Here is a 72,089-nt window from a genome sequence, read left to right on the forward strand (position 1 = left end):
TGGCATCAGATTGCTATATCATATGATGTGGTTAGCTGATGTTGTGTTATTAGACCTAGCCAGACGTAAGATCTGGCACGCGTCTGCAATGTAGTCAGGCGGGAACTCGATTATTTTATACATTTCTTGAGCAATTCACTGGTGTTTTTAAGGAAAAAATCCCCTCATAAATGTGTATTATGGTATTTGTTTCATTAGTCCACTGTTAATACAGTCCCAAAATGTTTTGCATGTCAGCAGTCAACTTTACAAGATATTGGACTTTCAAGAAGCAATGTATCAAAGTAATGTGCCATGTGACACATTGTTTCTTGAATTTCCAATATCTTGTAAACTTGACTGCTGACATGCAAAAACATTTTGGGACCGTATCAACAGTGGACAAATAAGATAAAAATATACATTTGAGCGGATTTTTTTCTCCCTTTAACAGTAAAACACCATCCCTGCACAAAGTAAGCTTAATTAACTGTATTGTTTGTGTCTGGGGTGTTCCGTAAATGAAAAGGCTTTTACATGTAATGCTTGTTAGAATCACAGTTTGCTAATTGCTTGTTATTGCCCAACAGCTTTGTATTTTTCTGGGTTTTGAAGCATCATGTGATTTCTGATGTTCTGGTGTTGCCAGCATAGCACTTTAACAAGCCCAGTTCTTTCCATGTCCACTGTTCCACCCGCTGATCTGAAGCATCATTTGATTTGGTAATGCACTGCTATGATGTTAGATCGTGTTATGTGTCCTGTGACTTTTTATTTGGGAATAATTCCCTGTCTCCAGTGTACCTGTTTTTTGTGTGAAAAGCTTTTAGCATCGACATAGACTATCAGGCTTTATTGGTGGCTCAAAATAACTACCCAAATCACATTTGGAGTCAATGGAGCTCGCATTAGTACATGTAGGGTCATCGCTATATATATAGCACTAAACACTGTCAAAATGTTTTAGGAAATTTTTTTTTTTTAAATGTTGTGACATTGATAAAGGGGTAGCCTACAGTCTTTTACATTGGAAACTAAAGAATATAGTCTTTTGACAGGTTTTCCTACTGCGTTACTGTATCCTACATCCATTTCACTCATCTTATTTCACAATATGATTGAAAGATATATTACCTCAGAAATTGTCTTTGTGTTTCATACATTCAACTCCAAGTAGACCTGGTGCACTTCAGCGTTGGTCTGAGACTGGCTGTGTCATTAGCATTGGAAGAGTGAGGCTATAGTCAGATCTGAGATTGTACTGTGTATCCCAGAGAAACACACACACTCTTTGGGGGAAATCATTTGAAGTTCTCCTTATGAGCTATGTGTATTGAATGTGCACTCTTATTTTTTGTTTTTCTTCTTTAATTGTCCGATTTATTTGTTCAATGTGTAATGGGATCTATACCCAAGATGGTCGAGTTCTATAATATCTGTACCTGAAGGGTACTTTCCCTCTTAAATGCCTTGTATGGAGATAAAACAGCAATCAATATTAATATTAATAGCTGTAGCTAGTTAGATCAATTATCTTTAAATGAAAATTAAATATTTTAATGGCAATAGTAGTGACATCACTGTTCTCCAGTACAGATCCATTTTCCCTCCCAGCATACTGAATAAAAACCAAATGACTATATTAAAACAACTGACAGTCATCTCCTTTTCTTTCTCTGTTCAGTTACACACCCAGTTCTTATTTCAAATAGCTGTGGAAAGGGAATGTAATCACGTTTTGTTGGGCTTCCTCCCACTGTTGTGATCTGTGGAGGAAGCCTATTAAATGATAACGTCACCTGTTGATAAAGTATGAAATTGGATGTGCAGAAATGTGGCCTCTGAGTCCAGCCCTGCTTTAGGGCAATACCAGCCATAGTGCTTAGCTAATCAAGACTATCTTTGTATATTTTATTTAATAATTTTGGATGAATTAATCCTTCCAGTTGGGAGACCCATGAAGTGGCGCACAATTGGCCCAGCGTCATCCGGGTTAGGGGTGGGTTTGGCCAGCTGGGATGTCCTTGTCGTCCATCGCGCTCTAGCAACTCCTTGTGGTGGGCCAGGTGCCAGCACGCTGACTTCTGTCGACCAGCTGTACGGTGTTTCCTCAGACACATTGGTGCAGCTGGCTTCCGGGTTAAGCTAGCAGTGTGTCAAGCAGCAGTGCGGCGGGATTGTGTTTCAGAAGACGCATGGCTCTCGACCTTCTTCCACCCCCAAGTCCGTATGGGAGTTGCAGCGATGGGACAAGACGATAACTACCAATTGGGAAGAACAATAATAGAATCCAAAGTGTCTAGCTACTTCTTCCTCCAGGCAGGAAATGGGTGTTCTAAACTAGGGTAGACATTTAGTTGAAATGTCAAAGGATATATCTTCTGTGAACAAAGGCGGAGGGGACACTGATATAGCAAAATTGAAATGTGAACAAAATGATTATTTATTTGTTTTACATTAATTATCTTGGGTTACGTTAAATGCAGAAGACATTTCAGTTGAATGCATTCAGTTGTACAACTGACTAGGTGTCCCCCTTCCCCTTTACATTCATATATAAACATTTAGATTCTAGCATTTACAGAATGATGGCTGTGTGTTGTTTATCAAAGATTACATAAAAATGCTATACAAAAACACGCTTCCAAACAAGAACAGCAATAAAGGAACAACATTCTAATATTAAAAACAAACTCACTGATCAGGGCCCAGATTCACAAAACCTTCTTAAGAAATGTCTTCTTAACTGCCATTTTTTTCCCTTAACTCTGGACTTATGAAGAGAGTTAAGCAAAGTTGCCATTCCTCAAAAAGGTTATTGGAAATGTTAAATGCTTTGTTTCAAGATTTTGCGTGAGAATTGTTTTGTGATTCTGAGCCCAGGCCACGTTTTCCGTCTTGCTGTGCACATCGATCAACAAGTATAGGAAATGATTGATTGAACCCTAGATACGTATATATATTAATAACTTCAGTTTCTTGATTACTTGTGCAAACAAATCCATTCCCAGTTAACTTCTACATACGTTGTAGTTAATTTTCACTCAACTTGGAACAATAAAAAAAAAAAAAACATTTTAATGATTACAGGAAGGACGACTTCTAACAGGAAAGTGCACTTAGTGGGTCCGCCCAGCGTAATGTCCCAGCTGCATAGGGGAACAGGTTTATGATCAACAACCATGGAGATCATTGGCTTTTACAGCATTTTGACACAAAAGGTGAAAGGTCACGAGCCAAATAACCATTTCCATGCTCTTTATGAGGAAGCTCTGGACTGATGATAGTGCGCATGGCTTTAAAACAAATGTGTACCCAATGCAATGCCACAAACATAATTATAAGAAAACAATACTGGACTACAAGAGTTATCATATCAAAAGATGAAACATGTAAAAATAGACATAAGGGATAGAAGTAGAAAAGGAACTACATCGAATAACAATATTTGAACCATCGAGAAAAAAAAGGTATATTTAGATTATGCTACGATGAAAGACGAAGGCGGTGACTGTGATACAAGAAGTTTTTCAGTACAGAGAGCGAGAGCGAGTTGACCCTATTGGCTGTTTGGGGGACCAATGGGAACTCTGGAGATTGTAGGCATCCTGCAGGAGACGTGGTCACGTTCCGGCCTTCACACCTCTGGCACAGAGTGGTCCATGGCTGACCGCAGCAGACCGCTGGACATTCTAAAAAGACAGAAAACACATTCTATTAATCCAAATGATAATAAGTATTCTACCAACTGTACCAACCTGAGACCTTATAATGCTATTCCTTAAACTCCTAACTGCTTACCTCTTGACCATGTGTTCGTAGATGAACTTGGGCATGATGGTGATGGTCATGGCTGTAGGAGAGCTGGTCAGGATGTCCTTGATCTGAGCATCCTGCACATCAACAAACAGTAATAACATATACGGAGTGGCCAGTTTATTAGGTACACCACTGTTCACAAATGGATCGCTTCTATAGACGGTGAGTCACGTGGCCGTGGCTTGCTATAAAAAGCAGGCAGACAGGCATCCAGTTACTGTTAGAATGGACAAAACTAGTGACCTAAGCAACTTTGAGCGTGATATGATCGTCGGCGCCAGTATCTCAGAAACGGCCGCTCTCCTGGGCTTTTCACGTACGACAGTGTCTAGGGCATGGGAATTCAACTCTGACCTTACAAGGTCCGGAGCCTGCTGATTTTCTGATAATTCATTGCACACACCTGGTGTCCCAGGTCTAAAATCAGTCCCTGTTTAGGGAAGGGAACAATGAAAAATATACAGTGGAACTGGCTTCGAGGTCCAGAGTTGACTTTGCGGGGTCTAGGTTTTACCGAGAATGGTGCGACAAACAAACAAAAAAAGTCAGCGGCAGTTCTGTGGGCGAAAACAGCTCGATAATGAGAGAGGTCGAAAGAAAATGGCAAGAATTGTGCAAGCTAACAGGCGGGCCACGAATCTCAGAACACACACAAACTCGTCGATCCTTGTCACAGGTGGGCTATTGCAGCATATATCCACACCGGGTTCTGCTCCTATATGCTAAAAACAAGAAGAAGAGGCTCCAGTGGGCATGACATCACCAACACTGGACAACTGAGGAGTGGAAAAACATTGCCTGATCCTACAAATCACAGTTCCTGTTGCGTCATGCTGAGTCAGGATTTGACCTAAGCAGCGTGCGTCCATGGACCCATCCTGCCTGGTGTCAACGCTACAGGCTGGTGGCGGTGGTGTAATGGTGTGGGGATTGTTTTCCTGTTACACGTCGATACCAATCGAGCAACGATTGAACGCCACAGTGTACCTGAACGTTGTTACTGACCAAACCCAATAAGAGTCTTTGGGATGAGATGGAATGTGCTGTTGGCAGCATGAATGTGCCACCGTCCAATCTGCAGCAACTGCATGATGCCATCACGTCAGCATGGACCAACATCCCTGTGGAACGTTTAAGACACCTTGAAGAATCCATGCTCTGAATAATTCAGGCTGTTCTGGAGTCAAAGCGGGGGTCCGACCCGGTAATAGACTTAATAAACTGGCCACCGAGTGTACATTCAACTTTGGACACTGATTCATCGTCAGGGAGAAGTCACCATCAACATTTGAAGTCAAAGCTCACCTTGAGGCCGATAACATTCTGTCCGTTGATCTCACAGATGTAGTGGGCCGTCAGCAGGCCGTTGCGAGCGGCTGAACCATCCTTGACCAGCGAGGTGATGTTGCCCGACTTGAAGATGAACCCAACGTGGCCTGAGCTGTCTTTGTGCATGGTGACAGTACGCTGGAACGGCCTGAAGTCAGAACACAAACACAAAGGCTCACGAGGTAGTAAATACTCAAGACGACCACTTAGTAGTACAGTCCAAATCCTCCATTGTTTTTCATCATGTCCTTTGGTCAGTATGATATTTTGAGAAAAGGCAAACAAATAACCTCTGATTAATAGCAAAACACTACAACATGTAGTGTGGTGATCTGACCAGCAGGAGGAGCCAGAGCTGTAGTGTTTGTCAGGTTCACAGAGCAACTAACAACATTTTTACACTCCACCTACTCTAACATTCCCTCTTAACGGCCGGACATATTGATGAACATCAACACCTCATGACATAATCCAAGGAACTACACCAAACTGATCAGACCGGATTACACTGTGGCCCTGCGTCGTTCGGGTTAGGGGAGGGTTTGGCCGGGGTAGCGGAGGGTTTGGCCGGGTTAGGGGAGGGGGTCCGTTAGGGAGGTTTGGCCGGTGGGGGTTAGGGGAGGGTTTGGCCGGGGAGGGTTTTGCCGGGGGGGAGGGTTTGTCCGGGGTAGGGTTTGGCCCGGGGTAGGGTTGCGGGTTTGGCCGGGGTAGGGTTTGGCCGGGTTAGGGGGAGGGTGTGGCCAGGGTAGGGCCGTCATTGTAAAATAAGAATTTGTTCTTAAACTGACTTGCCTAGTTAAATAAAAAGGTTAAATAAATAAAATTGTATCTGCATGAAATAACGGTGGTCGTCACCTCCTTACCTGTCCCGGACAATGAGCTCGATGCGGGTCTCCGCAGCAACCTTCAGGGCTTTGTGGGCCTTGTCCAGGCTCCAGCCAGCACAGTTCTGCCCGTTGATCTGGAGGACCTGGTCCCCGAAGCGCAGGCCCCCCAGGGCGGCCGGGGAGTTGGCCTGAACCAGCTGGATAAACACGCCCTGAGGAGACGGATAGATAACCGTAATCTGTAGTCTGATTTGAGGACAGATGGATAACCGTAATCTGTAGTCTGGTTTGAGGACAGATGGATAACCGTAATCTGTCGTCTGGTTTGAGGACAGATGGATAACCGTAATCTGTCGTCTGGTGTGAGGACAGATCGATAGCCGTAATCTGTCATCTGGTTTGAGGACAGATATATAGCCGTAATCTGTAGTCTGGTTTGAGGACAGATGGATAGCCTAATTTACCACCAGACTACAGATTAGGGATATGATAATGACTCACATTGTCGATGGCTCTTAGCCTCAGGCCGACCTTCCTATCCTGGTCCTTACAGAGGATGATCTCACGCAGGCCGGGACGGATCTCTGCCCTCTTGATGCCCAAGTCTGACCCCGTCACGGGACACACCATGCCACTGATGCCCATGCCAGAAGACACTGCCACCTGCTGTGGAGAGAAAGAGGTGACATTAAGATAAGAGAGGGCAGAGATTGGAAAATAGATGGTAGAGAAACGTTACCATCAATAAGCAGTTGGAGATGGAACGTTACCATCAATATGTGGGAGATTGACTGTACCATTTCCAGGTTAACCAGGAGAACTTTCACTTGCTAAACCCCCCACCCCCCAGATCTTATAGAAAATATACTTTTTTGACAAAGCATTTAGTTCTCACTCCTATGTTATAAGACAGACTCGGCACTGTAAATTTGCCAGATTCTAGATTTGTTCTTTTCTGTGTTGTAAAGTGAATAAGAGAAGTAAATGTCAGTGGACATGATACAAGGCAGTATGAGAGATCACCCAGACACTCCCACCAGCCTACACACTAAAGAGGAGCAGAGGCCTCCCAGACACTCCCACTAGTCTACACACTAAAGAGGAGCAGAGGCCTCCCAGACACTCCCACCAGCCTACACACTAAAGAGGAGCAGAGGCCTCCCAGACACTCCCACTAGCCTACACACTAAAGAGGAGCAGAGGCCTCCCAGACACTCCCACTAGTCTACACACTAAAGAGGAGCAGAGGCCTCCCAGACACTCCCACTAGTCTACACACTAAAGAGGAGCAGAGGCCTCCCAGACACTCCCACTAGTCTACACACTAAAGAGGAGCAGAGGCCTCCCAGACACTCCCACCAGCCTACACACTAAAGAGGAGCAGAGGCCTCCCAGACACTCCCACTAGTCTACACACTAAAGAGGAGCAGAGGCCTCCCAGACACTCCCACTAGTCTACACACTAAAGAGGAGCAGAGGCCTCCCAGACACTCCCACTAGTCTACACACTAAAGAGGAGCAGAGGCCTCCCAGACACTCCCACTAGTCTACACACTAAAGAGGAGCAGAGGCCTCCCAGACACTCCCACTAGTCTACACACTAAAGAGGAGCAGAGGCCTCCCAGACACTCCCACTAGTCTACACACTAAAGAGGAGCAGAGGCCTCCCAGACACTCCCACTAGTCTACACACTAAAGAGGAGCAGAGGCCTCCCAGACACTCCCACTAGTCTACACACTAAAGAGGAGCAGAGGCCTCCCAGACACTCCCACTAGCCTACACACTAAAGAGGAGCAGAGGCCTCCCAGACACTCCCACTAGCCTACACACTAAAGAGGAGCAGAGGCCTCCCAGACACTCCCACTAGCCTACACACTAAAGAGGAGCAGAGGCCTCCCAGACACTCCCACTAGTCTACACACTAAAGAGGAGCAGAGGCCTCCCAGACACTCCCACTAGTCTACACACTAAAGAGGAGCAGAGGCCTCCCAGACACTCCCACTAGTCTACACACTAAAGAGGAGCAGAGGCCTCCCAGACACTCCCACTAGTCTACACACTAAAGAGGAGCAGAGGCCTCCCAGACACTCCCACTAGTCTACACACTAAAGAGGAGCAGAGGCCTCCCAGACACTCCCACTAGTCTACACACTAAAGAGGAGCAGAGGCCTCCCAGACACTCCCACTAGTCTACACACTAAAGAGGAGCAGAGGCCTCCCAGACACTCCCACTAGTCTACACACTAAAGAGGAGCAGAGGCCTCCCAGACACTCCCACTAGTCTACACACTAAAGAGGAGCAGAGGCCTCCCAGACACTCCCACTAGTCTACACACTAAAGAGGAGCAGAGGCCTCCCAGACACTCCCACTAGCCTACACACTAAAGAGGAGCAGAGGCCTCCCAGACACTCCCACTAGTCTACACACTAAAGAGGAGCAGAGGCCTCCCAGACACTCCCACTAGCCTACACACTAAAGAGGAGCAGAGGCCTCCCAGACACTCCCACTAGTCTACACACTAAAGAGGAGCAGAGGCCTCCCAGACACTCCCACTAGCCTACACACTAAAGAGGAGCAGAGGCCTCCCAGACACTCCCACCAGCCTACACACTAAAGAGGAGCAGAGGCCTCCCAGACACTCCCACTAGCCTACACACTAAAGAGGAGCAGAGGCCTCCCAGACACTCCCACTAGCCTACACACTAAAGAGGAGCAGAGGCCTCCCAGACACTCCCACTAGTCTACACACTAAAGAGGAGCAGAGGCCTCCCAGACACTCCCACTAGTCTACACACTAAAGAGGAGCAGAGGCCTCCCAGACACTCCCACTAGCCTACACACTAAAGAGGAGCAGAGATCACCCAGACACTCCCACTAGTCTACACACTAAAGAGGAGCAGAGGCCTCCCAGACACTCCCACTAGTCTACACACTAAAGAGGAGCAGAGGCCTCCCAGACACTCCCACTAGCCTACACACTAAAGAGGAGCAGAGGCCTCCCAGACACTCCCACTAGTCTACACACTAAAGAGGAGCAGAGGCCTCCCAGACACTCCCACTAGTCTACACACTAAAGAGGAGCAGAGGCCTCCCAGACACTCCCACTAGTCTACACACTAAAGAGGAGCAGAGGCCTCCCAGACACTCCCACTAGTCTACACACTAAAGAGGAGCAGAGGCCTCCCAGACACTCCCACTAGTCTACACACTAAAGAGGAGCAGAGGCCTCCCAGACACTCCCACTAGTCTACACACTAAAGAGGAGCAGAGGCCTCCCAGACACTCCCACTAGTCTACACACTAAAGAGGAGCAGAGGCCTCCCAGACACTCCCACTAGTCTACACACTAAAGAGGAGCAGAGGCCTCCCAGACACTCCCACTAGTCTACACACTAAAGAGGAGCAGAGGCCTCCCAGACACTCCCACTAGTCTACACACTAAAGAGGAGCAGAGGCCTCCCAGACACTCCCACTAGCCTACACACTAAAGAGGAGCAGAGGCCTCCCAGACACTCCCACTAGTCTACACACTAAAGAGGAGCAGAGGCCTCCCAGACACTCCCACTAGCCTACACACTAAAGAGGAGCAGAGGCCTCCCAGACACTCCCACTAGTCTACACACTAAAGAGGAGCAGAGGCCTCCCAGACACTCCCACTAGCCTACACACTAAAGAGGAGCAGAGGCCTCCCAGACACTCCCACCAGCCTACACACTAAAGAGGAGCAGAGGCCTCCCAGACACTCCCACTAGCCTACACACTAAAGAGGAGCAGAGGCCTCCCAGACACTCCCACTAGTCTACACACTAAAGAGGAGCAGAGGCCTCCCAGACACTCCCACTAGTCTACACACTAAAGAGGAGCAGAGGCCTCCCAGACACTCCCACTAGTCTACACACTAAAGAGGAGCAGAGGCCTCCCAGACACTCCCACCAGCCTACACACTAAAGAGGAGCAGAGGCCTCCCAGACACTCCCACCAGCCTACACACTAAAGAGGAGCAGAGGCCTCCCAGACACTCCCACTAGTCTACACACTAAAGAGGAGCAGAGGCCTCCCAGACACTCCCACTAGTCTACACACTAAAGAGGAGCAGAGGCCTCCCAGACACTCCCACTAGTCTACACACTAAAGAGGAGCAGAGGCCTCCCAGACACTCCCACCAGTCTACACACTAAAGAGGAGCAGAGGCCTCCCAGACACTCCCACTAGTCTACACACTAAAGAGGAGCAGAGGCCTCCCAGACACTCCCACTAGCCTACACACTAAAGAGGAGCAGAGGCCTCCCAGACACTCCCACTAGCCTACACACTAAAGAGGAGCAGAGGCCTCCCAGACACTCCCACCAGCCTACACACTAAAGAGGAGCAGAGGCCTCCCAGACACTCCCACCAGCCTACACACTAAAGAGGAGCAGAGGCCTCCCAGACACTCCCACTAGTCTACACACTAAAGAGGAGCAGAGGCCTCCCAGACACTCCCACTAGCCTACACACTAAAGAGGAGCAGAGGCCTCCCAGACACTCCCACTAGTCTACACACTAAAGAGGAGCAGAGGCCTCCCAGACACTCCCACTAGTCTACACACTAAAGAGGAGCAGAGGCCTCCCAGACACTCCCACTAGTCTACACACTAAAGAGGAGCAGAGGCCTCCCAGACACTCCCACTAGTCTACACACTAAAGAGGAGCAGAGGCCTCCCAGACACTCCCACTAGTCTACACACTAAAGAGGAGCAGAGGCCTCCCAGACACTCCCACTAGTCTACACACTAAAGAGGAGCAGAGGCCTCCCAGACACTCCCACTAGCCTACACACTAAAGAGGAGCAGAGGCCTCCCAGACACTCCCACTAGCCTACACACTAAAGAGGAGCAGAGGCCTCCCAGACACTCCCACTAGTCTACACACTAAAGAGGAGCAGAGGCCTCCCAGACACTCCCACTAGTCTACACACTAAAGAGGAGCAGAGGCCTCCCAGACACTCCCACTAGCCTACACACTAAAGAGGAGCAGAGGCCTCCCAGACACTCCCACCAGCCTACACACTAAAGAGGAGCAGAGGCCTCCCAGACACTCCCACTAGCCTACACACTAAAGAGGAGCAGAGGCCTCCCAGACACTCCCACTAGTCTACACACTAAAGAGGAGCAGAGGCCTCCCAGACACTCCCACTAGTCTACACACTAAAGAGGAGCAGAGGCCTCCCAGACACTCCCACTAGTCTACACACTAAAGAGGAGCAGAGGCCTCCCAGACACTCCCACTAGTCTACACACTAAAGAGGAGCAGAGGCCTCCCAGACACTCCCACTAGTCTACACACTAAAGAGGAGCAGAGGCCTCCCAGACACTCCCACTAGTCTACACACTAAAGAGGAGCAGAGGCCTCCCAGACACTCCCACTAGTCTACACACTAAAGAGGAGCAGAGGCCTCCCAGACACTCCCACTAGTCTACACACTAAAGAGGAGCAGAGGCCTCCCAGACACTCCCACTAGTCTACACACTAAAGAGGAGCAGAGGCCTCCCAGACACTCCCACTAGTCTACACACTAAAGAGGAGCAGAGGCCTCCCAGACACTCCCACCAGCCTACACACTAAAGAGGAGCAGAGGCCTCCCAGACACTCCCACCAGCCTACACACTAAAGAGGAGCAGAGGCCTCCCAGACACTCCCACTAGTCTACACACTAAAGAGGAGCAGAGGCCTCCCAGACACTCCCACTAGTCTACACACTAAAGAGGAGCAGAGGCCTCCCAGACACTCCCACTAGTCTACACACTAAAGAGGAGCAGAGGCCTCCCAGACACTCCCACTAGTCTACACACTAAAGAGGAGCAGAGGCCTCCCAGACACTCCCACTAGTCTACACACTAAAGAGGAGCAGAGGCCTCCCAGACACTCCCACTAGCCTACACACTAAAGAGGAGCAGAGGCCTCCCAGACACTCCCACTAGCCTACACACTAAAGAGGAGCAGAGGCCTCCCAGACACTCCCACTAGCCTACACACTAAAGAGGAGCAGAGGCCTCCCAGACACTCCCACTAGCCTACACACTAAAGAGGAGCAGAGGCCTCCCAGACACTCCCACTAGCCTACACACTAAAGAGGAGCAGAGGCCTCCCAGACACTCCCACTAGTCTACACACTAAAGAGGAGCAGAGGCCTCCCAGACACTCCCACTAGTCTACACACTAAAGAGGAGCAGAGGCCTCCCAGACACTCCCACTAGCCTACACACTAAAGAGGAGCAGAGGCCTCCCAGACACTCCCACTAGTCTACACACTAAAGAGGAGCAGAGGCCTCCCAGACACTCCCACTAGTCTACACACTAAAGAGGAGCAGAGGCCTCCCAGACACTCCCACTAGTCTACACACTAAAGAGGAGCAGAGGCCTCCCAGACACTCCCACTAGTCTACACACTAAAGAGGAGCAGAGGCCTCCCAGACACTCCCACTAGTCTACACACTAAAGAGGAGCAGAGGCCTCCCAGACACTCCCACCAGCCTACACACTAAAGAGGAGCAGAGGCCTCCCAGACACTCCCACCAGCCTACACACTAAAGAGGAGCAGAGGCCTCCCAGACACTCCCACTAGTCTACACACTAAAGAGGAGCAGAGGCCTCCCAGACACTCCCACTAGTCTACACACTAAAGAGGAGCAGAGGCCTCCCAGACACTCCCACTAGTCTACACACTAAAGAGGAGCAGAGGCCTCCCAGACACTCCCACTAGTCTACACACTAAAGAGGAGCAGAGGCCTCCCAGACACTCCCACTAGTCTACACACTAAAGAGGAGCAGAGGCCTCCCAGACACTCCCACTAGTCTACACACTAAAGAGGAGCAGAGGCCTCCCAGACACTCCCACTAGCCTACACACTAAAGAGGAGCAGAGGCCTCCCAGACACTCCCACTAGCCTACACACTAAAGAGGAGCAGAGGCCTCCCAGACACTCCCACTAGCCTACACACTAAAGAGGAGCAGAGGCCTCCCAGACACTCCCACTAGCCTACACACTAAAGAGGAGCAGAGGCCTCCCAGACACTCCCACTAGTCTACACACTAAAGAGGAGCAGAGGCCTCCCAGACACTCCCACTAGTCTACACACTAAAGAGGAGCAGAGGCCTCCCAGACACTCCCACCAGCCTACACACTAAAGAGGAGCAGAGGCCTCCCAGACACTCCCACTAGTCTACACACTAAAGAGGAGCAGAGGCCTCCCAGACACTCCCACTAGCCTACACACTAAAGAGGAGCAGAGGCCTCCCAGACACTCCCACTAGTCTACACACTAAAGAGGAGCAGAGGCCTCCCAGACACTCCCACTAGCCTACACACTAAAGAGGAGCAGAGGCCTCCCAGACACTCCCACTAGTCTACACACTAAAGAGGAGCAGAGGCCTCCCAGACACTCCATGCTGTTGGGGAGTCAGTCAGTGCTGCTCTGGGAACACAGTGCTACACTACACTGTACTCTGGTTTCTTTTTTTAAACCCTTTTTCGTGGTATCCAATTGGTAGTTACAGTCTTGTCTCATCGCTGCAACTCCCGAACAGACTCGGGAGAGGTGAAGGCTGAGAGCCATGCGTCCTCCGAAACACAACCCAACCAAGCCACACTGCTTCTTGACACAATGCCCGATTAACCCGGAAGCCAGCCGCACCAATGTGTCGGAGGAAACACCGTGCGACCGTGTCAACGTGCACGATGCTCGCCACAGGAGTCACTAGTGCCCAATGGGACAAGGACATCCCTGCCGGCCAAACCCTCCCCTAACCCGGACGACACTGGGCCAATTGTGCTCCGCCCCATGGGTCTCCAGGTCGCGGCCGGCTGCGAAAGAGCCTGGACTCAAACCCAGAATCTCTAGTGGCACAGCTAGCACTGTGATGCAGTACCTCAGACCACGGCACCACTCGGGAGGCCTGTACTCTGGTTTCTAAAGAGCCTGCTAGGAATCCGTAGGACCGGGACGACACCAGTATCGCAATACGAGTTAGTATCGTGGCAAGGAAACAAAACACGAAGCGGATTTAACTTCTTTAAGAACACATCCCTAATGTTGGAAACAAACATTATTATGATGTCATCCAGAGTCACCTGCATTTATTTCCCAGGCTATAGCACACAATATTTTACATACAGAAGGTTTTTAAAGGACCAAAGAGTTTGGTTAGCTTTGTGTTCTCATTTTTGCCATGGATTTTTTTTGTTGCAATACTGATACTGGTATGGTCCCGACGGTATGAGTCCACTACTGAGAGCTCATCCAAAACCACTGCCCCCCCCAAAAAAAACCTAGGCTACATGCCTTCCCTGTGGCTCAGTTGGTAGAGCATGGTGTTTGCAACGCCAGCATGGTGTGTGCAACGCCAGGGTTGTGGGTTCGATTCCCACGGGTGGCCAGTACAAAAAAAATGCATGAAATGAAATGTATGCATTCACTACTGTAAGTCGCTCTGGATAAGAGTGTCTGCTAAATGACTAAAATGTTTTTTTTTAAAATTTAAAAAATGTACAACTCTGACGAACAAAATCAAGCTCAAGTATCTCTTGTTGAACCCTGTGGTTTGAATGTAATCTCTCTTGTTGAACCCTGTGGTTTGAATGTAATCTCTCTTGTTGAACCCTGTGGTTTGAATGTAATCTCTCTTGTTGAACCCTGTGGTTTGAATGTAATCTCTCTTGTTGAACCCTGTGGTTTGAATGTAATCTCTCTTGTTGAACCCTGTGGTTTGAATGTATATTTGCTAACTACAGTCTGAGTCACAGTGTATACACTTCAGAATGTTTCTGTGAATGCAACCTATTCTGTGAAGCAGAGGGAACTTTATCCAAGGCCGTGCTGTCTTCTCCAGAGACCTACAGGATGTGTTGTGTACTGGTGTTAGCTGGCCCGATGGCACTGGGGTCTGCTCTGCTGACGTCTGAGCATCACACAGAGGAAATATCACTCAGTAAAAATAGACCTTACATAATATGACATTCGGGCATCTTATCCCTCACTCAGCCAATGAGGAGGAAATACCGCTGAAATGAGGTCACAACTGACATCCTTCATTACAGACACATAGGGACACCATCTGACATACATCAGCAACAAGAAGTAGGCATAAATCCTCCACACGCACAACTTACATTGTCTGCCGTGGGCACCAAGGCCATGTTCCTCTGCACCTCATCACTGTCGAGGCTCAGGCCCATGTACTCTCCCAGCTCCTCCAGGTTCGGGTACAGGGCTAGACGAGAACAACACACAGTTAATATATCAACAAAACAATCACATGTTATTGGTCACATGCACCTAGTACAAAACAGGTGTAGACCTTACAGTGAAATGCTTACTTCCAAACCCTTAACCAACAATGCCGTTTTAAGAAGAAAAAAAAAGTGTTAAGAAAGTATTTACTAAAATTAACTGAAGTTAAATAATGAAGGAGCAACAATAAAATAACAGTAGTGAGGCTTTATACAGAGGGTACCGGTACAGAGTCAATATGCGGGGGCACCGGTTAGTCGAGGTAATATGTACATGTAGGTAGAGTTAAAGTGACTATGCATGGGTAATAAACAGAGAGTAGCAGCAGCGTAAAAATGGGGGTGGGGGGTGGGGGACAATGCAAATAGTCCAGGTAGCCATTTGATTAGCTGTTTAGGAGTCTTATGGCTTGGGGATAGAAGCTGTTAAGAAGCTTTTTGGACCAGTACCGCTTGCCGTGTGGTAGCAGAGAGAACGGTCTATGACTAGGGTGGCTGGAGTCTGTACATTTTTTTGGGGCCTTCCTCTGACACCGCCTGGTATAGAGATCCTGGATGGCAGGAAGCTTGGCCCCAGTGATGTACTAGGCCGTATGCACTACCCTCTGTAGCGCCTTGCGGTCGGAGGCCGAGCAGTTGCCAAACTAGGCAGTGATGCAACCAGTCAGGATGCTCTCGATGGTGCAGCAGTATAACTTTTTGAGGATCTGAGGACCCATGCCAAACCTTCAGTCTCATGAAGGGGAATAAGCGTTGTTGTGCCCTCTTCACGATTGTCATGGTGTGTTTGGACCATGATAGTTTGTTGGATACCAAGGAACTTGAAGCTCTCAATCTGCTCCACTACAGCCCCTTAATGATGGTGTTGGAGTCGTGAGTACAGGAAGGGACTGAGCATGCACCCCTGATGGGGCCCCCATGTTGAAGAACAGCGTGGCAGATGTGTTATTACCTACTCTTACCACCTGGGGGTGGCCCGTCAGGAAGTCCAGGATCCAGTTGCAAAGGGAGGTGTTTAGTCCCTGGGTCCTTAGATCATCACTAAGCTAAGGACCCTGTAGTTCATGGTCCTCTGTAGCTCAGTTGGTAGAACATGGTCCTCTGTAGCTCAGTTGGTAGAACATGGTCCTCTGTAGCTCAGTTGGTAGAACATGGTCCTCTGTAGCTCAGTTGGTAGAACATGATCCTCTGTAGCTCAGTTGGTAGAACATGGTCCTCTGTAGCTCAGTTGGTAGAACATGGTCCTCTGTAGTTCAGTTGGTAGAACATGGTCCTCTGTAGTTCAGTTACTCAGTTCTTTGTTGAAGCACCTTTGGCAGCGAATACAGCCTTGAGTCTTCTTGGATATGACACTACAAGCTTGGCACACCTGTATTTGGGGAGTTTCTCACATTTTTCTCTGCAGATCCTCTCAAGCTCTGTCAGGTTGGATGGGGAGATTTGCTGCACAGCTATTTTCAGGTCTCTCCAGAGATGTTCGGTCGGGTTCAAGTCCGGGCTCTGGCCGGAACACTCAAGGACAATCAGAGACTTGTCCCGAAGCCACTCCTCCGTTGTCTTGGCTGTGTGCTTAGGGTCGTTGTCCTTTTGGAAGGTGAACCTTCACCCCAGTCTGAAGTCCTGAGCGCTCTGGAGCAGGGTTTTATCAAGGATCTCTCTGTACTTTGCTCTGTTCATCTTTCCCTGGATCCTGACTAGTCTCCCAGACCCTGGCACTGAAAAACATCCCCACAGCATGATGCTGCCACCACCATGCTTCACTGTAGGGATGGTGCCAGGTTTCCTCCAGACGTGACGCTTGGCATTCAGGCCAAAGAGTTCAATCTTGGTTTCATCAGACCAGAAAATCTTGTTTCTCATGGTCACAGAGTCCTTTAGGTGCCTTTTGGAAAACACCAAGCAGACTGTCATGTGCCTTTTACTGAGGAGTAGCTTCCGTCTGGCCACTCTACCATAAAGGCCTGATTGGTGGAGTGCTGCAGAGATGGTTGTCCTTCTAGAAGGTTCTCCCATCTCCACAGAGGAACTCTGGAGCTCTTTCAGAGTGACCATTGGGTTCTTCGTCACCTCCCTGACCAAGGCCCTTCTCCCCCAATTGCTCAGTTTGGCCGGGCGGCCAGCTCTAGGGGGAGTCTTGGTGGTTACAAAATTCTTCCTTTTAAGAATGATTGCGGCCACTGTGTCCTTGGGGACCTTGAATGCTGCAGGCATTTTTTGTTGTTCTTCCTGTCTCGGAGGTCTACAGACAACTCCTTCGACCTCATGGCTTGGTTTTTGCTCCGACATGCAACCTTTCCAAATCATGTCCAATCAATTGAATTTACCACAGGTTTTTTTTACAAATCAAAAACAGAATATTAAAAAAGAAGAAATAAGACAGACTATTACATTTGTAAGTCATGTAATTATGAACTGAAATATATTTTATGTGAATGTTGAATTGTATTTATGATCGTAAAATGTGAAAAACAAATATTTTTTTAGGAATAAAGTTTGGGTGGAAAGTTAAAAAGGACACATGTATACCAAGGCATGTGGGAGATCGACACGATAAGCCAGACAGTCACACAGCACCCCCACAATAAACAGAAAAGGGCATAGGCTATAGGAATACACATGAGTGACACAGAGAACATCCACCCACACAGTCCACAGATGCTGTACGGGAGAAGAATTTGCTGATAGTGATTCAACTAACCACCGCCTACAGGCATCCGATCTCTTCCTATTGGACAGGAAAAATATATATAAAGACCACGCACTGCTCAGTCTACACATTGGTTTGGTTAACACACATACTCATTTAATCATTTAACTGTTGGCCTCTCTTCTCACACACAAACTACCACTCAACTAATACAGGATATAAACTGACCTTGGCCTGGTGTAATCTGCAATACCATTACCTCTCAGAGTTGCAGTGCTCTGCCAACCCCAGGGACTAAATTATGTCTCAGTGTTAAGTTTTACTCTTTCACTGTCACCTGACCTCTACGGATCACCGGGGCTGAGCCTGACGACAACACTGGCCTCCACGGATCACCGGGGCTGAGCCTGACGACAACACTGGCCTCCACGGATCACCGGGGCTGAGCCTGACGACAACACTGGCCTCCACGGATCACCGGGGCTGAGCCTGACGACAACACTGGCCTCCACGGATCACCGGGGCTGAGCCTGACGACAACACTGGCCTCTACGGATCACCGGGGCTGAGCCTGACGACAACACTGGCCTCCACGGATCACCGGGGCTGAGCCTGACGACAACACTGGCCTCCACGGATCACCGGGGCTGAGCCTGACGACAACACTGGCCTCCACGGATCCCTTTAAGAGTGCGCTCCTAATCTCAACTCGTTACCTGTATAAAAGACACCTGGGAGCCAGAAATCTTTCTGATTGAGAGGGGGTCAAATACTTATTTCCCTCATTAAAATGCTAATCATTTTATAACATTTTTGACATGCGTTTTTCTGGATTTTTTTGTTGTTATTCTGTCTCTCACTGTTCAAATAAACCTACCATTAAAATTAGAGACTGATCATTTCTTTGTAAGTGGGCAAACGTACAAAATCAGCAGGGGATCAAATACTTTTTTCCCCCCACTGTAAGACATGATTGGAGGAAATGAGGAAGCGGGCGGCAGTGAGAGCTGTGGTTGGGCTGAGGTCCAGTGGTGATGTCATGCAGGGCCATTTCCTTCACCACCTTTCCTGTCTGTCCCCTTCAGGCCTGAGGAAGAAAACTCCCCTCCCCAGCGCTGCCACCAGGCCAGCCGTCTCCATGTCAACCATAAGCTAGCTCCACTGGGAGAAAACCAAAGCCCAGAGGACATCCCATACTGAGAAAGAGAGAATGAGAGTGAAAGAGGGGAACAAGTGAAAAAGAGCAGAAAACCACATTTTTTCCCCCTCCCTGTGGGCCCCTGTCCACCTTCCTTTCATCTTGTACTCCTCCCTCCCTCTCCCTATTGGAATCCCTGCATTGAGAGACTGCTCACTGTGGTCTCTCTGCCCATTTCACCCTCACTCAATGAAAGACACTGAGGCTAAGAGGAGACTGATCCACAGAGTAGGAGCTGAGCTAAAGAACATTCAATAAGACCCCATACCCCCAACTGCCTCTAATCCTCAGCATGTCTTTATCGCCTCTCAACACCACACTACAGAGACGAAAGGCCTTTCACCACTAACAACAGCCTGATTCAGAGAAGAGCCCCAAACAGACAAAGATGGAGAGGGAAACCAAGAGATGAAAGGGAGAGTAGGAAGAAAGTGAGAGACCAGGGCCTGTATTCAAAAAGTGTCTCAGAGTATAAGTGCTGCTCTAGGATCAGTGTTTCCTTTCAGATCATAATGAATAAGATTACATGGACAAGGAAGGACCTGATCCTAGAGCAGCAATCCTACTCTGAGAAGTTTTGTAAATAGGAACACCCTGGTCTGGAGGAGGGCAACCAACAGGTAAACTACAGAATATGGTCTGTGATACATAGAGTATCTCTGCGTGCAGTTTGAAGGCAGTTGCTCAGTAACTTTAGTGCAATGACGAAGACATAACAATGGTATCCACATGTTCATACGACACTGTGGAAGTAGATGAAGAGAAAGACACACAGCCAAAATCCCGAGGTATCCCTTTAACATGTGGTACAGGCCTCACAGAGCCAGTGGACTCACCTGATGATGGCATCCCCAGCCCAGCAGCCTGTGGCTGGTAGGTCCCCTCAGCGATGGCTGGGGTAGCACTGGTATGGGCAAATTGGGTCTGAGCCTAAGAGAAAGACAGTAAAGACGTTTATTAAGTCACCACACTGAAACTAAATATATATTTATTTATTTTCACCTTTATTTAACCAGGTAGGCCAGTTGAGAAAAAGTTCTCATTTACAACTGTGACCTGGCCAAGATAAAGCAAAGCAGTGCGACACAAACAACAACACAGAGTTACACGTGGAATAAACAAAGGTGCAGACGATAACACAATTGAAAAATCTATGTACAAGGTGTAGTAAGATTAGAAAGGTAAGGGGGATGAGGTAGTTGGGTGGGCTATTTACAGATGGGCTGTGTACAGGTGCAGTGAACGGTAAGCTGCTCTGACAGCTGATACTTATAGTTCGTGAGGGAGATAAGTCTTCAGCTTCAGCAATTTTTACAATTCGTTCCAGTCAATGGCAGCAGAGAACTGGAAGGAAAGGCGGCCAAAAGGGGTGTTGGCTTTGGGGATGACCAGTGAAATATACCTGCTGGAGCGCATGCCAAGGGTGGGTGTTGCTATGGTGACCAGTGAGCTGAGATAAGGCAGGGCTTTGCCTAGCAAAGACTTATAGATGACCTGGAGCCAGTGGGTTTGGCAACGAATATGTAGCGAGGGCCATCCAACGAGAGCATACAGGTCGCAGTGGTGGGTAGTATATGGGGCTTTAGTGACAAAACAGATGGCACTGTGATAGATTGAATCCAATTTGCTGAGTAGAGTGTTGGAGGCAATTTTTTAAATGACATCGCCGAAGTCAAGGATCGGTAGGATAGTCAGTTTTAGAAGAATATGTTTGGCATCATGAGTGAAGGAGGCTTTGTTGCAAAATAGGAAGACGATTCTAGATTTAATTTTGGATTGGAGATACTTAATGTGAGTCTGGAAGGAGAGTTAACAGTCTCAACTATGTGGACAACTACAAATACCAAAGTCAGAACCGTCCAGAGTAGTGATGCTAGCTGGGCGGGAGGGTGCGGGCAGCAATTGGTTGAAGAGCATGCATTTAGTTTTACTAGCATTTAAGAGCAGTTGGAGGCCACGGAAGGAGTGTTGTATGGCATTGAAACTCGTTTGGAGGTTTGTTAACACAGTGTCTAAAGAAGGGCCAGATGTATACAGAATGGTGTCGTCTGCGTAGAGGTGGATCAGAGAATCACCAGCAGCAAGAGCGACATCATTGATATATACAGAGAAAGGAGTCGGTCTGAGAATTGAACCCTGTGGTACCCCCATAGAGACTGCCAGAGGTCCGGACAACAGGCCCTCCGATTTGACACACTGAACTCTGTCTGAGAAGTAGTTGGTGAACCAGGCGAGGCAGTCATTTGAGAAACCAAGGCTGTTGAGTCTGCCAATAAGAATGCGGTGATTGACAGAGTCGAAAGCCTTGGCCAGGTCGATGAAGACGGCTGCACAGTACTGTCTTTTATCGATGGCGGTTATGATATCGTTTAGGACCTTGGGCATGGCTGAGGTGCACCCATGACCAGCTCGGAAACCAGATTGCATTGTGGAGAAAGTACAGTGGGATTCGAAATGGTCGATGATCTGTTTGTTAACTTGGCTTTCGAAGACCTTAGAAAGGCAGGGCAGGATGGATATAGGTCTGTAACAGTTTGGGTCTAGAGTGTCTCCTCCTTTGAAGAGGGAGATGACCGCGGCAGCTTTCCAATCTTTAGGGATCTCAGACGGTACGAAAGAGGTTGAACAGGCAAGTAATAGGTAATAGGGGTGGCAACAATTTCGGCGGATAATTTTAGAAAGAGAGGGTCCAGATTGTCTAGCCCAGCTGATTTGTAGGGGTCCAGATTTTGCAGCTCTTTCAGAACATCAGCTATCTGGATTTGGGTGAAGGAGAAGTGGGGGGCTTGGGCAAGTTGCTGTGGGGGGTGCAAAGCTGTTGACTGGGGTAGGGGTAGCCAGGTGGAAAGCATGGCCAGCCGTAGAACAATGCTTATTGAAATTCTCGATTATCGTAGATTTATCGGTGGTGACAGTGTTTCCTAGCCTCAGTGCAGTGGGCAGCTGGGAGGAGGTGCTCTTATTCTCCATTGACTTTACAGTGTCCCAGACCTTTTTGGAATTAGTGCTACAGGATGCACATTTCTGTTTGAAAAAGCTAGCCTTAGCTTTCCTAACTGACTGTGTATACAACTCTTACAGTATGATGGTACCCCCCCACCCCCCCACACTGAAACTCAATACAACTCTTACAGTATGATGGTACCCCCCCCCCCCACACACTGAAACTCAATACAACTCTTACAGTATGATGGTACCCCCCCCACACTGAAACTCAATACAACTCTTACAGTATGATGGTACCCCCCCCACACACACACACTGAAACTCAATACAACTCTTATAGTATGATGGTACCCCCCACACTGAAATTCAATACAACTCTTACAGTATGATGGTACCCCCCCCACACACTGAAACTCAATACAACTCTCACAGTATGATGGTACCCCCCACACTGAAACTCAATACAACTCTTACAGTATGATGGTACCCCCCCACACTGAAACTCAATACAACTCTTACAGTATGATGGTACCCCCCCCACACTGAAACTCAATACAACTCTTACAGTATGATGGTACCCCCCCACACTGAAACTCAATACAACTCTTACAGTATGATGGTACCCCCCCCCCACCACCTCAATAAAGAACAACATTAAGCTAGCACATGCAAATAAGAACACATTTGTAAGAACAGACACCTCATTCTTCTTGGAAGGGAAAAAATCTTTATATGTAAGACAAAACATCACTAGACAGTGTAACGGACACTAGAACACCTGCAGTCTAGACAGTGCAACGGACACTAGAACACCTGCAGTCTAGACAGAGTAACGGACACTAGAACACCTGCAGTCTAGACAGTGTAACGGACACTAGAACACCTGCAGTCTAGACAGTAACGGACACTAGAACACCTGCAGTCTAGACAGAGTAACGGACACTAGAACACCTGCAGTCTAGACAGAGCAACGGACACTAGAACACCTGCAGTCTAGACAGAGTAACGGACACTAGAACACCTGCAGTCTAGACAGAGTAACGGACACTAGAACACCTGCAGTCTAGACAGTAACGGACTATAGAACACCTGCAGTCTAGACAGAGTAACGGACACTAGAACACCTGCAGTCTAGACAGAGTAACGGACACTAGAACACCTGCAGTCTAGACAGAGTAACGGACACTAGAACACCTGCAGTCTAGACAGAGTAACAGACACTAGAACACCTGCAGTCTAGACAGAGTAACGGACACTAGAACACCTGCAGTCTAGACAGAGTAACGGACACTAGAACACCTGCAGTCTAGACAGAGCAACGGACACTAGAACACCTGCAGTCTAGACAGAGCAACGGACACTAGAACACCTGCAGTCTAGACAGAGCAACGCACACTAGAACACCTGCAGTCTAGACAGAGCAACGGACACTAGAACACCTGCAGTCTTGACAGAGCAACGGACACTAGAACACCTGCAGTCTAGACAGAGTAACGGACTCTAGAACACCTGCAGTCTAGACAGAGTAACGGACTCTAGAACACCTGCAGTCTAGACAGAGTAACGGACTCTAGAACACCTGCAGTCTAGACAGAGCAACGGACTCTAGAACACCTGCAGTCTAGACAGAGTAACGGACTCTAGAACACCTGCAGTCTAGACAGAGCAACGGACTCTAGAACACCTGCAGTCTAGACAGAGTAACGGACACTAGAACACCTGCAGTCTAGACAGAGCAACGGACTCTAGAACACCTGCAGTCTAGACAGAGCAACGGACTCTAGAACACCTGCAGTCTAGACAGAGCAACGGACACTAGAACACCTGCAGTCTAGACAGAGTAACGGACACTAGAAGATAAAATGTTACTAGACATTACATTCTAGTCATTTAGCAGACGGTCTTATCCAGAGCAACTTACAGGAGCAATTAGGGTTAAGAGCCTTGCTTAAGGGCACAGACAGATTTTTCACCCTAGTCGGCTCGGTGATTCAAACCAGCAACCTTTTGGTTTCTGGCCCAAGGATCTTAACCGCTAGGCTACCTGCGGCCTAGAGAAAATATAATGGACACAACACTTTAGCTGAAGCTTCGTATATTTCTTCCTCTCTTTTAACAAAGAACAAGGTCGATTTGCATTTGAATGTTTGAATTGGTTTTAGCCACCCGCTAGTTTTATTGTGAGCAGGAAGAGTACTTTAACACCCGGGACGAGGTCAGAGTAGCCTACTTAAAAAAAGTCCAATATTCTGTCCAATACTGGGTTTTCCTTACCTTCATGACCTTGTCCACCTTAAGATCCTCGAGGGATGGATACAGCGACATTCTGTGGGAAGAACACAAAGGAAACTGTTATAATGTTGGCATGAGAAGAGTAAAGCCCACAATACATAGGAGAAATAGAATCTCACCCATAAACTGCTAACCTTTGATGGCAAATCCCTAGCTGAGAATAACGTGGCGGAAGACAGGATGGGGGGGGCTCTGGACCACACAGACAGCGGGTTGGAGAACAGAGTGGTTGGTCTGTCTGTCTGTCTGTCTATAGACCGTGCCCATACACAGCTCTGACAGAGTGACACACATGGCATGGGGACTCCAAGCTCATAATGAGATTCCTGTTTTTCAATTGAGGCTTTAAGTTTTTCACCACTAATCCACCATGATCTATTTCTGCACTTCCAGACCCCTTCCCATCATCACTCATCCTTTCATTACTGTGAGATGGAAAAGAGAGAGAAGGGTAGCTAACAGTAACAAAGATGTGATGTAGGCTGAGGAGTGGGTGTGGTCAGAACACCCTATAAAGACCTAACTAACAAACAAGTCAGAGATACCCTTCTTATCCACATACTGTAGGCTGGGCTAGTTCTAGAACAAACAATGTCGGCTAGAAACTGACTGTAGTAAGTTAAGGTGATTTTGATAACCAAAATGTGATAAAGAAGAATGTTCCTACCTTTAAAAATGCTGAAAGCTCATATTTATGTTAAAACCTTTAAAAAAATGGCCTCATCTGACTACTGTGTGCCGCCATCTTGATAACGTGTCATCAATGACATCACTTGAATGGTTCGTCTGACATGCAGCCCAGATTAGATTGCATGTTTGTAGCCTCATTGAGAATGTTTAAAATTTTGACAATACAAAAATACGTGCCTTTGTAGAAGGCTATCCTGTTAAGAGACTAGCCAGGTAACATGGCATGAACGATAAGTTGACAAAAAATATATATACACACACTGTGCAAGATGGGCTAGCTAGCCAACTAGTCTGAAACCACGGCAAGCTCAGCTACCATTGATGGACATTTTGCTAGGTAGCCTAGTGACATTGGCAGCATCATTTGGTAAGTCTCACAACTAGCTGCAATTGATTTAATAAAAGTGGACACTGTTAGCAACACTACGTCTGTAGCTAAGTCTTTCAGAACAGACACCTAGCTATCTAGGAGGAGGCTCCCGAGTGGCGCAGCAGTCTAAGGCACTGCATCTCAGTGCAAGAGGTGTCATTACAGACCCTGGTTCGACTCCAGGCTGTATCACAACCGGCCGTGATTGTCAGCCGCCCTATGGGACTCCCGATTGTCCCGGCGTTGTACGGGTTAGGCCTTCATTGTAAATAAGAATTTGTTCTTAACTTACTTGCCAAGTTAAATAAAGGTTAAATACAAAAATTTAATCTAGCTAGCATTGACTGAATAATTGTTTTTCTAGCCCAACTAGCTAGCTTCTCCTAGGTTTGGCACATCTGAAATCCCTCACTGCAAACCATATTGGATAACATTTTATGCATAGTGTACACGATCTGCCTGCAAAAGTGACTTATTGTAGGCATTACCATGCAGTTAGCTTACTAACCTTGATGCTGTTAGCTACCTTATGCTAACACAGTACGAGCCGATGCCCATGTCAAAACTACTGTAATGTTTAACACAGCTAAACCTTGCTAGCTGAATGAACAAAAACATGTCCAAGTGGGTTGACTGTTGACTGACTGACTATACAGGCTAATTCTACGCTAGCTACCAGCATTGTTATTGTGGACATCATGCATTCAGCTGGCTTGCTAATGTAGAGTAACAGTTGATATGATGCCCCTGTCCATGTGAAAAACCACTAATGTAGCCTACAGCTGAATGAGCTCAAAAACGTTTGCAAGTGGTTTATTTTAATTTTTTGAATTGCCCTTTTTTCGTGATATCCAATTGGTAGTTACTGTCTGGTCCCTTCACTGCAACTCCCGTACGGACTAGGGAGAGGCGAAGGTCGAGAGCCGTGCGTCCTCCGAAACACGACCCCACCAAGCCGCGCTGCTTCTTGACACACTACTTGCTTAACCCGGAAGCCAGCCTCACCAGTGTGTCGGAGGAAACACTGTACAGCTGGCGACCGAAGTCAGCGTGCGCCCGGCCTGCCACAAGGAGTCGCTACAGTGCGATGGGACAATGACATCCCGGCCGGCCAAACCCTCCTCTAACCCGGACGACGCTGGGCCAAATCATGCGTCTCCTGGTCGAGGCCGGCTGCAACACAGCCTGGGATCGAACACGGGTCTGTAGTGACGCCGGGTCTGTAGTGTGGCCACATCTTTCTATCCTGAGCTAGGCACTGAGGCCACATCTTTCTATCCTGAGCTAGGCGCTCGAAAAAATTATTATATGTTCTAAAAGCATTTTCACAACATCAAGGTTACCTAACCTCGACATGTAAAACAATGTAGGTTGATTTGAGCATTTCAGTTTGTACTGTAAAGTAACAGTCAAAACATACACAACAGGCAGAATGTGTCATTGTTCACACACAGCAATCCCCCAGGGCACTTCATCAGTTAAAAAACATGTTATGTAAGCCTCAACCTGCAGCCCGTTTGTACTGCTGCCTTGTCCCCAGCCACTGAACGAGCAACACAGCAAAAAATCTCAAGGCGCTGGGCTTTTGATCTCCGGATGTCTACTATCAAGAAGAAAACATTGATATCATAAAAAGTTAGTCAAGGAACAAAAAGTAGTTGCTAGCAACTAAAACCAAGAAAGTACATTACATCTATTAGACAACACTGAAACCTATTGAGGAAGCTTGTGGTGGTTTCTACCTGGTACAAGGCCTTCAGAAAGTATTCACACCCCTTGACTTTTTCCACATTTTATTATGTTAAATCTTGAATTTAAAGTTGATTGAGATTTTTTTGGGTCATTGGCCTACCCACAATACCCCATAATGTCAAAGTGGAATTGTGTTTTAAGAGAAAAAATATACTTCATATATAATTGTTCAGGCCCTTTCTTATGGCGAGCATAAATAGGTTTTAGATTTTTTTTTTAATTGCTTAACAAGTCATAGTAAGTTGCATGGACTCACTGTGTGCAATATTGGTGTTAAATGTGATTTCTGAACGACTACCTTTGTACCCCACACATACGATTATCTGTAAGGTCCCTCAACCAAGCAGTGATTTTCAAACACAGATTCAACCACAAAGACTAGGAAGGTTTTCCAATGCCTCGCAAAGGGCACCTATTGGTAGATGGATATTTTTTTAAAGCTGACATTGAATAGCTCTTTGAGCATGGTGAAGTTATTCATTACACTTTGGATGGTCTAACAATACACCCAGTCACTACAAAGATACAGGCGTTGCCGGTGAAGAAGGAAACCGCTTAGGTATTTCACCATAAGGCCAATGATGACTTTAAAACAGTTCTAGTTTAATGGCTGTGATACGAAAAAACATCAACATCGTAGTTACTCCACAAATTACAATACTAACCTACAGTTGAGGTCGGAAGTTTACATACACCTTAGCCAAATACATTTAAACTCAGTTTCACAATTCCTGACATTTAATCCTAGTGAAAATTACCCGTCTTAGGTCAGTTAGGATCACCACTTTATTTTAAGAATGTGAAATGTCAATAATAGTAGAGAGAATTATTTATTTCAGCTTTTATTTCTTTCATCACATTCCCAGTGGGTCAGAAGTTTACCTACACTCAATTAGTATTTGGTAGCAGTGCCTGTAAATTGTTTAACTAGGGTCAAACATTTCAGGTAGCCTTCCACAAGCTTCCCACAATAAGTTGGGTGAATTTTGGCCCAGTCCTCCAGACAGAGCTGGTGTAACTGAGTCAGGTTTGTAGGATCCTTGCTCTTTCTGCCCACACATTTTCTATAGGATTGAGGTCGGGGCTTTGTGATGGCCAATCCAATACCTTGACTTTGTTGTCCTTAACCCATTTTGCCACAACTTTGGAAGTATGCTTGGGGTCATTGTCCATTTCGAAAACCCATTTCCGACCAAGCTTCAACTTCCTGACTGATGTCTTGAGATGTTGCTTCAATATATCAACATAAGTTTCCTTCTCCTGATGCCATCTATTTTGTGAAGTGCATCAGTCCCCCACAACATGATGCTGCCACCCGTTCTTCATGGTTGGGATTGTGTTCTTTGGCTTGCAAGCCTCCCCCTTTTTCCTCCAAACATAACAATGGTCATTATGGCCAAACAGTTCTATTTTTGTTTCATCAGACCAGAGGACATTTCTCCAAAAAGTATGATCTTTGTCCCCATGTGCAGTTGCAAACCGTAGTCTGGCTTTTTTATGGCGGTTTTGGAGCAGTGGCTTCTTCCTTGCTGAGCGGCCTTTCAGGTTGTCGATATAGGACTCGTTTTACTGTGGATATAGATACTTTTGTACCTGTTTCCTCCAGCATCTTTACAAGGTCCTTTGCGGTTGTTCTGGGATTGATTTGCACTTTTCGCACCAACATACATTAATCTCTAGGAGACACAATGCGTCTCCTTCCTGAGCGGTATGACGGCTGCGTGGTCCCATGGTGTTTATACTTGCACACTATTGTTTGTACAGATGAACGTGGTACCTTCAGGCATTTGGATATTGCTCCCAAAGACAAACCAGACTTGTGGAGGTCTATAATTGTTTTTCTGAGGGCATGGCTGATTTCTTTTGATTTTCCAATGGTCAAGCAAAGAGGCACTGAGTTTGAAGGTAGGCCTTGAAATACAACCACAGGTACACCTCCAATTGACTCAAATTATGTCAATTAGCCTAAAAGAAGCTTCTAAAGCCATGACATAATTTTCTGGAACGTCCCAAGCTGTTTAAAGGCACAGTCAACTTAGTGTATGTAAAGTTATAAGTGAAATAATCTGTCTAAACAATTGTTGGAAAAATGACTTGTGTCATGCACAAAGTAGTTGTCCTAACCGACTTGCCAAAACTATAGTTTGTTAACAAGACATTTGTGGAGTGGTTGAAAAACTTGTTTTAATGACTCCAACCTAAGTGTATGTAAACTTCCGATTTCAACTGTAATTGACGGAGTGAAAAGAAGAAAGCCTGTACATAATAAAACTATTAAAAAACATGCATCCTGTTTGCAACAAGGCACTAAAATAATACTGCAAAAAATGTCCAATACAACACATTACTGAGTACCACTCTCCATATTCTCAAGCATAGTGGTGGCTGCATCATGTTATGGGTATGTTTGTCATCGTTAAGTACTGGGGAGTTTTTCAAGAATAAAAAATAAATAGAATGGAGCTAAGCACAGGCAAAATCCTAGAGGAAAACCTGGATCAGTCTGCTTTCCACAAAAGACTGGGATATGAAGTCACCTTTCAGCAGGACAATAACCTAAAACACAAGACCAAATCTACACTGGAGTTGTTTAGCAAGAAGACAGTGAATGTTCCTGCGTGGCCGATTTACTGTTTTGATCTGAAAATCTACGGCAAGACCTGAAAATGGTCTAGCAATGATCAACAACCAACTTGACAGAGCTTGAAGATTTTTTTTTAATAATAAATGGGCAAAGGTGTGGAAAGCTCTTAGAGACTTACCCAGAAAGACTCACAGCTCTAATCACTGCCAAAAGTGCTTCTACAAAGTATTGACTCAGGGGTGTGAATAATTTAGCAAAAAATGTTTTAACTTTGTCATTATGGGGTATTGTGTGTAGAGAAAAATCTATTTAATACATTTTGAATTCAGGCTGTAACACAAAATGTGGAATAAGTAATTGGGTATGAATACTTTCTGAAGGCAATGTACAGTATGTACTGGGGCTGATATGGTCTGTGTTTTGGTACTGAGCCTTCGCTCTCTCAAAGCTGGTAAACAAACACACAAGTTATCATGGAAAACTAGTAAAATCACAGGCTGAGAATGGAGCAAAACGAATGGATCTAGGCCTAATGGAATAGCAAGAGACAAACAGGATGAGAGAGCAGTTTCCCTTTTACTGGAAGAGATAGGCCTACAGCCAGAGTTAACGAGAAACTAAAAGCTCACTTACACTCACAAAAAAATTTAAAAAAGAAGGAAGGAAGGAAGGAAGAAAGAGAGAGAAAGAGAGAGAAAGAGAGAGAAAGAGAGAGAAAGAGAGAGAAAGAGAGAGAAAGAGAGAGAAAGAGAGAGAAAGAGAGAGAAAGAGAGAGAAAGAGAGAGAGAGAGAGAGAAAGAGAGAGAAAGAGGGAATGAGAGAGGGAATGACAGAGGGAATGACAGAAGGGGAAGGAGAGAAAGGGAGAGTACACGCTTCCAGTACAAGAGTAAATAGGGATCAGCTGTACTATAGGGTGTGGCAGGTGAAACTGTCCCAGAGTCTACAGTAGACACCTACCATGCCGAGGAGTAAGAGCCCAGTCACTTATGAATGACTAATCATCAACTACTACTCAAACATACAAGCCTTGCCTTTAAGGACAAGGGCTTTTGCTATCGTGTTCTTCTGATCAAGTTATTGGTGTAGGCCTATGCGTACATTCGTTAAGATGTCATCTGAGCCATACGGGTCAATCCAGGAAGAAGAGAAGACGAACTGGTCTGGTCACATTTCCGGTACGACATCAGAATCACTGTCAATGATGGTTTGTTTATAAAGTTGGTGTCTCCAGTGTGTTCTTGAGAACGGTGTTGAAAAGGAAATGCCCAAGAGAGATATTCAAGTTCATGTCACATACTGTTCCTTTTCACTTTTATATTATACACTGTGGCATCCCACTTTTTGAATAGATCACAAGATATGCTGCAAGCCATGAACAGGAAACAGGAACTTAGAGGTAGTCAATGATACACTGCTACCATCTCGACCACAGTCAGTGTCAATGTCCATGTTCTCTCCCACACACGACGAAATAAAAAAAACTACACAACACACAGCAGACTTAGAGAATGAAAAAAACACTCCTACGTGTATAAACCCTAGCCCACAACATTGATGCAAATGAAACTCCCTCCTACACATACAGCACTGTCAAACCACACATCATGAAAACAGCCCAATCCTTGTTCCTCTACAAGAACAACATACAAGACAGACAACACACAATTGTGAAAAGACATAACCCCACTAACACATTCCTACTAACAAGTTGACACTACTACAGAGTAAAAAATAAAATAAAATAAAAAAAGGGATAAAAATAAGCACATAATGTGAACATTTAGCACAATCGCTGAGCCAAGCTAAACATGCCCACCAATCACATTACTAAGTCAAGACTACTGTACACTACACACCCAATTCACAGACCAGAGAGACACACTCCATTATGTCTCTGAACACCAAGGCACTTTCCATGTTTTCATTTGAAATGTGCCCCCCACCATCACCATTCAGAAACATGGGCTGGCTTATTCCCAGATAAAAGTGGAAACCTTGGAATAAAATAACCTTATTCTTGGGCTGGTTACCTCATCCCCTACCAGTAACTACAAGTGTTTTTGTAGTACTGAGATGGGGGGGATTCCTTAGCAAGAATAGGCTAACTAAATTAATCAAATAGGGACACGACTTGTGTCGTGCACGATGTGCTTCTGACAAGAATACAGACTGAAACAATTTCAGTCGCTCTGTAGGAAATACTGTGGTTTTTGTCTACGCACTACACAGACATGTCCAGCAAACGCTACAGAAGGGGCAAACTTCAGCACTTCCTTGAGCCTAAACGAATTGAATATACAAAGAATGTTATCCCCTTGGGAACGTATTCTGGTCTACTGACATGGTGGAGAAAGGTGGCTGTGGTAAGCAATGCACAGCCAGAGAAGTGGGGGGAGACTATGACAATGATCACAAGGTCCACTATTATAACTAATGACATGTTTCATGTCCACTCACCTTCCTCTTTGTTTTCAACCAGTGTATACCAAGTTGTTTAAGATATATGCCTAGTTACCCCATTCAGAATGTTCTTCTGTGCTGTCCTACAGTACGGAAGTTAGCTTCATCCCGCAGCTAGCCATTTAAAATGACCATTTATAGTAACAATTTTGACTTTTCATTTTACAGATGGCTACCCATTTGCAACATTAAAAGTTACTTATTTTTATTTTATATAAAATGGTCATTTAAAATGGCTATTTGCAGGACGAAGCTACACTGAACTAAACCATTGACATCTATATTCATTAATCCGTTTCAGTGCTGTCTGAGCTGATCGGTGACTAGCTTGACCTAGGTCACTATATGATTCTAAATCAGAAGGTTGATATTCTCATTTTTACATTACATTTTAGTCATTTAGGAGATGCTCTTACCCAGCGCGACTTACAGTAGAGTGCATACATTTTATGACATTTTTAAATACTGTCCCCCGTGGGAATCGAACCCACAACCCTGGCGTTGCAAGCGCCTTGCTCTACCAACTGAGCTACATTGGGGCTTTATGTGGGGCTACAGTGGGGCTTTATGTGGGGCTACAGTGGGACAAACATTAACCTAGTTGCCTAGTTAAATAAAGGTTAAATAAAAAAACAATTAAAACGTTCCATACAGCTCATACTTAATAAAACATCAAACATTTTGCTAAGACTGCCTACAGCTGGCCAATTGTTTATGGGGGTTCTCTACAGTACACATCTCTCTAGTGTGACATTAGACATTTTGTAGCATGTGTCAAGAAATCACATGATGTCATGAGTCAGAGGTTTCAAAACATTGAGAGTTAACAGTTGTAAACAAATATAGTTAACGTTAGCTAGGTATGTAGCTGAATATCTAGTTTGCTAGCCAGTTAACTGTATTTACCTGGCCAGGCTAACTTCAATAGCCTCACTGTGACACCATACTATAAAAGACAACCATATGGACGGCACAGATATTGAGTGTATCTCTCTAGCTAACTTGGCTAGTTAGCTATATATGCTAGCTAAACTAGCTATAGAATTATCAGCTAACTGTAGCTAGCTAACAAGAAGTTGTGGCTAAACGATGAGATACATTTAGCTAACTCGGTAGCTAGTTAACCTAGGCATCAAGACAAGGTGTACTCTTTCTTTATTCCTCCAATATCGGCTAACACGTCGCTGGTGAATAATACTTTACTCTCTTATGTTCAATCACCACCTTGCTTCGATAAATTTCCTAGCAAGCTAACAGTACTTAGCTAACCGGGAGAGCTACGCTAGCTAACGGGAAATGTGGTTGGACATATGTAAACTCACCTTAAAAGTTTTTGTTGTGAATATCTCAGAAAAACCTCCGACTATAGTTATGATACTCTTTTTCTGCTTCGTACTTCGGACGACAACCACTGCTGTTGAGAAGTGATATTCTGAGTCACCGCTAATTTCCTGGTCTAGAAAAGCCAAGTCAATGACAGTGGTGACATAGCCAATGGCCGCCTATCAGCTGCTGTTGTCTCAAGGCATACATAATGAATGTAGCTATGGTAATGAATATTACATTTTCAAGATTTTTGCAAGTACTTGAAATTGAGCGATATGAGGTGGTTATAGACAATCTGTGAATTTAGTTAGTTCAGCAACTGTTCATCAGTGGAAAATGGGGCATAATGCTACTACTACAGTGGAGCAATTTTGCCACTCTTCTACGTCTTGCTGTGGGTGATGGCTCATATATATTCTAATCTATATGAATATGAACGATGATCCATAAAACCTAGCTATTCCAATCCCCAGATACAACTCCGGTTTCTATAGCAAAGCAGACACTAATTTAACACCTTGATACTTAAAAGGTGCCACTACACCTAGAATGTCTCAGCATTTCTCCCCTATGTTGAAGCTAGGTGAATTGCAACAGCACTAAGTAGGCTGTATTAAAAACAAATCTCGCCTGCAACATGGCAGAGACACGGGCTTGGTGCCTCGTATCATCTGGATATGTGTGCAACAAAAGTTCAACATTCTCCTTCTGCTACCATTTATGTCAAGCCGTATAGACATACAGTTTGATTCATACGTTCGATAAATCCAAAGTCTACAGCAACAACCTCTGCAACGCGTTCCATTAGAAATTACAGTAATTCTGGGTGTACCAAAATTCAAAACACTGGGTGTGATCGAGGCGTGAGCCTTTTAGTTTCGGTTAAGGTCCACCGGTTTCAAGCAGCTGTAAAAACAAAAATGTTTTGCTATTGAAAATACATTTCACAGGGATTTATATGGTGCAAGGATTCCCTACACGATTATTCAGTGCTTGTTTTTGAGCGAAGAGTGTAGAATTTTAGCAACCACGAAAAGAGCGATTTCCACTGGATAACCCAGCCACAAAGTCAAAGCAGCTTTTCCATTTCGACAAGAGGCCGCTCCGGAAATCAATAGGCGAATATCATAGCCTATCACAACACTGGCGGGTAAATAATACTGTGAAACACTATCCTTCTATTACTGCAGATATAATATGTACATTTTCTGAAATTACAACGCAAAATTTCAACAAAAAAATATTTATTTAATACCCCACCCTCATTAATGCCAGATATTCCAGTAATTGAAGAAAATAAAGACTTTCCACAAAGCAGGTAGAGAGCACTTTATTGCAACTGCAAAAACATTTATTGGTTGTGCCTGTGTATGTAACTCAGCACACAAATAGACAGTACATAGGACTGTATTTGTGCCATGTGCCTAGACAGCTGTAACATCAAGAGCAATGATGGCCAGCATCTGAACATGTTCTATCTGCATTAGATTTAACTCCATTTCAACAGACTTTTAAATGTGATACAAAACATGGATGTCTCTGTCACCTGACTACCACAACACAGCATTTTTATTTAGGCAGTGTGGTGTCAGTCTAATGACGCTGACAAAAATATTTACCATTACATTACAGGTAAAGTAGAAGTCATTCTTAGTTATCAAGTCAAATTGTATTGGTCGCATACACATATTTTAGAAAGATGGCATCTGAAAAATATTTGAATGTCAAGTTGTGAGACAAAATAAGGTGGGGGAGGTCACAACTGAATCGATTCCTCAACCCCCTTTCAAAATTTCTGGCATTTCACTTCTAAAGCATCATCACTACTCCAATTAATGTGTGTACACTATATGGTTCCCATCACTGTTAATAACACGTTTATGGCTTTCAACAGGGTTAAAGATTTGACTTGGAAAGAAACATAAGCAACAACAAAATGATTCAAATGCAAAGCTTTGACACGTGTATATATCAGGATATCATTAGTATGACATGCAGAACCAGCTCGTTGGTTGGTCGTATGTCTCGTAATGAGAGACACACAATATGATACAACTCTTCTGTACTAGTTCCTCTGTGCAGAATGCTCACTAGCGCCTAATAAAGTTAACAAATCAAAATGAATGAAAACATCACTATTTAGTCTGGGTAAATAACATATCAAACAATGTTCCTGTTTTATACCGTTAAGACATCCCTTGACTCAATATTTTACTACACTATTGCCTCTCAACATTACACTAAGCCCTATAACTCTAAAGTCAATTCATATTTGTTCTACTTTCAGCTGGGAGAGGTATGGATGCAAACATGTACTTTTCATATTCTCTTAGTTTTGTTCCTCAGGTAGGATTCATGTCAAGCACCAGCCCTCTTTCAGGTACTCTTGAAAACAGATGAATGTCACTGCTAACATTTCATTGGTATTTTGTATTACTCATGTAACCATGCACAACCAATCATTTCACAAAACAAAACAAAGTAAAGCACAATTTAAAAATTCAAGATTAAAAACATCAAGGTTTGTAAGGTTTTAAGGTTATGGCCCATAGGTTTTTAAAGAAAAACAAAATAACCGAGTCATTGATAATGCAGATTTTCTATATATGGATAAAATAGTGACCAAAGTGGTGGAACTATAGACACAGGCCTCTTATAGAATCAAGTGCAGACTCTCCTAGCTTTTCTACATGTTTCCTAGGTAGAAAGCAACCTGCAAAGACAGAGAAGGAAGAGGAGAAAGGGATTAGATTGAATCCATGGACTTGTAGATGCATTTGTGCTATTATTTAAACTACGGATAATATTAAAACACTTAAAAATCTTCAAAAAGTACTTACAAAAAAAAGAAACATCTTCATTCAAGGCTCAGTAGCTCAACATCAAAGATAAGGGTGGCGTTGGGTGGAATGATCCCCGGGTGGCCCTTTGCCCCGTAGGCAAAGTCAGGCGAGCAGGTCAGCTTGGCTCTCTGACCAACACTCATCTGCAAGGAAGTGGGGGGGACATAGGTCAAGCACAGCCACACTGAGATAAGCTACGGAGGAACCTCTATGCTTTATTTCGGAAAGAAGCATTCATTTTATGATACTGTTGACAACTTTTTGGTTCAAATTGTGTTCATTTATGCATCACTTTTTGGTTGTACTTAAGCAGCAATTGACCCCAGACCAGACGCTTAGTGTGTGTGTGTGTGTGTGTGTGTGTGTGTGTGTGTGTGTGTGTGTGTGTGTGTGTGTGTGTGTGTGTAATTGGGGGAGCGGTTTGTCATGCTGTAAGTGTGGAGCCTCTGATGAAAACGCTGAGGGCTCTTGTGGAGAACTGCCATTGGCTGGGAGAATGCCTAGCCAACACAACAAAGACTAATACGGGCACGTCTCTTCACTGCATCTGTCGCCCTTGATAAGAATATTATGTAATCAACCTCCTGGCAAAAGCCCAGCGAACTGCTTTGAAGTACACAATGCCTCAGTCTCTCTCTCCTGTTGCACACATTTGCCTTTCAATCTGCTGCAGCTACACATCACAGGGCTGTACAACAAACAGACCGAACTGTGTGTTCTGCCCCAGTAACAGTGAAACTAATGTAAAAGTTTATGCAAATACTTCAAACTGTCTGGTATAGCCCACACAAAGCATGTCATATGTTCAGAGAAATACTATGCATGAAGGCCATTATCTTCCTACTGATAGAGAAGGTATGGCTGTACTTGGAACAGTTAAATTCATCAAGTAATATAAATGTATTTGCTCTGGATAATACACCTACCTGCACGACTCCCTCTTCCCAGCCACGGATCACTTCCTGTTTTCCTATTTTAAACCTGAAGGGCTTGTCCCTGTCACGGGAGGAGTCAAACTTGCGTCCATCCGTCAGGGAGCCTGAAAAGGAGGAAATGAGAGGCAGAGAGGATTTATTTTGACAATCTGTAACAGAGATGGTGGCATGTCTGTTACGTTTCAAGGCAATCATTTCAGAACTGGACTGGGGGTGCGATTCCTGTACTAAAACCCAAACTAACGAGTTCCAGCAGACAGATGGACTCTTAAGTTGAAAGACGTACATCCTGTGGCTCTTGTAGGTTTATTTCCATATCGATTGTTATGCAACACACAAGGGACAAAACCGACAGTTAACGAAGCATTAACAATATATCTTCTGAGCTAGTGTAAATTTATCTCCCAGAATGCAAATGAAGGGATTCCACGGATAGCAGAAATAGCCCCTGCAGCTGTCTCTGGGGTGGGCAGTAAAGTGACAGGAAAATGTGGCCATAACTGGGTGTCTGCAGTCAGCAATTCATCCCGAGGAGGCATTCATTGTGTACCGTTGTTATTACCGCCAATCAGGCCAGGAGGGGGCTAATCTCTGGCGTGCACTGCTGTCGGGCACATCAGGGGGCAAGATATATATAGTAATCCCAGACATGGCATGGTTGGGCGGCCAGATTATTTTATTTTCTCTCTCCCTCTCTCTGCAGCGGCCAATATAATGATCTATTAGGGATGGAATTTATAATGCAAAAACTTTTCCAGTTGTATTTCTTTGACGTGGAACGTTATCGTTGTTGAAAGTCTCAAAAATGTCCCTTCAGGGAGCAGATTATGCAAATAGGAGACTGACTAATCAAATGAGAACTTGTTCTCAACTAGCCTACCTGGTTAAATAAAGATTAAATAAATAAAATTACATGAGGGCAGTGGAGTGTATTCATTGATGCCAATGGAAGCCAGGCTTCCCCCAAATATTTGACCAATAAAAAAAAAGAAAATGGTATAAAATAATTTTATCTTTCATCTCTCTGTGTTTTCATAATTTCCCTTAAATTGGCAAATGGCTGAATCTCACCGGAGAAATCATCAGAGTGAGGGAAACAGCGCCCCTCTGTCTCAGTATGTGTAGCCCATGTATCTGTTGCTGTCTGGACTAAAAAAAGTATGACATGTTGCCGCCATAGCATTTGATTGATTGATTGATGCCAGCAAGCATTTCGCCTCCCTTAATAAAAGCTCAACTGTCGGTTGTCCTGGCGCAGCAAAATGTCCCCCAAAAGGAGGCCAGTTTGGATTTGGCTTTACACCAATCAAATCGCATCCAAAGCAAAACGTTGTCAGAAAAACTTGTCCGGTCTGCTTGTGTTGTTGTCCTGCAGTGTTTGTTTTTTTTACTTGCATGTGCGCACACACACACACACAAATGTGTACCATGGACAATCGCATGATATTTAGCAACATTGGACTAAATTGTTTTTGGTATCTTTCAGTTTGTTTTCACTGTATTATAGCCTAGTTGATTTGATGATGTTTTAATGTTGAAGTGTAAATGGTGCAGGAAAAGCGGAGGCAGTGCTCCTGTTGTCTTCGTGCTGACTGGAGGTAACTACGTGGCTCTAAACCCAGTAGTTGTTTAGTAAACTGTAGAAAACATTAACTTGATGGACCATGCTGTAGGTCATTTAACTATTTGTTACATGCAATATTTGTTTTTGTGGACACCAGACAGATGTTGCTTTCTGGTTTTGTGATGAAAGAAGTATATGTGTAGTTTAATTTATTCCGCCACTGTGTGACTGTTGTCTTTTTTGTTGTCTCGGCCATATTGTATATCAGGGTGGTGTATAAACTAACGGGTTGTAGAGCAAACAACACAATTAACACAACATAGGTTGTAATATGGCTTTTTTACTGGCTTGGCTTCCCCAGTGATTTTACCCAAGCACCCGCTATTGCATGAGGGTACAGTTCACACATGAATAACAGGAAAATATCATTTTCTGACAGGAAATCAAAAAGTGGAGAGAGAGAAAAAAAAAACTACTGTTGCTATAGCAAACATAGTAAAACATGTAGAATCTTGCCAGTGGCTTAAATATTTTGTGTATGCATGAATCCGAGTATAATAAAAGTTACATGATAATCCAATAAGGTGTTAGGACTACAATAGCAGCTATCCTACAACTAGGTAGCTGACAATTGAATAGTGTAAATCATGTGAGAACGTGGAGAAAAGGCAATGCCTATGTAATTTAAAAATACACCAACCCCCTGCAACTATTACAATAATACACTAACTCATTAGTAAACAATTACAACGAAAGGGGGAAAAAAATTCTTGAAAGGCATCAGACAGCAATACTCAGTTCTATCCAACGTCACCAATCCCCTCAATTTCAACAAAGGCAGGGTATCAGACCGGGTTTAAATCCCTCGCTGTTTCGACCTCGGATTGAACCCTGCAGCTGCGTTCAGCTGACGTCTGAACGCTCAAGACAGACACCTGCATGTTATATTACTATAATCACCTATGAAGTGACTGGTGGAAACATTGTATCATAGTAGTCTCGACTTCGCACGCGATGTTACAATGTTGCTCAATAGTAACCGCATTCCAATACTAAAGAAGCCGCCTCCCTTGTACACAAAGATTTAACGCAACACATTGTTGGGTGGCCAGAGCTACAGATGTATTTGCAATTGCATCCGAATGAAATTCCCCTGAATGAAAACATTACTATTGAAACAAAAATGCACCCAATCGCCAAGGTTGTGGCCTATCAAAAATCTGAATTAATCTAAGATTTTGGGGGAATTTACATTGGTGCTTGCATACAGACAGACACTGGAAATGAATCTCCCAAACTCACCAACATAATGCACCACACACGTCTGTCCTTTTTTAGGGAAGGTTCTTCCTGTGGGAGAAAAAGCCATAGAAAAACAGGATAACGGGCATGAAAAGACGACGCGACGCTAAAACAGGATAACGGCATGAGAAGACTATGAGAAGCTGCATTTTTTGTATGGAAATTTAAATGAATTAACGGAAAAACATCAAATCTTGAGCTAAAGAAATGCATAAAAATATTTTACCATCGCCCGGGGTTATTGTCTCAATTTCTACTCCCATTTCCTTCGTTAATCTCCCTCGACCCTACCAAGGGACTATCTTCCTTCAATCCGCTATTTCAGCGGCTGTTGTCGTCTGTCTCCGTGCAGCGGCGTCTACCACGTGATGTGAATGTAACGGTTAAACCGGAAAAAAAAGTGGGAGTGTTCGTCACATTTTGAGCGCGATTATTATTATTTTCTGTTCATAAATAATAACAATGTAATAACAATGCACGCACCACTAAACGATCCCGTGGTGTTTCTTCTTCTTCTGTTGGATGTTACATTTACCTTCCCCATTTATTTATTTTAATATATTTGATCTGTAATGCGGCATCAGCATCCCAGACTAGAGTAGAATTTAGGCCTACTATATACTAGGTTAAAATACTTCAAATAAAATGTTGATCTTGATCCCTTTGAATATAAGTGGTTTATTACAAACATGCAAAGATATTACTCTGAGGTCCTTGCATCCAGTGAACAGTATTGGACACCAGTGGTTCCCAACCAGGGCTATTAGGACCCCTGGTGGTACCTGGCCTACCTACAGGGGGTACTTGAGAAGATCCATGAGACCATAGCCATTCTGGTAAATATATACATGGGGTACTTCAGGGGTAGTCTGGGCAGAGAAAAATTCAGTTGCTGGTACAGTAACAGAAAAAGGTTGGGAATCACTGCTGTACACAAAAGTGATTACAATGGTTGGATAAGAAAACACACACATACACACATGCAAAGATTCAATATATAGGCTGAGTCAAGTGTCTGTGTTTCTGCCTGTGACCATGACAATCATCTTCCGTGGTATAAACACATGCGAGCTGCTGTGAAATAGGCAGCAGTGTCCTAGCATGGTGCCAGATGAGGCAAGACACTGACAGATGGACGTTTCCATTTAGACAGGCTGGCTGTGTCTGAGCGGAGTCTACAATCGTACTGCCTCCATTACTTGGAATCCATCCACTTTCCTGTAAAGACCAATATGGCTTGGTAAGTGAAACATGTCATAGAACACGTCATAGAATTATCAGGAAAGCTAACATGTCTTCCTAGCATTTAAAAAAAAAAGTAAATATATTATGATATCATTCAAGCACATTTTTATAAATCATACTGTAGATTCTATTATGTACATTATTTTCATATTACTATTTTTATTACTTTTTTTAATCTACTTTTTATTACTACTTGTTATTTTGGTACTCTTGTATTTGTCATTGTTGAGGAGCATTAGCAAGTAAGCAAATCGCTCTACCATGTGCAGGTGCCCAATAAACTTTTATTTGATTTGCGAGAAAAACAAAAACTAGACAGCTACAGTGATCTACCACTAGATGTCAGTCTAGCATCCAATCAGTTCAACCAATGAATCCAAGTAATGTAGATCTACTGTAGGGTATTGGGACTATCAACAGGATGGAAACTCACTCTGCTTTCTGCAGTTCCCGCTGGATCTGGCAGCGCCGCTCCTCATTGATGGGGTAGAAATAAAACAGCACCAGACCAATGAAGAGGAGGACGACGGGCACAGGGGCGAATAGGACCCGCAACGCTGTGATCACAGCTGGGTTCTGCCTGCAGGCCCCAGGCTTATACCCTGCAAAGCTAAGGGTGGGAGAGGAGGGTTACACTCGGTAGACAAGCAGTTACAGAGGGGAAACTCTTCTGAAAGTGCTGCCGCACTACAGATAGAATCCAAGTATTGGTACAAATATAGATTGAATCATGTATGGATTTATTTTCATCAACATGACTCTTCATTAGGTGCTGTTTAGAGATATGACAAAGGTCTAAACAGCACACAAATGAAGAGTAATGTTGATGTAAATAAATCCAAACATGATTCAATTTATATTTGTACCAATACTTAAGACTCTAATCTCCAATCCCTGCAGGTGGAACTCACTGTAATGCCAGAGTAGAGATGCCCACAGACATCCCCCCTCCAAACTTGTTGAAGAAAACATAGCAGGAGTAAAACATGGGCTCCAGGTCTGTACTGGTGGTATTCTTCACCTTGAAGTCATCAACTACATCTGGCAGCATAGACCTGCACACAGACAGGATGACAAGGTACTGTGTGAGAATGCATTGTAGACTATTTCACTAAATAAATAACACATTTATTACTGTCCCACTTCTTCCTTCCTTCCTTTAGTAGATTATTTAATAGTTATAGTAAAACACAGATGTTTCTCAGCTCAGAGAGCACTGCAGACCATTTCTTAACTTTCCTCATGACTCATTAAGTCTTTAAGAGTGTGGTCTCCAATAGCTGTGGAAAAATAAGAATCTCAGAGTGTGGTAGGGAATCCCCAGTCCAGAGTGTGTGGGAGGGAAGCCCCAGTCCAGTTACCAGGGAGACAGGGCCATTATGATAGGCTGTACTGACCTAACTGTTTATATAGTGTCTTTGAAGATAGAGAACTCTAGAGCACTGTTTCCTGAACTCGGTCCTCAGGACCCCAAGGGGTGCACGTTTTGGTTTCTGACCTAACACTACACTGCTGTTTCAAATGAACAAAGCTTAATGATTATTTGAATCAGCTGTGTAGTGCTAGAGCAGGCCTGGGCAGCTCCAGTCCTCTGCGCCTGATTGGTGTCACAGTTTTGCCCCAGCCCCAGCTAACACACCTGACTCCAATAATCACCTAATTATGATCTTCAGTTAAAAATGCAATTAGTTTTAAATCAGCTGTGTTTGCTAGGGATTGGGGTAAAAGTGTGATACCAATCAGGCCCTAGGGATTTTTTTAATTATTATTATTTTTTTTTTAAGTTTGCACAAATCTTTATTTAACTTGCTGTAAATAACAGTAACATGCAAAACATAAACATAACATAACATAACAGCCAGAGGGAATCCAAAGAAAGAGAAAAAAAAAAAAAAAAACTACTATATCAAATCAAATACAGACATATATCGAATACATTTTTTTGACATTGTTTTGTATACGTTTTAAAGATTCTACGTACTGTTCCAAATCAGATAAAAAAATTAAGAAAAGGGGCTTTTTCTTCATAAATTTTGATTTATGGATAAAAGATTTTCCTAATAAAATAAAGAGATTTATGACATACGCACGTTCAATTGTGGAATCAGTGTAGTAAAATAATATGTCAAACTTAGTAATATCAATGGTTGTATGCAATTTGCGGCTAAGATATAGTTTTACATCAGTCCAAAACACTTCACTATATAAACAATTACAGAATAAGTGTTCAATAGATTCAGTTTCTAGTTCACAAAAACTGCATTCACTGGTAACGTCAAATATATATTTAGAAATCAAGCTATTACACGGATAGCATCTATGGATTATCTTAAAGGAGATCTCCTTTACTTTATTGGTCACCATAAATCTGTGTGGAGTGAGCCAAGCACGGCGCCAGTTTACATCAAACGATGAAGCCCAACAAAATATCGCAGAGGGAATAGACTTCCTGTAGAAAATATCCCTTATTAAACGATTGTTGAATTTCGTATCTAGTAGACCAATGCCATTCACCTGAATATCGCTTACAATCGGAGATATTCCAAAATATGCATTATTCTGAAGTAAAGTTTTTATCCCACTAGGTATAGCTTTAATAACAGTGTCATATTCCTTGCTTGAAACCTCAAAGTTGTATATTTCCATAAATTCTCTCCGTGTAAATAGATTCCCACAGGCCCTAGGGATGGGGGTAAAAGTGTGATACCAATCAGGCCCTAGGGATGGGGGTTAAAAGTGTGACACCAAATCAGGTCAAAAACAAAACGTGAACCCCTTGGAACTGAGGTGGGAAACCCTGCTCTAGAAGTTGCCTATCATTGTGATGAAATCAAGAGGTAAGAACATATTTCTCAGGACAAAGGCAAGTTGTGGCTCCTTAATGAGACAGAGAAAGTCAAAACAGTATTATGCATATTCATATAACATGATATTATTATGGGTGTAATAGTAGGAGGGTGTTTTACTTGTTTCTTGCACCAACATAATGAGGGGGGTGGTGGGGGCGAGCCGCCAGGGTTAGTGCTATGAGTCATCAGGTGTGACCGTGTGGTGTGGCTGGAGGCCTGGACTAGTTACAGTATGCTACAACATGTCAATGTGTTTTATTTAACCATTATTTAACTAGGCATGTCAGTTAAAAACAATATTATTTTTTTATAGTATTTTATTTACCCCTTTTTCTCCCCAATTTCGTGGTTACAGTCTTGACTTATCGCTGCAACTCCCGTACGGACTCAGGAAAGGCAAAGGTCAAGAGCCATGCATCCTCTGAAACACGACCCAACCAAGCTTCTGCTTCTTGGCACCAACAAATTCTTATTTACAATGACGGCCTATGGGACTCCCAATCAGGGCCGGTTGTGATACAGCCTGGAATCGAACCAGGGTCTGTAGTGACGCCTCTAGCACTGAGATGTAGTGCCTTCGACCGCTGCGCCACTCAGGGGCCCTAAGCCATTGAACATGTAATGGTACTGTAACTCTAATGCTTGTTAATACTATCATTTTAGTCATCACATTTATCGTGTTTTGACCTACAGTGCATCTGGAAAGTATTCAGACCCCTTGACAAGGTTGTAGCGTCATACCCAAGAAGACTCACGGCTGTAAATTGCTGCCAAAGGTGCTTCAACAAAGTACTGAGTAAAAGGTCTGAATACTTATGTAAATGTGATATTTCAGTTTTATATTTTTGTAAATTTGCAAACATTTCTAAAAACCTGTTTTTGCTTTGTCATTATTATGTGTATTGTGTGTAGACTGATGAGGGCAACAAAAAAACAATTTAATCAATTTTAGAATAAGGCTGTAACGTAACAAAATGTGGAAAAAGTCAAGGGGTCTGAATACTGTCAGAATGCACTGTATGTGTACAAACACAAACTCTCACCAGGGCAGCAGGTAGAGTGCCGATAGACTAGACCCAGATATGATGGACATAATGATGAAGACAGGCAGGTTGCTCTGTATGGACGCAATGACCACAAGGGCTGGTGCATACATCTGAAAAAAGGAGAAATAACAGACAGAGTGATAAAGGAAGTTCAAAATGTCAAGGATCAGGTGAAACATATACATAACCACGTTCTTGTAAAAAGGAACTTACACAGAGTCCTATGTACAGCGTTGTCTTCTTCCCCAGTCTCAAAAGCAATGTCTGCCACAGAGGGATGGACAATGTGGCAGCTGTCTAGACAAGGACACACACATACAAAAAAAAAAAGACACTCTTGTTACCTAAACCAATGCATGAACCTACTCTGAATTAGTGTCAAACGTGGTTACTTTACTCACTAGCAGGATAAGGACGAGGTGTTGGAAGTAGGCCCCCAGGCCTGCAGCATGGGTACAGAAGAGGGCGAAGTTTCCTTGAGCCATCTGGGTAATGTTGCCGTGACAGGAAAGAAAGAGAATATTTTAAGTCATTAACATCTCCACGATCATCATCATCATCATCATCATTACACACAGCCCAGACCCTAGGGCAACCCTCACCTGGAAGGCAAGCGAGGCAAAGAGAAACCCGAATACGAGATTCACGTAGGGGGTGTGTCCCACCACCATCTTCATACCTGCCAGGTAGGGCATACGGATACGGTCCAGTGTACTGAGAGGAGCTGGGGTGAAAAGTGAAACAAATCATCAATAAATAGCCTGATGTCTCTCATACCACAGTCCAATTTTAATGAATCTACATATGACAGAGCACCTAAGAAACCATACTCACCCAACTGCTCCCTCACACCCAGGAAGAGCACAACACAACACAGGAAATAGATTCCTCCCAAAACTAAAGCAGCAAGCACATAAGCTCTCCTCTGAAGCCAAGACAGAAAATCACAAAATATTAAAATCAGCATATCTGTATTAAGACACACAGCAACAAGCTCAGGGGAAAACGTCAAAAGATACTTGTCAGTTCAGACAAGACAACATTAGACTTCCTGTAATGACCACAAATAGGGAAGAACCTATAACTGCAATGCTATTACTGAATTTCTACAGTACAGGCAAATTCTAGTTGATAAGTTCTCTTTCACACTTTTGACATATTGCAGAGAGGAAGTGATGCAAAGATGTCTTCTCAGTTACAGAAGAGTCTGATAGTGATTATTGTAAGAGCGAGAAGAGAAAGACTGTGGGGTTTATGGATATGATGGTCCAAACCGTGTTCTGAAGGGTATCAGTGAGGGGCGAGGAAAAGTTCTGGATTAGGGGCGAGGAGATGTTACGGAGGGAGGCCTCGCTGTAGTTCAGCTGGCTGCAGTCTTGTGCACTCTTAGCATGGTACACCCCCACAATCTGACCCTGAATGGTTGCACCCGCCAGTGTTGCAAACACCTCCATCCCCATTCCTGAGGGAAAAGAACAATTGAAGAGGATGGAAACATATACAATGAAAACATTGACATGGAATAAACCAACCAGGGGTACTAGGAACCCTTGGAGTACCTGGCCTATCCACAGGGGGTACTTGAGAAGACTCATGAGACCATAGGTTAACTGGTAAAATGCACATGAAAGGGGTACTTCAAGGGTACTCTGGGCAGAGCAAAATGTACTTGGTGGTACAGTAACAGAAAAAAGTTTGGGAAACACTGACATGGAGAACAGTGAAGAAGAAATGAGAGGAAAAACATTTTACCTCAGGTGTTTTGGGGGTTAAAACCAAAGATGCCTCATACAGTAATACTGTTTTTAAAAGAGCAACTTTTTAACCTACTTTTCAATATCTCCAGCACAATACCAGCATCAATATTTGTGAAAACGGTCCATTTCTACACTTTGTAGAAGAAAAAAAATTGTTCTACCTGATAACATCAAAATGTTAAACATTTTCAAAAAAGTGATTTTCAAACACTATTATCCCTTTCATACAAATACGTTTTTCCCGACAAGTTTTATCCAGCATCTTCCTTATATCTGAAAGGTATTGTCGGTATCAATGTCAAAACTTTTATTTCTGCATAACTAATAATTTCGGTAAAACTTTGGCCTAAGGCTTAGCATACAATTTTGCCGCAATGCTGAGGCAGCAATCGTTGTAATAGTATTCCCTTGTGTGGTCAAGAACATTTCAGCACCGTTTTTATTGGGACAGCCCCATCACGCTGCTTTGAGACAATTCTGTGGGGTCTTATCTTGATAAATCAATCAACATTTTCACTGAATCTCAGTTTGTATATTGGTTAGGCTACAATTAGGCTGGGGAAATGTTAGCTAAATTGAGGTGAATGCTGCTCATGATCATCTTGTCTAGTTGGCTCATTTATTACAACATTTTACCAGCATGTTACGTAGTTTAACAAGTGGATTATGCTATGTAGTTTAACAAGTGGATTATGCTATGTAGTTTAACAAGTGGATTATGCTATGTAGTTTAACAAGTGGATTATGCTATGTAGTTTAACAAGTGGATTATGTATTTTAAAAAGTGGATTATTTCGCAGTGCCTTAATAGCCTTAGCTTACTCCCGACCAAAAGCCTTCGACTTCACTGACTTAATTGGTTTCTGGCTGGGGAAATAGGTGGAGGTGGTATAGCTCCACATAGTTCATCTTCCACATACAACACCCGTTGTGCCAGTCACATTCTGTTTAAAGGTCCCCAAAACACACACATCCCTGGGTCGCTCCTCTTTTCAGTTCACTGCAGCTAGCGAGTGGAACGAGCTGCAAAAAAACAATCCAACTGGACAGTTTTATCTCCATCTTTTCATTCAAAGACTCAAATCATGGACACTCTTACTGACAGTTGTGGCTGCTTCGCGTGATGTATTGTTGTCTCTACCTTCTTGCCTTTTGTGCTGTTGTCTGTGCCCAGTCATGTTTATTACATGTTTTGTGCTGCTACCATGTTGTGTTGCTGCCGTGTTGTGCTGTTGCCATGTTGTGTTGCTACCATTTTGTGTTTTCATGTGTTGCTGTCATGCTATGTTGTCGTCTTAGGTCTCTCTTTATGTAGTGTCTCTCTTGTCGTGATGCGTGTTTTGTCCTATCATTTTATATCCCAGCCCCCCTACATAAACACCCACCTACATCGGCACACTGCTAGGCCTACGCATGCCTGCATGCCAACGGGAGGTATGAAAAAGCTTGTGTAAAGGATTTCACACTGCTAGGCCTACGCATGCCTGCATGCCAACGGGAGGTATGAAAAAGCTTGTGTACAGGATTTCACACTGCTAGGCCTACGCATGCCTGCATGCCAACGGGAGGTATGAAAAAGCTTGTGTACAGGATTTCACACTGCTAGGCCTACGCATGCCTGCATGCCAACAGGAGGTATGAAAAAGCTTGTGTAAAGGATTTCACACTGCTAGGCCTACGCATGCCTGCATGCCAACGGGAGGTATGAAAAAGCTTGTGTAAAGGATTTCACACCGCTAGGCCTACGCATGCCTGCATGCCAACGGGAGGTATGAAAAAGCTTGTGTAAAGGATTTCACACCGCTAGGCCTACGTATGCCTGCATGCCAACGGGAGGTATGAAAAAGCTTGTGTAAAGGATTTCACACCGCTAGGCCTACGCATGCCTGCATGCCAACGGGAGGTATGAAAAAGCTTGTGTACAGGATTTCACACTGCTAGGCCTACGCATGCCTGCATGCCAACGGGAGGTATGAAAAAGCTTGGGTAAAGGATTTCACACTGCTTGCTTAGCGAATACCACTTCCTCCCGATTCGGCCCCTATCTGGTGCAAACTCGGGACCTCTGCCTCACAAACACACGCGATCGTCCTCCCTCAAGCATCTTAGACGATCGTGCCACCTCAAAAGCTAGCTAAATGAGGTGAAGCAAGCACAAAACTTCAGGCTGAGGAGTTTCACACATCCCTATGTGCTACATCCACCCCTCAAACGTACTCAACAGCGGCCCCAGAGTTGAGCTCAACTGTAGATCCGGGTCACTGTACCACTGAGTGCTCCCGAGTGGCGCAGCGGTCTGAGGCACTGCATCTCAGTGCAAGAGGTGTCACAACAGTCCCTGGTTTGAATCCAGGCTGCATCACATCCGGCTGTGATTGGGAGTCCCATAGGATGGCGCACAATTGGCCCAGCGACATCTGGGTTTGGCCGGGGTCGGCCGTCATTGTAAATAAGAATTTGTTCATAACTGACTTGCCTAGTTAAATGAAACTTTCAATAAAAAATGTTTTTAAAGGATGTCACACTGCTTGCTTAGAGATAGGGGTGTGCTAAGTACTCAGGCAAAATGAGTATTGTAACAGAGAGAATTCTCTGAATATGTATTTTTTATGACAAGTATTTTTTGTAAAACGTTTCCTTTTTTTTACCTGCCAGCAGCATCTCTCTTTCACTCAAACAGTGTGAAGCTGTGTGTGCTCTAAACAACTATTGGCTAAATCTTCTGTCTGTAAATAAATGGATGGGGTATCAGTTGAGCCTGATGCAATGATTGGATTAGAACAAGCTGCTCTCCCTCTGCTTTCATTTCCCCAGACAGACAAACGCACGGCTGTTTCACTCAGTCACTCGTCTCAGGGCACAAGTCTCCCCTTCTCCAAACATTGTGTATAAATCAGAATCCGTTGCTAAGTCATTGTTGTTCAATCCAGTTATTTTCTGGAGACTTTGCTGAGGCCACATGGTTGTTTTAGTCTGTCTACTTGGACTCATTACAAGCTCCTACTTCTTGCTAATATGATTTCTTCTCACCCAGCCATGTTTACCGAGCAACAGATCATTAGAGAATAAAAGGACACATTTAGATTATTTTATTTTTATTTTCCGAATGTTTTGGCATAAGTGTTGAGTCAATGTGCGGGGTTACAGGTTAGTCAAGGTCATTTGTACATGTAGGTAGGGGTAAAGTGACTATGCATAGATAAACAGCAAGTAGCAGCAGAGTAAAAACAAAAGTAAATAGTGCGGGTGGCCATTTGATTAATTGTTCATCAGCAGTCTTATGGCTTGGGGGGGTAGAAGCTGTTAATGAGCCTTTTGGTCCTAGACTTGGCGCTCCGGTACCACTTGCCGTGCGGTAGCAGAGAGGGCAGTCCATGACTAGTGACTGGAGTCTTCAACCATTTTTGGGGCCTTTAAAGCACACTTCCAGGTTCTCCAATCAAGAGTAAATCCGATGAGTATCAAGTGTGATAAAACAGATACAATTACGAGTATGACGAGATCAGCACACCCCTACTTAGTGTTGCACCACTTCCTTCTAATTCGGCACCATACCAGGCGTGAACTCAGAACCTCTGCCTTACAAAAACACGTGACCATCCTCCATCAAGTGTCTTAACCAATCAAGCCACCTCAAAAGCTAGCAAGGTGACGTAAACATGACACTTCAGGCTGAGGAGTAAGTTTCACACATCCCCATGGTGCTACAGATGCAGTCAAGAATGTTGTATATAAACATTGTTCATATAAACAGTGCCCAATTATCTTCACAGGCAAAATATGGTAAATCCTATGTGAAAGCAGTATGTGAGATTTGTGGTGACGTGGAAAAGAAACCTTGGGCTAGAAACTCATTGCAGGTTTTGGAAAGAACTGGTTTGAAAATCAAAAGTCAGTCAATATCTGGTGTGACCACCAGCTGCATTAAGTACTGCAGTGCATCTCCTCCTCATGGACTGCACCAGATTTGCCAGTTCTTGCTGTGAGATGTTACCCCACTCTTCCACCAAAGCGCCTGCAAGTTCCCTGACATTTCTGGGGGGAATGGCCCTAGCCCTCACCCTCCGATCCAACAGGTCCCAGACGTGGTTAATGGGATTGAGATCCTGGTTCGTTGCTGGCCATGGCAGAACACTGACATTTCTGTCTTGCAGGAAGTCACGCATAGAACGAGCAGTATGGCTGGTGGAACTGTCATGCTGGAGGATCATGTCAGGATGAGCCTGCAGGAAGGGTACCACATGAGGGAGGAGGATGTCTTCCCTGTAACGCACAGCGTTGAGATTGCCTGCAATGACAAGCTCAGTCCGATGATGCTGTGACACACCGCCCCAGACCATGACGGACCTTCCACCTCCAAATCAATCCCGCTCCAGAGTACAGGCCTCGGTGTAACGCTCATTCCTTCGACAATAAACCGAATCCGACCATCACCCCTGGTGAGACAAAACCGTGACTCGTCAGTGAAGAGCACTTTTTGCCAGTCCTGTCTGGTCCAGTGACAGTGGGTTTGTGCCCATAGACGACGTTGTTGCCGGTGATGTCTGGTGAGGACCTGCCTTACAACAGGTCTACAAGCCCTCAGTCCAGCCTCTCTCATCCTATTGCGGACAGTCTGAGCACTGATGGAGGGATTGTGCGTTCCTGGTGTAACTCGGCAGTTGTTGTTGCCATCCTGTACTCGTCCCGCAGGTGTGATGTTCGGATGTACCGATCCTGTGCAGGGGTTGTTACACGTGGTCTGCCACTGCGAGGATGATCAGCTGTCCGTCCTGTCTCCCTGTAGCGCTGTCTTAGGCGTCTCACAGTATGGACATTGCAATTTATTGCCCTGGCCACATCTGCAGTCCTCATGCCTCCTTGCAGCATGCCTAAGGCACGTTCACGCAGATGAGCAGGGACCCTGGGCATCTTTCCTTTGGTGTTTTTTAGAGAGTCAGTAGAAAGGCTCCTTAGGTGTCCTAAGTTTTCATAACTGTGACCTTAATTGCCTACTGTCTGTAAGCTGTTAGTGTCTTAACGACCATTCCACAGGTGCATGTTCATGAATTGTTTATGGTTCATTGAACAAGCATGGGAAACAGTGTTTAAACCCTTTACAATGAAGATCTGTGAAGTTATTTGGTTTTTTCAAATTATAGTTGAAAGACAGAGTCCTGAAAAAGGGATGTTTCTTTTTTTGCTGAGTTTAGAAACACTGCTGTTTTCACAGACACTGGTTTGGTGCTGGAGATAATGAATATGAGGTTGAAAAGTGGCAGAATTGCCATTTAAGGCATACTGTCCATAGACTGAAACCAAGCCAGTATTTTTATTATCTCTAATGCACCCAACGCTTTTTTTTTTACACTGAAGTTAAGGAAATGTGTCCGTGTCTCTGATCCTTGACCTGTTAACTTTAGCTTGCCTTCAGCCAACACCACCTCCACAGCAAACAGAGTTAGTCACCACCAGGAAACCAAACCCTCAAAAGTCAGACATAAACTGACATCCTGTCTGGCCTGCCTACGTCTCTATACAAATAATAATAGTGATAACCACTACATCACAACAAGGGAGAACATTAAGAGTTGCAGTGATGGTTGTACTATCATTGTCATAATAATGTGTTTACTAATCATTTAATCTGGGAAGTCCTGCTAAAATAAAATCATATTTTCCAAGGGAGATCTGAAACAATATCTGATGAGTCATTTAACTCCAGAGGAAGCCTTACTGTAGCCGGTGGCAGAGTCTCTGTCCTTCTGGTCTCCCCCCAGGAACATGTTGAGTGAGGAGTAGGGGACATGGTAGCACTGGAGAGGGAAGAGATGGACTGTAAACACAGGAACAATATACAAAGAAAGGTAAAGTATTTGGCTGTAACCATAGTTCTACTGTTAGGAGTTGGGTGCAACTGAACATTATAAGCGCCGCTGGCAAATTAGAATAGATTGTGGCTAGTAACTTAGTAGTCGCCACGGAGGACCGAGCACGCCTCCATCTACATTGACAGGGCTGTAGTGGAGCAGGTCAAGAGCTTCAAGTTCCTCTGTGTCCACATCACTATGGAATTATCATGGTCCACACACACCAACACAGTCATGAAGAGGGCAAGACAACACCTCTTCCCCCTCAGGAGGCTGAAAAGATTTGTCATGTTTTACAGCTGCACCATTGAGAGCATCTTGACTGGCTGCATCACCGCTTGTTACGGAAACTGCTTGGCACCCGACACTACAAGCTTGGCACACCTGTATTTGGGGAGTTTCTCCCATTCTTCTCTGTAGATCCTTTCAAGCTCAGTCAGGTTGGATGGGGAGCTCTAGATGTGCCACTCAAGGACATTCAGATACTTGTCCCGAAGCCACTCCTGTGTTGTCTTGGCTGTGTGCTTAGGGTCATTTTCCTGTTGGAACGTGAACTTTGGCCCCAGTCGGAGGTCCTGAGCAGGTTTTCATCAAGGATTGCTCTGTACATTGCTCCGTTCATCTTTGCCTCGATCCTGACTAGTCTCCCAGTCCCTGCAGCTGAAAAACATCCCCACAGCATGATGCTGCACCACCATGCTTCACCGTAGGGATGGTGCCAGGTTTCCGCCAGACGTGACACTTGGCATTCAAGCCAAAGAGTTCAATCTTGGTTTCATCAGACTAGAGAATCTTGTTTCCCATGGTCAGAGTTTTTAGGTGCCTTTTGGCAAACTCCAAGTGGGCTGTCATGTGCCTTTTACTGAGGAGTAGCTTCCGTCTGGCCACTCTACCATAAAGGCCTGATTGGTGGAGTGCTGCAGAGATGGTTGTCCTTCTAGAAGGTTCTCCCATCTCCACAAAGTAACTGTAGAGCTCTGTCAGAGGGACCATCTGGTTCTTGGTCACCTCCCTGACCAAGGCCCTTCTCCCCCGACTGCTTAGTTCGGCCGGACGGCCAGCTCTAGGAAGAGTCTTGGAGGTTCCAAACTACTTCCATTTAAGAATGATGGAGGCCACCGTGTTCTTGGGCAGCTTCAATGCTGCAGAAATGTTTGGAACCCTTCCCTAGATCTGTGCCTCGACACAATCCTGTCTCAGAGGTCTACGGACAATACCGTCGACCTCATGGCTAGGTTTTTGCTCTGACATGCACTGTCAACTGCAGTGCCTTGCAAAAGTATTCATCCCTCTTGGCGTTTCTCCTATTTTGTTGCATTACAACCTGTAATTTAAATTGATTTTTATTTGGATTTCAGGTAATGGACATACACAAAATAGTCCAAATTGGTGAAGTGAAAAAAATTACTTTGAAAAATAAAAAATAAATGGAAAAGTAGTGCGTGCATATGTATTCACCCCCTTTGCTATGAAGCCACAAAATAAGATCTGGTGCAACCAATTACCTTCAGAAGTCACATAATTAGTTAAATAAAGTCCACCTGTGTGCAATCTAAGTGTCACATGATCTTAGTATATATACACTTGTTCTGAAAGGCCCCAGAGTCTGCAACACCACTAAGCAAGCTGTACCATGAAGACCAAGGAGCTCTCCAAACAGGTCAGGGACAAAGATGTGGAGTAGTACAGATCAGGGTTGGGTTACAAAAAAATATCCGAAACTTTGAACATCCCACGGAGCACCATTAAATTGATTATTAAAAAATAGAAATATGGCACCACAAAAAAACCTGCCAAGAGAGGGCCGCCCACCAAAACTCACGGACCAGGCAAGGAGGGCATTAATCAGAGAGGCAACAAAGAGACCAAAGATAACCCTGAAGGAGCTGCAAAGCTCAACAGCAGAGATTGGACTATTTGTCCATAGGACCACTTTAAGCCGTACACTCCACAGAGCTGGGCTTTACGGAAGAGTGTCCAGAAAAAAGCCATTGCTTAAAGAAGTAAATAAGCAAACACATTTGGTGTTTGCCAAAAGGCATCTGGGAGACATCCCAAACATATGGAAGAAGGTACTCTGGTCAGATGAGACTAAAATGTAGCTTTTTGGCCATCAAGGAAATACCATGTCTGGCGCAAACCCAACACCTCTCATCACCCCAAGAACACCATCCCCACAGTGACGCATGGTGGTGGCAGCATCATGTTGTGGGGTTGTTTTTCCTCGGCAGGGACTGGGAAACTGGTCCAAATTGAAGGAATGATGAATGGCGCTAAATAAAGGGAAATTCTTGAGGGAAATCTGTTTCAGTCTTCCAGAGATTTGAGACTGGGACGGAGGTTCAACTTCCAGCAGGACAATGACCCTAAGCATACTGCTAAAGCAACACTGGAGTGGTTTAAGGGGAAACATTTAAATGTCTTGGAATGGCCTTGTCAAAACCCAGACCTCAATCCAATTGAAAATCTGTGGTATGACTTAAAGATTGCTGTACACCAGAGGTACCCATCCAACTTAAAGGAGCTGCACCAGTTTTGCCTTGAAGAATGGGCAAAAATCCCAGTGGCTAGATGTGCCAAGCTTATAGAGACATACCCCGAGAGACTTGCAGCTGTAATTGCTGCAAAAGGTGACTCTACAAAGTATTGACTTTGGGGGGTGAATAGTTATGCACGCTCAAGTTCAGTTTTTTTGTCTTACTTCTTTTTTGTTTCAAAATAAAAAATATTTTGCATCTTCAAAGTGGTGGGCATGTTGTGTAAATTAAATGATACAAACCCCCCCAAAAATCTATTTTAATTCCAGGTTGTAAGGCAACAAAATAGGAACAATGCCAAGAGGGGTGAATACTTTGCAATCCACTGTATATAGACAGGCGTGTGCCTTTCCAAATCATGTCCAATCAATTGAATTTACCACAAGTGGACTCCAAGTGGACATCTCAAGGATGATCAATGGAAACAGGATGCACCTGAGCTCAATTTCGAGTGTCATTGCAAAGGGTCTGAACACTTATGTAAATAAGGTTTTTCCGTTTTATTTATATATATATTTATTTATATATATATATATATTTATTTATATATATATATATATATAATTTATTTATTTATATATATATATTTATTTATATATATATATAAATATATATATAATATATATATATAAATAAATATATATATAAATAAATATATATATATATATATATATATATATATATATATATATATATATATATATATATATATATATATATATATATATATATATATATATAAATAAATAAATAAATAATATATATATATATATATATATATATATAAATAAATATATATATATAAATATTTATATATTTTATATATATAAAAATTTGCAGAAATCTCAAAATCTGTTTTCACTTGGTCATTATGGGGTATTTTGTGTAGATTGTAGAGGATTCTTTATTTTATTTAGTCCATTTTAGAATAAGGCTGTAACGTAACAAAATGTGGAAAAAGTCATGGGGTCTAAATAATTTCAAAATGCACTTTATATGTACATATCTACCTCAATTACCTCATACCCCTGCACATCAACTCAGTACTGGTGCCCTGTGTATATAGCCAAGTTATTGTTACTCATTGTGTATTTATTTCTTGTTTTATCATTTTTAAATTGTTCTATTATTTCTTTTTTTTTACTCCTTTGCATTGTTGGGAAGGGCCCGTAAGTAAGCATTTCACTGTTAGTCTACACCTGTTGTTTATAAAGCATGTGACAAAATACAATTTCATTTGATTTGAGCTTACAGTCATGAAGGCATCAAAGAGGCAGCTCCAGATGAAGAACCAGAAGAAACTGGAGGAGGGAGACATGGACTCCTGAGGTGTGAACCACATCATGATGTAGGCCAGGACGCCCAGCGGCATGGAGAACACAATCCTGAGGGGTGGAAGGGAGGGAATATTGCACATTACTTGAATGGTGAAATCATGGGCAGTTTCATCATGTTTTATCGTTGGCGTGTAGCCTAAATCAGTGATGTGCAGAGAAAGAAAGAAAGCCTAGTCAGTTGTACAACAATGCATTCAACTGAAATGTGTCTTCCGCATTTAACACAACCCCTCTGAATAAGAGGTGCGGGGGCTGCAGATATTATGGGCGTTGCCCTTCTGAAGTCACTAACCAGGGAATGAGTTTGCCGATGCGTGTTCTACCACTCTTGGTGACCATATATCCCACCAGAGGGTCAGTGATGGCATCCCATGCCCGGCCAAGGAAGAGGATGAGAGATGCATAGAAGGCCCCCATCTAGAGGTGCAGTATAAAGAATCATTATTGGATAGTGATGGAGGTGGTGGGGTGGTTAAGGAATGAGCCTTTGTCCTGTGCTTTCTGTGAAAACATTGCCTGGTATGAATAGAACTCACTAACTAAAGTAATGGAGGTGACAGTGTAGTCAAATTATAGAGGGTGGCTGCTCTGTTGCATCATGGGATGAGGGCTGAGTGCAATACCACGCCAATAAATATATATAACAAAAGCAGAATCTGAAATACACACTATGCAATTACCATCATATATGGGCTGCTTGGTTGGTATAGTTGGCCTAAAGTAGTAAAATCTTACATTGAATTTCTAGGAGGTACTAATGAGGGGTTTATAGCCAAGGCCACACATAAAAGGGGAAGTTACAAAATAACTTTTGTTAAAAAAAACTCAACAAAGAGCATTTGAAGCCAATAACTAAACTTCAGCCATGATGTTAGAGGCAGATAGATTATTTGAAACTTTTCTGCATTGTAAAAACAACTTTCTTTGGAGATGGGATTTGAGGTACAATATTAATACAAATATTTGCATTCCCACCACACACAAACACTTGTAAAACCCCACAACAAACATCATACAGACAATACAAAACATGCTATAAGAATTGAACTGAGGACACTATTCTAGTCAACTTGGAATAGTCTATAGAAAATCAACATCAATAGATGAATACCATGCTTATTGATTATACTGACATTATAATCCTCATTATTAATATGGGTGGGCCGAGGAAGTCAATATTTTGTACAAAATTCCACCTCAGGTCAATAGTTGAGATTAAACATCAGTGTCATCCATGCAGACCTCATCCGATCCCAGCACTGACCTGTACAACATCCAGCAGGAAGATCTGCAAGAAGAATCCCTTTGCGTTGGCCGTCATCTGATAGGGCATGCCACCAACTGCATAACTTATCTTCCTGGAGAAAGGAATGCCTCTGGCTTTCTGCAATAATATTACATGGTTTAGCCTGATCAATTCACATAGTCTGAAGTTCGTTGAATACAAATTGAGAAAGGTTACAAAATAACGGTCAAAATAACATTACCAGAGTTGCGTTTCCATCCTTCGTTGTAACCAACTCATTTTTGTTCTCATACTGTGACCCATCACTGAGCACCGTGGTATGTGCCATTCTCTCGTTCACAACTTAAAAATAACTCTAGTTTTACGTGGTATGGTATTAGTAGTAAGCGCTTTGAACTTCAATAGGGTGAGAGGCGTGCGCTCGCATCGGTTTAAAACAGTATCAGCTGGTTCGCATTTTGCGGCGATATTCAACACAGGGTATTGATGCTTTGTCTTTCGGAATATTGTGAAACCACCAGTAACCACTCCTCGTTGAGATGACAACACCAGCAGAAGGTTCCGATTACTATGACTGGAGTACAACAGTTGCATACAAATAATAATAATAATAATACACTTTTTAATGGGCTTACCCTACAAAAAATAGCACTATAATGTACTGATAGACAAACAACATTCCATATTTAAGCAGATTAGTTGACCAAGTCTTCCCTGTGGCTCAGTTGGTAGAGTATGGTGTTTGCAACGCCAGCATGGTGTGTGCAACGCCAGGGTTGTGGATTTGATTCCCACGGGGGCCAGTACAAAAAAATGCATGAAATGAAATGTTTGCATTCACTACTGTAAGTCGCTCTGGATAAGAGCGTCTGCTAAATGACTAAAATGTGAAAATGTAAATGTAACTAGGCAATGGTTCAAACCTGGTCCTCATCTACACCACAAGACTGTTAGCCTGCTGAGCTAAAGCCTAGGCCAAGGGTATTCAACTCTTACCGAACGCGGTCCGGAGCCTACTGGTTTTCTGTTCTACCTGATAATTAATTGCACACACCTGGTATCCCAGGTCTTAATCAATCCCTGATAAGAGGGGAAAAATTTAAAAAAAAAATGCAGTGGAACTGGTTCGAGGTCCAGAGTTGAGTTTGAGGGTCATAGGCATAAGCTCGGGGAGTTAACACAACTTAGTTAATTTCACACAATTATGGTTCAAAGAACCACCTCTGTAAAATTAGCATATCATTCAAAGACTGTCTTGTTGATAAACAAAGTAGGATATTTTCGAGCATTGCGATTTTGGGGGGGCTCTATTAGAAATAGAGGCATTAAATAGACATTCTATATGGCTATATAGAATGTCCAGACGCGCGGTAGAATGCCTAGACCAGCGGTAGAATGCCTAGACGCGCGGTAGAATGCCTAGACGCACGGTAGAATGTCTATATGGCTATGTCATAATACCCATAATACCTAGCGGTCAAACAGGGAAATGGTACCAATCGTTTTTCCATCATTCATTTTTCCCCATAGGGGATTTTAGAAACACTTCAAATAAGGGTTGTGTTTCTTCTAGGCTTACCTTGGTGTGACATTTTGATAACCGTTTAAATCTCTCTAGGACAAAGGGACTTATCAACATATTCGGATCCATTTACTCTCAAATTCGAAAATGCTAATTACCATCAAAGTAGACATCATGCAAAACTGCAATCTCTTGCACGTCAACTCTAGCTGACAGGTATTGTGTCAATTTAAAACTCGCACAAGACAGTTCACAGAATTGTAAATGTAAAGAAATTCAGCCAACTTGTGAATTACTACATTTAGTTAACATTAGATAGTTAAACCAGAGATTCTTACCTTTGCCTCGATTCGGCAGTCTCGTAAAGATCTTCATGGCATTTGTAGTTCTGTATGATAGCCACATTAGCAGCTAATTAGCATGTTGGGGTGGGGGGGGGGGGGTTAAATACAGGCAAATATATTGATTAAAGTCACCTTGTCCTAGAGAGATTTACACGGTTATCGAAATGTCACGCCAGGGTAAGCCCTTATTTTACGTGTTTCTAAAATCCCTTATGGGAAAAATGAATGGTGGAAAAATAATTGGAACCATTTCCCTGTTTGACCGCTAGGTATTATGACTCATGCTGTGGTACTCAATAATCAGCTAAGTCATACAGTATGTTCCTTCACTCTCGTTAATAGAAAAAAAACAAGACTATGAATTCTGTATACGTACGCCAAACAAAAATGCATTGAATTTGTTTTCCAGAGGTGGGCAGGTAGCCAAATCCCTGAGCTGATTGGTGAAAAATATGTTGAGCAAGGCACTTAAGCCTAATTTCTCTGGATAAGTGTCTGCTAAATAACTCAAATGTAAATGTGCCCAAACAATCATTCCAACTGCTCTGTTCTTCTGTCCAAGACTGCATAGAGAAAATCAGTATGAGTCCAACCTGCCACTAAAACCCAGTGTCTAAGAGTTCTAAAGTGAGTTTTTGTTCAATCATTGGTTTGATAGGAAAACAATCTAGCTTTTAAAGGGATACAACTTCTGGATTTTGGCAATGAATACCCTGTATCCACTTCACCAGAGTCAGATGAACTGGTGGATACAAGTGTTGCGTCTCTGCGTTTGCAGTTTGAAGAAAGTTGCATCGGAAAAAAATACTAAATCTGAAGGTCTGGCCTTTTCTACACTATACTTTGTGAGCCAATGCTAACTAGCATTAAAGGAATGACTGGACATCTATGGTAACTGTTAGCATGCTAGTAGATACCATAGACATCTATAGTAACTGCTAGCATTCTAGTAAATACCATAGACTTCCAGTAATTGCGCTAACACTAGTTAGCATTGGTTCGCGAAGCTACCTCTTAACTTCCTTCATACTGGATGCACAGTGTAGAAAAGGCCAGATTTTTTTATTTAGTATTTTTCCTATGCACCCCCTAGTTTGTCCCTTTAGTTAGAATGTCTGACAGCTCATCAGTCAACCACCCCGAACCTTTTTATCCAATCCGAGACATTCTCTTTAGTATACTCGTTGTAAATCCCGCCTCCAGCCAGTGAGTTTTGGTGAAGGGAGAGTTGTTTGATATCGTTAAAACTTCTTTTGCTATTGCAGAAATGTGGTAAGAGGTTAGTGGGAAATGGCGACGAGTAGTGCGGACGAAATTGAGGAAATTGAGAAAAAGTTGGTGAAGCAACTGCTGTGCTGGAATGAGAACAATATGGCTGTCACTTCTGATGGTGTGGAGCGGGAGGATGAGGGTCAAGGGCTGGAATAGTCGGTAGTGTAAAGACAGGAAGAAGAGAGATCATGATAAAGACAGGAAGAAGAGAGATCACGACACAGAAAGACACAGGAAGAAGAGATCACGATACAGAAAGACACAGGAAGAAGAGAGATCATGATAGAGAAATACACAGGAAGAAGAGAGATGCAGTCAAAGAAGTGAAAGCTTATGCTGAGGTTTGAGAAAGTCTTGCCGGGAAAAGTACAGATAGGATTCCTTAGTTTCAATGTTAGAGAATTTGTCCCATATGCACTGCATTGTTTTAAATGCCAAAGAATGGGACATGTAGCTGCTCAATGTAAAGGAAAGAAAATATTTGTCAAGTGTGGAGGAGAACATGATTATGGTGAACGGAAGCAATGTGAATGTTAAGTGCTGTAAATGTGGGGGAGAACACAGTGCAGCATTTGGTGGATGCCAGGTACAGAGAGAGGCTAGAGAGGCTCAGAGATATAGGATCAGTCTTGAGGCCATAAAACAGATAGGTAGAACTACAGTGCAGACTGATGGATCTGACATGGATGTATGTACCTGTCGTGACATGGATGTATGTACCTGTCGGACCTGCTGTCAGACTGATGGATCTGACATGGATGTACCTGTAGTTAGTGGACCTGCTGTCAGGCTGATGGAGCTGACATGGATGTACCTGTAGTTAGTGGACCTACTGTTAGGCTGATGGATCTGACATGGATGTACCTGTAGTAAGTGGACCTACTGTCAGACTGATGGATCTGACATGGATGTACCTGTAGTTAGTGGACCTACTGTTAGGCTGATGGATCTGACATGGATGTACCTGTAGTAAGTGGACCTACTGTCAGACTGATGGATCTGACATGGATGTACCTGTAGTAAGTGGACCTACTGTTAGGCTGATGGATCTTACATGGATGTACCTGTAGTAAGTGGACCTACTGTCAGACTGATGGATCTGACATGGATGTACCTGTAGTAAGTGGACCTACTGTTAGGCTGATGGATCTTACATGGATGTACCTGTAGTAAGTGGACCTACTGTCAGACTGATGGATCTGACATGGATGTACCTGTAGTAAGTGGACCTACTGTTAGGCTGATGGATCTGACATGGATGTACCTGTAGTTAGTGGACCTACTGTCAGGCTGATGGATCTGACATGGATGTACCTGTAGTAAGTGGACCTACTGTTAGGCTGATGGATCTGACATGGATGTACCTGTAGTTAGTGGACCTACTGTCAGGCTGATGGATCTGACATGGATGTACCTGTAGTAAGTGGACCTACTGTTAGGCTGATGGATCTGACATGGATGTACCTGTAGTTAGTGGACCTACTGTTAGGCTGATGGATCTGACATGGATGTACCTGTAGTAAGTGAACCTGCTGTCAGGGCTGATGCTTCTGATGTCATGGTTTCAAGGCCTGTTCAGAAATCTTGTTCATGAATGTTTGGTGTCAAAGGACACTGTATTATTGAATAAATTTGACATCATAGCTTATATTAGTAAGGTTATCAATACGACTCGGGTTGTGGAAAGCATAATTGCCAGGTTGAAGGTTATTGTGGAAATGGCAAAAGAGATATTGGGGTTAACAGATGTTACTGTTGAAATGGTTGTTGACATGCTGAACAATCCTAAGGGTGGAGTGTTTATGCAAAATATACAGTACCATTCAAAAGTTTGGACACACCTAGTCATTCAAGGGTTTTTTCTTTATTTTTACTATTTTCTACATCGTAGAATAATAGTGAAGACGTCAAAACTATGAAATAACACATATGGAATCATGTAGTAACAAAAAGTGTTAAACAAATCAAAATATATTTTATATTTGAGATTCTTTTGACTGGTACTGTATATTTCACTGTTACATCCTGCTGACTATCAGGCAGTGAGCAGGCTGTTGCTGAGTGAATGGGTGAGTGTGTGTGCGTTGAGAGCACTGGTTGAGAGTGTTGCAGCTAAGTCACGGAAACAACTTTTTTACCAGTTGTAGGTAGGCTATTTATACTGAACCAAAATATAAATGCAACATGCAACAATTTCAAAGATTTTACTGAGTTCCCCCCCTCAGACAATCCTGCAGGTGAAGAAACCGGATGTGGAGGTCCTGGGATGGTGTGGTTACACATGGTCTGCCATTGTAATGCCGGTTGAACATACTACCAAATTCTCTAAAACAACATTGGAGCCAGCTTATGGTAGTGAAATTAACATTAAATTCTCTGGCAACAGCTCTGGTGGACATTCCTGCATTCAGCATGCCAATTGTACGCTCCCTCAAAACTTGAGACATCTGTGATGTTGTGTGACAAAACTGTGTCCCTAGTTTCAGCTCATGAAAACAACACTTTACATGTTGCATTTATATTTTTGTTCAGTGCAGATGGAAAGCTACTGAGGATGGCAGCTGACTCTATAGCCATTCCTCACATCTGTCATATCTTTAATCTGAGCCTAGAGGAAAGTCTGTCTTCAGGCCTGGAGGGAAGCCAAAGTCATTCCGCTACACAAGAGTGGTAAAGCGGCCTTTACTGGTTCTAACAACAGAACTATCAGCTTGCTGCCAGCTCTTAGAAAACTGTTGGAAACAATTGCGTTTGACAATTGCATTCGGAAACATAATTTTAACTTTCACTGCTATGCGGATGACACACAGCTGTACATTTCGATGAAACATGGTGAAGCCCCAAAATTGCCCTCCCTGGAAGCCTGTGTTTCAGACATAAGGAAGTGGATGGCTGCAAACTTTCTACTTTTAAACTCGGACAAAACAGAGATGCTTGTTCTAGGTCCCAAGAAACAAAGAGATCTTCTGTTGAATCTGACAATGAATCTTGATGGTTGTACAGTCGTCTCAAATAAAACTGTGAAGGACCTCGGTGTTACTCTGGACCCTGATCTCTCTTTTGACGAACATATCAAGACTGTTTCAAGGACAGCTTTTTTCCATCTACGTAACATTGCAAAAATTATGCAGAAAAATTAATCCATGCTTTTGTCACTTCTAGGTTAGATTACTGCAATGCTCTACTTTCCGGCTACCCGGATAAAGCACTAAATAAACTTCAGTTAGTGCTAAACATGGCTGCTAGAATCCTGACTAGAACCAACAAATTTGATCATATTACTCCAGTGCAAGCCTCTCTACACTGGCTTCCTGTTAAGGCAAGGGCTGATTTCAAGGTTTTATTGCTAACCTACAAATCATTACATGGGCTTGCTCCTACCTATCTTCTGATTTGGTCCTGCCGTACATACCTACACGTACGCTATGGTCACAAGACACAGGCCTCCTTACTGTCCCTAGAATTTCTAAGCAAACAGCTGGAGGCAGGGCTTTCTCCTATAGAGCTCAATTTTTATGGAATTGTCTGCCTACCCATGTGAGAGACGCAGACTCGGTCTCAACTTTTCAGTCTTTATTGAAGACTCATCTCTTCAGTAGGTCCTATGATTGAGTGTAGTCTGGCCCAGGAGTGTGAAGGTGAACGGAAAGGCACTGGAGCAACGAACCGCCCTTGCTGTCTCTGCCTGGCCGGTTACCCTCTCTCCACTGGGATTCTCTGCCTCTAACCCTATTACAGGGGCTGAGTCACTGGCTTACTGGTGCTCTTCCATGCCGTCCCTAGGAGGGGTGCGTCACTTGAGTGGGTTGAGTCACTGATGTGCTCTTCCTGTCTGGGTTGGCGCCCCCCCCCTTGGGTTGTGCCGTGGCGGAGATCTTTGTGGGCTATACTCGGCCTTGTCTCAGGCTGGTAAGTTGGTGGTTGAAGATATCCCTCTAGTGGTGTGGGGGCTGTGCTTTGGCAAAGTGGGTGGGGTTATATCCTGCCTGTTTGGCCCTGTCCGGGGGTATCGTCGGATGGGGCCACGGTGTCTCCCGACCCCTCCTGTCTCAGCCTCCAGTATTTATGCTGCAGTAGTTTATGTGTCGGGGGGCTAGGGTCAGTTTGTTATATCTGGAGTATTTCTCCTGTCTTATCCGGTGTCCTGTGTCTATTTAAGTATGCTCTCTCTAATTCTCTTTCTTTCTCTCTCTCGGAGGACCTGAGCCCTAGGACCATGCCTCAGGACTACCTGGCTTGATGACTTCTTGCTGTCCCCAGTCCACCTGGCCGTGCTGCTGCTCCAGTTTCAACTGTTCTGCCTGCAGCTATGGAACCCTGACCTGTTCACCGGACGTGCTACCTGTCCCAGACCTGCTGTTTTCAACTCTCTAGAGACAGCAGGAGCAGTAGAGATACTCTGAATGATCGGCTATGAAAAGCCAACTGACATTTACTCCTGAGGTGCTGATCTGTTGCACCCTCAACAACCACTGTGATTATTATTATTTGACCCTGCTGGTCATCTATGAACATTTGAACATCTTGTCCATGTGCTGTTATAATCCCCACCCGGCACAGCCAGAAGAGGACTGGCCCCCCCTCATAGCCTGGTTCCTCTCTAGGTTTCTTCCTAGGTTCTGGCCTTTCTAGGGAGTTTTTCCTAGTCACCGTGCTTCTACACCTGCATTGCTTCCTGTTTGGGGTTTTAGGCTGGGTGTCCGTACAGCACTTTGTGACATCGGCTGATGTAAGAAGGGCTTTACAAATACATTTGATTTGACCAATACAATGCTACTTCTCTGTAATCAAATTAACAGCAGGCTTTCAGCATGCTTATAGAGAAGGGCACTCAACATGTACTGCACTGACACAAATGACTGATGATTGGTTGAAATATATTTTGAAGAAGATTGTGGGAGCTGTACTGTTAGATTTCAGTGCAGCCTTGATATTATTGACAATAACCTGTTGTTGAGAAAAACGTATGTGTTAAAGCTTTTCAACCATATCGTGGATTCAGAGATATCTAATATAAACTGAGGGTTTTCTTTAATGAAAGCTTCTCTAATGTCAAACATGTAAAGTGTGCTGTACCGCAAGGCAGCTCTCTAGGTCCTCTACTCTTTTCTATTTTTACCAATGACATGCCACATGTTTGAATCATGAGAAGGTGAAAATAATATTGGCAAATAATGTACAGTTTATTGCTTGAAATGACTTATTTGACTATTTTGTATCCTGATGATTCAACAATATACGCATCAGTTGCAGTCTGTTTTAGAATGGGTGGCCAGTAATAAACTGGTCTTAAACAGCTCTAAAACTAAGAGCATTGTATTTGGTACAAATAATTCCTAAGTTCTAGACCTCAGCTGAATCCGGTAATGAATGGAGTGGCTGTTTGAACAAGTTGAGGAGACAAAATTACTTTGTGTTACCTTCGATTGTAAACTGTCATGGTCAAAACATATAAATTAAATGGTTGTAAAGATGGGGAGAGTTCTGTCCGTAATAAAGAGATGCTCTGGAAAGACTGACTGCGTCACTTCTTGTTTTTATAAGAAGCATTAATGTGTTGGAAATTCCAAATTGTTTGCAGTCAACTTACACACAGCACTGACACACACACTTACCCCACCAGGAATCTTTTCACAGTCCCCAGGTCCAGAACAAATTCAAGGAAACATACAGTATTATACAGAGCTATGAGTGCATGGAACTCCCATCTTACATAGCGCAAGTGAACAGCAAACCTGGTCTCAAAAAACAAATGAAGCAACACCTCACGGCACAATGCCTCTCCCCCATGTGACCCACTTGTGTTTATGTACTGACGTATGTGTAACTGATAAATACACACACTACATGTTTGTTTTTAAATGCATGTCAATTGTGATGTCATGTCTGTCTTTTTGTTATGTCTCGGACCCCAGTAAGACTAGCTGTCACCATTGGCGTCACCATGGGGATCCTAATAAATGAAATCAAACGGGTTGTAGTAGTAGGTGCCAGGAGCACCGGTTTGCGTCAAGAACTGTAACGCTGCAGGGTTTTTCACACTCAACAGTTTCCCGTGTGTATAAAGAAAGGTCGACCACCCAAATGACATCCAGCCAACTTGACACAACAGTGGGAAGCATTGAAGTCAACATGGGCCATCATTCCTGTGGAACGCTCTCGACACCTTGGGCTCCAGAGTGGCGCAGCGGTCTAAGGCACTGCATCTCAGTGCTAGAGGCATCACTACAGACTCTGGTTCGATCGTAGGCTGTATCACAACCGGCCGTGATTGGGAGTCCCATAGGGCAGCGCACAATTGGCCCAGCGTCGTCCAGGTTAGGGTTTGGCTGGGGTAGGCCGTCATTGTAAATAAGAATTTTAAAAGTCCATTCCTCTATGATTTGAGGCTGTCCTGAGGGCAAAGGGGGGGGGGGGTTGCAACTCAATATTAGGAAGGTGTCCTTAATGTGTTATACAGTCAGTTTATATTGGTAAAAGAAAGAAAAAGTCTTAATAAACCATTCTGTCTTTTGTTGTTGATGGTTTGTTGTGAATTGATGGGAGCAGAAGACTACTGGTGTACGTTGGGGATGCAGGGGTACATTTTCAGTTGAGTTGATGGGAACTTGTGTGGAAAAAGCAGGCAAGAGTTGAGCCAAAGGAGAGATGAGTGGAAGATGAACGAAACAAATGACAGTATTATAAACATCTAAAGCAATCTCTGAGACTGTTAAGAAAGCTTTATTGTTACTGTGCATGTTCAACTACTACTTTCTAAACAGGTTTAACCACCAGATCTGTCTTTCATCAAAGCCTTATCCGCTCCCCACTTCCCCTCGCAAACAGCTGAAGAGGGAAAATGTATCATCACTATAGAAAAAAAAAAAAAAGAAGTCCATAAGTCCATGGTGTCTCATCCCTCATGGGGGGTAAAAGAGCTGTGAACCAGCAAGGCCACCAGGGGGCTCCATCACTTTAGCCGCTGCACAATGACTGCGTTGAGCAGGTTGGCATCCTGCAGCGACTGGCTCTCGTCAGTCAGCTCCTTGTTGGGGAAGGTTGTCATGAGCACAAACTCTGTCGCCGCCATCAAAGGGCGAGCTCCCACCACAAACTGACGCACGTCTGACACCCTGAGGATGGGACGAGAAATGATGAGGAGAAAGTAGGTAATATGGTGTTGGACATGCCCTTCATAGAGGGGGTGATGTAGCTTCATGGCTTCATCACTGACCTGTGAGTGTGGTTAAACTTCTGCACCAGCCTCCCCCCGTCGGCCAGTCTGATCTGGATGTTGGTCACAGGCTTGGAGTCGTCCAGGTTTACAGAGGTGATGGCCTGGGCCTCACTGGCTACCTGGTCCTGATCTCCCATACACGGAGTAGACACTAGCTCAGGGGTTGCACTGAATGGACGGGTGAGGTGAGAAAGAGATGTTTATTGTGATTATACTGTATTTTCAATAGACTTGAAGAAAATATTATAAGTCCACATTTTCCCAGAAGATAATATCAGGTTTTGAAAAATTGCTGGGTTACATTTAGATTTTAACTTCAAAAGTCCATCAAATATAATATCACTTTGTGCCAAAATTCCCCTTACTACCCCCTTGTGGTAATAAGGTGTAACAGACACCTTATTATTAAAGCATTGTGTTGAAAAGTGGGGACAATTTCATTCCTTTCCTCTGTGTTGAATTCTATTAAAATAGAACTCACCCACCTGCCCAGTTTCTGTCCTTCCCCACCGAATGCCTTGAAGGCAACCTTGGGTTTGGAGAAGTCCTCGTCCCGATGGTCCTCCATATCCAAGTTGACCTGACCCCCCCGGGAACGCTGCCTCAACTCCAAAGGAATCTCCCTGAAAGGACAAATGACTTCTATTATGACAATGCCCCAGCAATAAGAAAACAGACTTCAGAGAGAGACATGTAGCCTCCAGCTGTCCAGTGACATAAACCCATTTAGAACTTATGGATTTAGAAAAATGGTGATATGTGACATGAGCTGTCATTCATATAAATAGTCTGACAAGGACGCGGTACAAACAGTGTACTCACCCCCTGCGGATGGACTCCAGGAAGATGGCGTTGCCAGGGTCGCTGTAGTTTCTGAGTTCACCGTCATCCAGGCTGAAACCTGTCTTCCACAGCTTCAGGACTACATGCACCTTCAGCACGTAGTAAAGAAAATACATAAGTAAGTAAAGAAGTAAACTGAAGTAAATGTATTCTTTTGAGATCTAATGTATACTAGCAATACAAAAAAAAATCTAAATAAATTCACTGTCAAACACTCACATCCTGCTGGCTGTTAGCTGCTCTTCTCTCCCCAGCCACGTAAACAGGCTCCTCCTCAGGCGCTGCACCTAGCCGGTAGCCACCACCAATAAAGGGCTAGAGGGAGGGAAAGAGGAGAGAAAGAGTTTGAAAAACATGACAACTAACATCATTCACCATTGGCTCTATCAATCCCAAAACACAGGGCTAATAACACATACATATGATCAGTAAATTAAAGAGGAATGATCCTGGTGCAGAACGTATTACTGAGAAGCTTTTCATACCCTGGCTCGACTAGGCTCTCCTGGGCCCCTCCCAGCCTTCTCCACGGGCACAGCCCCATGCTCCTTAGCCCCCTTGAAGAGGTCCTCCACCACCTCATTAGAGCTCTTCTTTTTGGGGGGTCCCACTATCTGCTGCCCACTGCGTTCAGAGCCCCCAGCAAAGAACCTGGAGGGAAGCCGAGGGAGGATGTGGCCATTGAAGAGGGGAAACAACACAACCTGGATTTTGGATCCTGTCCAAGCTTCTGGTTACAACACCAGTGCTGCGATTATGTGGACGATGAAAACAATAACACAGGGACCCAACCCCACCCAGAAGAATCTGTTGATGCAGCAGAAAGCAATACCAGCCTACAGAGAACTGAATACAGAAACATTCTGGAGGCTCACTAGCCTGGGTACCAGTAGGTTTCTGTGTTTCTGCTCTCTTGCCAACTCCTCATGGAATTGTCATGCTGTTTGGCTTGACAATGGAGTAGGCAAAAACACAAACAGATCTGGGACCTAGGAGTGTCACTACACTCTGTCCAAAATGCACATAGACTACATGCAATGTGAAATTCATTGAAAATACCCCAAAGTCACAGAAGTATAGTCAGACCTACCTTTGCCCTTCCTCCTCATCACTGTCATCTACTTCCTCATGCATCATATCTCTGAAGGAGGTCACCCTATTTTCACTCCTTTATACAACAGAAACACACACAAAAATAACCATCAACATCAATCATGTAACATGAAATGCTTCATAGGATATATATATATATATTTTTTTTTTTTTTAAGTTTGACAAGAGAAACACTGAAATGACTTAGATATTGCCTATCCTAAATTATACCAAGACTAACAACAGATTTACGGGTCAGTTAGTTATGTACCTGGGCCCTGTAGGACGAGGCACAGAGGATCCACCACTCTCTGGCTGAGGAAGTGTCACGATGTCATCCTCAGGACCATCTTCAAAGAAACTGGCCAGGGCAAGCTAAGGAAACAGACCAAAACATCAAGATATCAGTGTCTAGTCAGTCTAAACCTCATCACTAACTACTTTGCTAGAGCTTAATGGTGAACTTGCCAAATAAAAAAAAGTTAGCCAACTAAAAAGGATGTTATTAAACTAGCAATTAGATAGGATGCGAAAATGTGATAAATTAGCTATCATCTCAGTCACTTGATGAAGATGAATGTTAGCTAGTTATGATTATGAAGTAGGCTAACTGGAGCGACAGGTATCCTAGTGGTTAGAGCGTTGGGCCAGTAACCGAAAGGTTGCAGATCGAATCCCAGAGCTGACAAGGGAAACATCTGTCATTCTGCCCCTGAACAAGGCAGTTAACCCACTGTTCCTAGGGCATCATTGAAAATAAGAATTTGTTATTAAATGACTTGCCTAGTTAAATAAAAAAGAATCATAAAAAAAAAAAAATGCTGAACGATTCTTTCTGCCAGTCTTAGAGCAAGCTAGCTAGCCAGATAGCTAGAACGCAGTGAGTGAGCCATTCCTTAAATGAAACAGACTATTAGACAGTGGTAGTAAAACATTGGAAACTGATTGGTAGATATAGGTCCTAGGGAATAAGACAACAATGGTCATTCAAGCTTTTGTTGTGAGAAAGAGTGACTTGCACAAACCGCTACAAACTAGCTACGTTAGTTATCTAGTACCGGCTAGTATGTGGTAGTCTGGCAGCTAGCTAACTACTGTCATTCGTATATCGTTGTGAGTTAAAAATCAAATATCACATTTAGTACAACTTGTACGTACCTGCAAATCCCAGCCGGCAGACTCCAAGAAAAAACGGGCCCTCTCCTCATCAACATCTGTAACAGCAACGAACTCCCTCACCGAGACTTCTTGATCCGCCATTTTGATATGCCCATTCAATGACAGCACCGACCCCAACTGGGGAAACAACTACCAACTTGGTTCCTATCCGAGCAAGCTGTGCTTCCTGTCTGTGAGAAATGTATTTTAATGAAATGTTGTATTTAGCACAAAGTAAAGACATTTTATTTGAAGGAATAATATTTCACATATATTTGACATTTATATCTAACTTTTTTTTCTTCTCTGTATTACCATAACAAATACACCTCTATTTTCTGCCAAAGCAAAGGGGCAATCTGTGATTTGAAAAATAACAATTCAGACACCGCCACTTGTTTTTGTTAACAGCTGCGGGATGGGAGTGGAGAAGTGTAACCACTCTCAAATTCATAGACAGAACTATGATGCAAGGACTGACCATCCATGGGATCAACATTTTAGTTTTAACTATGTTTTGAAGCTATAATTGATGTTTGTTTACAAATAAAACAAGCTTATATTTTGGGTTCTGGTGGGTTACAATAGTTATACTAAGCCTATTTGGGCATTTATAAGTGATATTCTTCAAGACTC

The 72,089-nt window shown here is 43.8% G+C and overlaps 4 protein-coding genes across 5 annotated transcripts; all 4 read right to left on the reverse strand.

Moving 5' to 3' along the window:
- Positions 1–2,390: 2,390 nt before the first annotated feature.
- Positions 2,391–33,772, reverse strand: LOC106566441 (syntenin-1). Its single transcript, XM_014134479.2, has 9 exons — positions 33,490–33,772; positions 24,291–24,342; positions 19,907–20,000; positions 15,106–15,206; positions 6,456–6,620; positions 5,991–6,166; positions 5,104–5,275; positions 3,781–3,872; positions 2,391–3,671 (listed from the first exon to the last, which is right to left on the reverse strand). Exons 2-9 carry the CDS (start codon positions 24,339–24,341, stop codon positions 3,617–3,619), a joined length of 906 nt encoding a protein of 301 aa, XP_013989954.2. The 5' UTR covers position 24,342; positions 33,490–33,772; the 3' UTR covers positions 2,391–3,616.
- Positions 33,773–34,808: 1,036 nt separating this feature from the next.
- Positions 34,809–40,677, reverse strand: LOC106566440 (peptidyl-prolyl cis-trans isomerase FKBP1A). Its single transcript, XM_045692935.1, has 5 exons — positions 40,364–40,677; positions 40,138–40,185; positions 37,263–37,375; positions 36,334–36,479; positions 34,809–36,206 (listed from the first exon to the last, which is right to left on the reverse strand). The coding sequence occupies exons 1-4, from the start codon at positions 40,398–40,400 to the stop codon at positions 36,351–36,353; spliced, it is 327 nt and encodes a 108-aa protein (XP_045548891.1). The 5' UTR covers positions 40,401–40,677; the 3' UTR covers positions 34,809–36,206; positions 36,334–36,350.
- A 118-nt stretch (positions 40,678–40,795) lies between these two features.
- mfsd2 (Major facilitator superfamily domain-containing protein 2) lies at positions 40,796–58,460 on the reverse strand. Its single transcript, NM_001139904.1, is given in 14 exon segments — positions 40,796–41,355; positions 41,816–41,992; positions 42,294–42,437; positions 45,275–45,387; positions 45,491–45,574; positions 45,679–45,762; positions 45,880–46,001; positions 46,112–46,202; positions 46,552–46,739; positions 52,751–52,829; positions 56,673–56,805; positions 57,050–57,174; positions 58,022–58,141; positions 58,245–58,460. Coding segments are annotated over 14 exon segments (1,590 nt in total). The 5' UTR covers positions 58,332–58,460; the 3' UTR covers positions 40,796–41,312.
- Positions 58,461–67,848: 9,388 nt separating this feature from the next.
- LOC106566439 (NSFL1 cofactor p47) lies at positions 67,849–71,626 on the reverse strand. 2 transcript variants are annotated; one of them, XM_014134477.2, is made up of 9 exons: positions 71,454–71,626; positions 70,567–70,670; positions 70,294–70,371; positions 69,689–69,854; positions 69,423–69,518; positions 69,183–69,292; positions 68,846–68,983; positions 68,358–68,528; positions 67,849–68,256 (listed from the first exon to the last, which is right to left on the reverse strand). In XM_014134477.2, the coding sequence occupies exons 1-9, from the start codon at positions 71,553–71,555 to the stop codon at positions 68,094–68,096; spliced, it is 1,128 nt and encodes a 375-aa protein (XP_013989952.1). In that variant the 5' UTR covers positions 71,556–71,626; the 3' UTR covers positions 67,849–68,093. The 2 variants fall into 2 exon arrangements, with proteins under 2 accessions (XP_013989952.1, XP_013989951.1); XM_014134476.2 differs by having other exon boundaries at positions 69,183–69,295.
- Between the last annotated feature and the right edge of the window lie 463 nt (positions 71,627–72,089).

The sequence above is a fragment of the Salmo salar genome, chromosome ssa13 (genome assembly GCF_905237065.1).
Source record: "Salmo salar chromosome ssa13, Ssal_v3.1, whole genome shotgun sequence".
NCBI lineage: Eukaryota > Metazoa > Chordata > Actinopteri > Salmoniformes > Salmonidae > Salmo > Salmo salar.

Coding starts and splice junctions, on each gene's coding strand:
- LOC106566440 (XM_045692935.1), bottom strand. CDS start 40,400: ATGGGAGTAGAAATTGAGACAATAACCCCGGGCGATG. Junction 37,376..40,137: donor GTGTGTGGTGCATTATGTTG/GTGAGTTTGGGA, acceptor CCTCCTTTTCAG/GCTCCCTGACGGATGGACGC. Junction 36,480..37,262: donor GGGAAGAGGGAGTCGTGCAG/GTAGGTGTATTA, acceptor ACTTCCTTGCAG/ATGAGTGTTGGTCAGAGAGC.
- LOC106566441 (XM_014134479.2), bottom strand. CDS start 24,341: ATGTCGCTGTATCCATCCCTCGAGGATCTTAAGGTGGACAAGGTCATG. Junction 15,207..19,906: donor GCTGGGGATGCCATCATCAG/GTGAGTCCACTG, acceptor GTTCTCGTCTAG/CCCTGTACCCGAACCTGGAG. Junction 6,621..15,105: donor TGGTGCCCACGGCAGACAAT/GTAAGTTGTGCG, acceptor TTCTCTCCACAG/CAGGTGGCAGTGTCTTCTGG.
- LOC106566439 (XM_014134476.2), bottom strand. CDS start 71,555: ATGGCGGATCAAGAAGTCTCGGTGAGGGAGTTCGTTGCTGTTACAGAT. Junction 68,529..68,845: donor GAAGGACAGAAACTGGGCAG/GTGGGTGAGTTC, acceptor CCGTCCATTCAG/TGCAACCCCTGAGCTAGTGT. Junction 68,257..68,357: donor AAGTTTAACCACACTCACAG/GTCAGTGATGAA, acceptor TCCCATCCTCAG/GGTGTCAGACGTGCGTCAGT.